Source organism: Peromyscus eremicus, chromosome 6 (genome assembly GCF_949786415.1).
Source record: "Peromyscus eremicus chromosome 6, PerEre_H2_v1, whole genome shotgun sequence".
Taxonomy (NCBI): Eukaryota; Metazoa; Chordata; class Mammalia; order Rodentia; family Cricetidae; genus Peromyscus; species Peromyscus eremicus.
Window position 1 is genome coordinate 69,709,515 of NC_081421.1, and position 70,216 is coordinate 69,779,730.

General features: G+C 47.6%; 6 protein-coding genes and 1 pseudogene across 6 annotated transcripts in view; 3 read left to right on the forward strand and 4 right to left on the reverse strand.

Annotated features, from left to right (window-relative positions):
- Positions 1-19,414: 19,414 nt before the first annotated feature.
- On the reverse strand, positions 19,415-20,009 carry LOC131912586 (histone H3-like; annotated as a pseudogene).
- Positions 20,010-20,638: 629 nt separating this feature from the next.
- LOC131913313 (histone H2A type 2-A) lies at positions 20,639-21,231 on the reverse strand. Its single transcript, XM_059265898.1, has one exon. It carries the CDS (start codon positions 21,111-21,113, stop codon positions 20,721-20,723), a length of 393 nt encoding a protein of 130 aa, XP_059121881.1. The 5' UTR covers positions 21,114-21,231; the 3' UTR covers positions 20,639-20,720.
- An 8,847-nt stretch (positions 21,232-30,078) lies between these two features.
- On the forward strand, positions 30,079-30,623 carry LOC131913314 (histone H2A type 2-A). The gene has a single exon (XM_059265899.1). The coding sequence runs from the start codon at positions 30,124-30,126 to the stop codon at positions 30,514-30,516; it is 393 nt and encodes a 130-aa protein (XP_059121882.1). The 5' UTR covers positions 30,079-30,123; the 3' UTR covers positions 30,517-30,623.
- A 664-nt stretch (positions 30,624-31,287) lies between these two features.
- LOC131913812 (uncharacterized) lies at positions 31,288-44,395 on the forward strand. The gene is made up of 3 exons (XM_059266592.1): positions 31,288-31,802; positions 37,875-38,032; positions 43,574-44,395. Exons 1-3 carry the CDS (start codon positions 31,400-31,402, stop codon positions 44,009-44,011), a joined length of 999 nt encoding a protein of 332 aa, XP_059122575.1. The 5' UTR covers positions 31,288-31,399; the 3' UTR covers positions 44,012-44,395.
- On the reverse strand, positions 37,760-38,152 carry LOC131913316 (histone H4). The gene has a single exon (XM_059265901.1). It carries the CDS (start codon positions 38,087-38,089, stop codon positions 37,778-37,780), a length of 312 nt encoding a protein of 103 aa, XP_059121884.1. The 5' UTR covers positions 38,090-38,152; the 3' UTR covers positions 37,760-37,777.
- Positions 44,396-44,550: 155 nt separating the features above from the next.
- LOC131913315 (histone H2B type 2-F) lies at positions 44,551-45,614 on the forward strand. Its single transcript, XM_059265900.1, has one exon. It carries the CDS (start codon positions 44,654-44,656, stop codon positions 45,032-45,034), a length of 381 nt encoding a protein of 126 aa, XP_059121883.1. The 5' UTR covers positions 44,551-44,653; the 3' UTR covers positions 45,035-45,614.
- Positions 45,615-59,449: 13,835 nt separating this feature from the next.
- The window catches only part of Fcgr1a (Fc gamma receptor Ia), a 12,494-nt gene continuing 1,727 nt past the window's right edge, over positions 59,450-70,216 (reverse strand). The window contains 3 exon segments of the mRNA XM_059266593.1: positions 59,450-59,712; positions 60,817-61,101; positions 62,193-62,429. Of these exon segments, the coding sequence (XP_059122576.1) occupies positions 59,450-59,712; positions 60,817-61,101; positions 62,193-62,429 (785 nt within the window).

Genomic DNA, 70,216 nt, shown 5'->3' on the forward strand with positions numbered 1-70,216 from the left:
TGTTAGTGTGCAGTGGGTTGCCCGAGTCCTTCCCCCACCGTTGTGTTTTCTCTCCCCTTTCCTTTCCCCACCTTTTGAATGTACCCCAACTTTGGGCCGTGATGATTCCATACAGAAGCACGGTAAGGTTTTCTACCCTTAGTTGAAAAGGAACAGGGAGGAGGGCTGAGACATACACAGATATCTGTCCTGTAGAGTTGGGAGTGGGGTTTCTCTGCTCTCTGTGCTCCGTCTCCCTATGTCCTGCTGCAAGCCCTCCCCAACACAAAGCTGCTCCCATCACTTTGCTCACGAGCTCTACTGTCGATTCGCTGCCTCAGCTTAGTCTTAGTGAACCGTGAAACAACTCGCCACATTGAGTTTCCCATGGGAGCTGTGGCGTCCTGTGCCTTTAAGAGGAAGGCCATCATGCTTCTCGGCCTTAGGAACTGAGAAGCGTCCCAGGCCTGTGGTGAGAACTTGCCTGTATGACACATGCTGGAGAAGATGGGCGACCGTGAGGTGACTGTGTGTGAGACAGAATGAGAGAGAAACCTCGCCTGTTGGGTGTTACTGTGTTTCCTTTCAACAAAGTTTCCTGAGACAAAGACACAAGCACACAACAACAAAACAACAACAAAACAAACAATAAAATAGGAGGTTGCCTTAGCTCATAATTCTCAGGAAAACGCTCGAGGCCTAGCTTTGTGTCTCAGGAACCGACGTTTCTACTTTACTTATCTTCCGAAATTGACCTTTAAGCAAGAGATTGTCCTTGTGATTAGGGAGACTAGGTTTAATCATCTATTTAATATGTATGATTGAGAAGTGTACTTTTATAAATATCAATTAACATTATTAAGAAAGGGCCTCTAGGCCATTTCTCCCTCTTAGAAGCATTATTAGGTGTAGTATCATTAATTCATTTAAGAAGTTTTGGAGTTAGGCCTGATGGTACAAGCAAGACTGTAACTGGCTTCTCTGTGCGCTGAGGCAGGAGGATCACCGGTCTGAAAAACTTACTGAGCCCTTGTCCCAAGAAGCAAGAAGAGGCTGAGTGTGTATCTTAGTGGTCGAATGCTTGCTTCTCACGTGTGAGACCCTAGATTCAGTCCCTAGTGGCGGAAGGAAAAAAATAATTCCAAGCTAGTGTGGTGTCGCAAACCTTTAAAACTCCCAGCACTTGGAAAGCAGAGGCAGGAGGCTGTCTGTGAGTCTGAGCCCATCCTGGTCTACACAGGGAGTTCCAGGACAATCAGGACTACTTAGGCAGTGATGTCACAAGATTAAACCAAACAGAGTGGCTTTTGGCTTTCTAGACTTACAGTACCTAGAAAGACGGATGTGAAATCAGTGATCATAATACGTAACAGTAAGCATTAAGATAGGAAGTACTGCTGTCAGAAAATGGGGTGGAAGCGTTCTCACTAAGCGCTGGAGGCTTGTCTTAGCTACTTTTCTGTTGTTGTGGCGGCTTGAATAGGAATTGAAGGTCCAAGAATATGGAAATATAAAATTATAAACTTAAAAATAAAAACTGACAACCATCAACTTGGCTAGCAAAAAAAAAAAAAAAAAAAAAGGATTAACCTTTAACTGGGCCCGTCCATGTTTTACGATGGGCAGCTCTGTGAACAACCAAATGTTCGTTTTCTTTTACTAAAGACTGCCCTTTGCAGCGGGCGGTGGTGGTGCACACCTTTAATCCCAGCACTTGGGAGGCAGAGCCAGGCGGATCTCTGTGAGTTCGAGGCCAGCCTGGGCTACAGAGTGAGTTCCAGGACAGGCTCCAAAATTACGCGGAGAAACCCTGTCTTGAAAAAAAGATTGCCCTTTGCATCCCTGGGGTTAGCTGTTCTTCCACAGCCCCCCCGACCACTCACTGCCGAAACCAAAGTTCACTTTTAATGAGTTCTGTGTGACATCCACCTGCCTTGCGTTGTTTCATATTCCCCACCCCCCCATTCCCTCACGCCCTCCCCCCAATGGGAACCCAGCTGTGTCAGGAGAAGCTGCAGGTTTGGACAAACATCAATTAACGGAGTCAAGAAGGGCTGCAGGATATACAAATATTGTTTAGCCAAAACCCCCTAAAACCTTGTTCATGGAAAATTGTAAAAACCTAAAACAGTTTGTCTCCAAAAGTTTAACTTTAAAATTGTAAAAATTGCCGGGCGGTGGTGGCGCACGCCTTTAATCCCAGCACTCGGGAGGCAGAGGCAGGCGGATCTCTGTGAGTTCGAGGCCAGCCTGGTCTCCAAAGCGAGTTCCAGGAAAGGCGCAAAGCTACACAGAGAAACCCTGTCTCGAAAAACAAAAAAACAAACAAAAAAAATTGTAAAAATTTCCTTTGTCTATGTCTCATGCTTACCCCTTACGATAAAAAGAGGCTCATAACCCCCTCCAGCTGCCACAGCCTTAGAATTCCAACATTGGCTGTGGTCTCAGTTAGCTGATAATCTTTTGTACCCTGTGGTTGTTTTTTTATTATTTTAATTTTTTATTTTTCTGGAATAAAGTTTACTTCTGGTTTAATAGACTTTGGTGGTCTGTCTTCCATTATTGCGAGACCCCAGACCCAACAGAATGGCCCCCATAGGCTCATAGATTTGAATGCTTGGTCATTATGGAGTGGAGCTACTTGGCAGGGATTAGGAGGTGTGGTCTTGTTGGAGGAGGTGTGGCCTTTTGGAGGAAGTGTGTCACTTTGGTGGGCTTTGGGGTTTCAAATGCTCAAGCCAGGCCCAGTGTGTCTCTCTGCCTGCTGCCTGCAAATCTGGATGTAGAACTCTCAGCTCCTTCTCCAGCACCATGTCTGTCTGCACGCCACCATGCTCCCCACCATAGGTGATAATGGACTAAACCTCTGAACTGTAAGCCAGCCCCAATGAAATGTTTTCCTTTATAAGAGTTGCTGTGGTCATGGTGTCTCTTCACAGCAATAGAACACTGACTAAGACAGCTGGGAAGAGACTCATGACCAAAGCAACTTATAAAAGAAAAAGCATTTAGTTGGGAGCTTACAACTCCAGAGAGTGAGTCCATGACCATCATGGTGTGGAGCATGGCCACAGATAGGCAGGCGTGGTGCTGGAGTAATAGCTGAGAGCTTACATCCTGTTCAACAGGCAGGAGGGAGAGAGAGAGAGAGAGAGAGAGAGAGAGAGAGAGAGAGAGAGAGAGAGAGACACGTAACTAGAAACTGTTGCAGAACATTTCTGTACACTGTGTAAAAATGTGTTGCTGTGATCGTTGTGGTAAAAAGCTGAGTGGTCAATAGTTATACAGGATTTTCAGGGCACAGAGAATGCGGTAAAAAGCTGAGTGGTCAATAGTTATACAGGATTTTCAGGGCACAGAGAATGCCGGGAAGAAGAAGACTGAGTCTTCAGCTAGACACGGAGGAAGCAGGAAAGCTGCATGAGCAGTATAGAGGAAAGGTAATAAAGCCACGAGGCAGACAGTAAATTAATAGAAATGGGTTAATTTAAGTTATAAGAGCTAGTTAGAAACAAGCCTAACAAACTATCGACTAAGCTTTCATAATTAATAATAAGTCTCTGTGTCGTGATTTGGGAGCTGGCTGATGGATAGAAAAATCTGCCTACAAGAAACAGTTGAGGAATATTATTTTAAGGTGTGTTACATTTGTTTATGCTGTGGAGCATTTATTTTAATGATGCAAAGATGTATTGCATTCTTTTATGTTGCATTTGTTTAACTCTGTGAAGTTGTGTTACTTTGCCTTTGTAAAACACCTGATTGGTCTAACAAAGAGCTGAACAGCCAATAGCAAGGCAGGAGAAAGGATAGGAGGGGCTGGCAGGCAGAGAGAATAAATAGAAGGAGAAAAAGAGAAGATTGGGAAGCAAGAGAGAGGAAGGAGCAAGAAAAGGAGGAGAGGAGGACATCAGGGACCAGCCACCCAGCCACCCAGCCAGACATGGAGTAAGAGTAAAAGAAAGGAGTAAGAGAAACAGAGAAAGGAAAAAGCCCAGAGGCCAAAGGTAGACAGGACAATTTAAGTTAAGGAAAGCTGGCTAGAAACAAGCCAAGCTAAGGCCAGGCATTTATAATTAAGAATAAGCCTCTGTGTGTGATTTATTTGGGGGTGGGGTGGGCCCCCCAAAAGAATAAAAAATAAAAAAAAACATCAAACTGCAAGAAGCAGCGAGGGGCTTTGAAATCTCAAAGCCCACCCACAGTAACACACCTCCTCTGACAAGGCCACACCCCTTAATCCTTCCCAAACAGTTCCACCAACTAGGAACCAATCATTCAAATATATGAGCCTATGGTGGCCATTTGCATTAAAACCACCACAGAGGAAGGCAAGGTCTCTTCCAGAAAGGGGCTTGTAGGCTAAGAGCCAGGAAGGTTAAGAATGAATGTTCCAAGCAGTAGGCAGCATGGGCAGAGACCCCTAGGGCAGCAGGAAAGAGGGTGCTTAGGAAGAGGTGGGGCCACAGTATGCAGAGGACAGTGAGGAGCTCACACAGTAGACAGAGCCATGCCGGCAGGATCAGATTTGACGTAAGCTGACTTGGAAGAACTCACTTCCAGGCTAACGTGACTGGGAACAAAAAGGCACTGGACAGCACTAGAAGCAGGGAGTTCAAATTCTCAGAGGCCTTATGGTGTGTCCTGGTCCAGCACGCCAGGACACATGACACCCTGATCCTCCGATAACTGTTCAATGCAATGGGACTTCCTTTAAACAGGAAATGGTGCTTCAGGCTGATCAGGTTGACCACAGACAGCCCGGTATCCTGCAAGTGGCTTCCTTTCAATATTATTAATTAATAATTAATTAATTAATTAATTAATTAATTAATTTCAGAGCTGAGAACCAAACCCAGGGCCTTGCACTTGCTAGGCAAGTGCTCTGCTACTGAGCTAAATCCCCAACCAATATTTATTATTTTTTGTATGTGGGGGTTTCTCCTGCGCGTGTGTCCTTGCACCGTATGTGTGCACTGCCCACGGAGGCCAGAAAGGGACATCGGGTTCCTTGGACCTGGAGTTACAGACAGTTGTGAGCTGCCCTGTGGGTGCTGGGACTAGAACCCGCGTCCTCGGGAAGAGCAGCTGGTGCTCTCAACCGCATATCCATCTCTTCAGCAAGAGGCTTTCTTATTGCAGTTTGGTTTTCTTTGACATTTGACCTCGGGGGACAAGTGAGAGACCAGCTGGACCCAGCCACATACTTTTTAGCTGGTTGGCAGCCATCACCTCTCATTAGGAGGTAAGAGCCCAGGGTCTGACACCAGGCTGCCTTGTATTGAACCTCAACTCTTTTCCACTCAGTAGTTATATGGGATGGTCAGTTTTAATTGTCAGTTTTACAGAATTTAGAATCACGATGGAAACAAATCCTGGAGCATGTCTATAAGAGATTTTCTTTTTTAAAGATTATTTTAAAAATGTATGAGTATGTCTGAGTGTATGCCAAGTGGATGTGGGTGCCCCTGGAGGCCGCAAGAGGTTGTTTGATCCCGTGGAGCTGGAGTGGTGGTTGTGAGCTGCCCCTTGAGGGTACTGGGAAGTTTTTTTGTTTTTTTTTTTTTAACTTGTCTGTATTTGTAGGTGTGTGGTGTGCATGGTGGGTGTGTGTGTCTGCACTTTAACATTTGTGTCAAGGGCCTCACAACCTGAGGAATCAGCTCTCTTCTTCCACCCAGTGGCTGGACCTGGGTTGTCCAGCTTAGCAAACTGTCTTTACCCCCTGAGCCATCCCGCTGGCCCCCATTCAAAGTGTTTTTCAGATACACACACAAAGAAGGAAATTGAAATTTGAACACTAACTGTGTCTTTAATAATTAAAGATGACTGTTCATTGTTTTAGATGTGAGCTTGCCCCACAACCTTTATCTTTTAAGGATGCATAAAGAAATATTTCATTGCGACATAACACAGTGTCTGGAATTTCCTTCAAAGTTGAGTTATATCATGGGAACATAAAACTTATTATTTATTTATTTTTGAGGCAAGCTGTCACTGTGCATCCCTGGCTGGCTGGAAACTCACTCTATTAGGCCAGGCTGACCTCAAACTCTCGGCCTCCTCCTGCCTCTGTGTTTCAAGTGCTGGGATTACAGGTGTGCGTCACCATGCCCAACTGAAATGTACGTATTTTAAAACTGCTAGCTGGTGTCTCTGGACAGGTACCTCACCGTTTTTAACTTGGAGGTTTTTGTTTTGTATTTATATGTGAAATGAATCTTTGCTGGGTATGGTAGTCCCTCCCAGCACCCAGGGGGCAGGAGAATCTCAAGTTTAGGGCCAGCCTTGATACGTACTGAGACTTAGTTTCAAATAAACTTTAAAACAAAACAAAATCAATACAAATAAAAACTTGGGGTCTGGGGGATGGCTCATCAGTTAAGAACACTTGTTACTCTGGCGTAGGGGTTTAGTTCCCAGGTCCCCTTTTACAACCATCTGTAACTCCAGTTCCAGGGATCAAAGCCCGTCTTCTGGCCTCCCTGGACACCAGGCATGCGTGTGGTGCACAAGTCATACATGCAGGCAACAACATTCATACACATAAAATAAAAATGAATTAATCTTAAAAAAACAAAACAAAACTGCAAACCTTTACATTGGAATTGAGGAGACCTGTACACGCCATGAGCGATTGTAATGTTTTCTAACTCTTTGGTATTATGTATCCTGGCTATTTCTATAGCAAGTTTCTCCATCTTGGTCTTATTGATTGCTTTCCTTATCGTGTGGTGTATGTGTATCACAATCGCTCTCCTCTGCATTCCCAGCAAATCAGTAGAGGTTTGATTGGGTTTTGGTTCACATTTCACCTCCTGGTAAGTGGTAGGAAAGAAAATGTATGTATGTATGTATGTGTTGTTATTATATAAAACATTGTTTGGGGATTTTTACATTAGAAAACCAATAATAACGGCGACTTGTAAGGATTCGGGGGAGGGGAAAGCTTTTCCTTGTTTATTCTTATCTTTTATAATTTTAGTTTACTGGGCATGTGCTCTTAAAATTATTGTTAGCAAGGAGTGGTGGATGGTGGATGGAATTCCAGCACTGTTGGGATCATACAAATCCTTGAGCCCGCAGATCTCCAGAGAAACCAGGAATGTTAAGCGTGCATGGTTGTCTTTCCACTGGGAAAGATGAAAAACCTGTTCTTCCATCCAGAAGGCTGGGGACTGGAAGTGATGAACAGCCCAGTGATCTTCGTTATCTGTTGGGCCAGGCCATAGCAAGCTCCTACAACCAGAATGGGAGGTGGCTAGTAATCTAGATGACCTTACAGCCAGGGGCTCCCCAAGCTCCCACCACCAGGACCGGAGGTGACTAACAGCCCAAATGACCTCTCACTATCCGCATGACTGAGACCAGGCCAGAGCCTTAGGCCCTGAAGCTAATGCAGTCAGCCTATCTCTAGAACCCACCTTCTTGGAAGAAATCGCGGTTTCCTGAGTCAATGTAATTAAGATTCCTGTGCACTGGGGATTGTATTACACCACGAACCCCGCCTCCCCCCAGTTATACTGGACTTAAATATGTTGGGAATAAATCGCCTGATATCAGACACTTTAGAACTCTTGATCCAGGTTGATGAAGTCAGTCTGATCTGAGTTTTCATTCCTGTTTCTTTGAGGTTTGCTTCTCTTCTCTGCAGAGACCCCCTCACAGCGCAGGAAGGAGCCTGAGGCAGGAGACTGCTGCAAACCTGAGGCCATTTTGGACTTGATAGTGAATTCCAAACCAGCTTGTGTTACAATGTGAGGCTCAGTCTTAAACACAAACATAACCAAACAACTCCCAATCTTATTAAATAAAACCCCAAACTAACAAGACGGAGCTCTACAAACGAGCTGACGGGTTTGCTGGTACATACTCGTGACCACGCAGAGATGTGGGAAGCTGGGGCAGGATTTGGAGCTTGAAGTAATCCTGGGCTACGAAGTGAAACCCCGTCTCAAAAACACCACCACCACCAAAACCCAGGCAAACAAACAAAAGTCCCAAATAAAACAGAACACAGTAAACTCAAACCTCAACAGACGAAACCCTGCTGCAGGGTGTTGTGGAAATAATGTATTTTGAAATCCCTGAGACCGTGCTAGACTCTCAAAGCATTGCAGGTAATTCTGAGAAATAGTTGAGAAAATCTCAATAACGCAAACAGCAACCAGTTTAAATTAAGGGCCACAGTAACGAGAACAACAAAAAGTCCTAAAGCCCCTGGGGTTGAAGGGCTAACCTACAGATCTGGGATTGGAACTCCAGTATCCCCAGTCTCATTAAAACTATAATCACTTGGAACTGTGAACACCAAGCTGGTTCTGGTGGTAGAGGCCTGCAGTCCCAGAGCTCGGTTACCCCAGGGAAGCCTTGAGGCTTCTCCAATTACCACGCCCTCCACCCCCTCCACCCCCTCCTCACCCCTCCTCACCCCCACCACCCCTGGTACATGCACCTCTTTCTTTTTTTAAAGGCACCATCTTGCTATGTAGGCCATATTGGCTTCAAACTCTCAATAATCCCCTTACCTTACTGTGGTGCTTGAATAAAAATGGCCCCATAGGCCCACGTATTGGTTTTGTTGTGGCTTGGTTTTTGAGACAGGGTTTCTCTGTGTAACATTCCTGGAACTTACTTTGTAGAGCAGGCTGGCCTCGAACTCACTGAGATCCGCCTGCCTCTGCCTCCCACGGTGTGCGCCACCACCGCCAGGCTTGGCTCATATATTTGAATGCTTAGGGAGTGGCATTAGGAGGTGTGGGGGAAGTGTGTCACTGGGCATGAGGTTTAGGGTCTCAAATGCTCAAGCCAGGCCCAGTGTCCCTCTCTTCCTGTGGCCTACTGGTTTGGATGAAGAACTCTCAAGCTGTTTCTCCAACCTGCGCGCTGCCATGCTTCCCTCCATGACGACAATGGCTTAAACCTCTGAACTGTAGGCAAGCCCCAACTGAATGCTTTCTTTTATAAGCGTTGTCACGGTCATGGTGTCTCTTCACAGCAATGGCACTGTGACTAGACACTCAGTTTCCTAAGGCTAGCATCGGGGAATACGGGAATGTTCCACCACAACTAATTGTCATACTTTTAAAAAAATATTTATTTGTTTCTATTTTATGTGTGTTAGTGTTTGCCTGCATGTATGTCTGTGCACTACATGTGTGCCTGATGTCTGTGAGGCCAGAAGAGGGTACCAGATCCTCTGGTTTTGCAGTTAAGGCTATTTTAAGCTGCCGTGTGGGTGTTGGAAACTGAACCTGGGTCCCCTGCAAGAGCAGCCAGTGCTCTTGACCAGCGAGTCATCTCCCTGGACCTGTCATATCCTTCTTAAACACAAATAAGCTGCAGATTCTGCTTCCCCTGAAAGGGGGGTGATTAAATAAGGGGTCCTGGAGGCCAGCAGTCACCCAGACCGCTTTAGAATTCTGCTTACCGTGGAAACATAAAGGAAAATATTTCTGTTTACCTCGGTTGTTTTTCTTTGGTATTACTTTTAACATAAAACAGTAAAAACTAAAACAAAAAACCAAAAGAGGTCCAGAAAGCCTGCTGTGTTCCAGTGCCTCAACACACCATTTCAGCTCCTCAGAAGGAGTCCTGGAAGGTTGATGTTATGATTCTTATTTTACAGTGGAGTAACCTGAGCTTTGGACAGGACAGATAATTTGGACTTCATCCAGCACGTTGCATCGTTTCAGAGTGCCTCTGTCCAAAGGAAAACCATCCCCAGTTCATAAAAGCAGCTGATGAGTGCTCAGGTGAAATAACTCGGTGCTCTGTTCTGATGCCTTCGAGTTTTACTAAAATATTTGTCCAAAATCTGCCCAGGGGCTGTGGCCCGGTGGTGGAGCACTTACCTCATGTACAGGAGGCCCTAGGTTCAATTCCTAGTACTACCTAAAAATTGTACGTCGTACCAGCTGTGATGGCAACACTCGGGAAGTAGAGGCAGGAGAACCATAAATTAGAGTCTAGCCTGGGCTATATAAAAAAGGACCTGTCTCAAAACACCAAGGCCTTGCGCTATCCAAGACGGCTCAGTGGGTAACCCTTGCTACCGAGCCTGACAGCCTGAGTTAGGTCCCCAGGACTCACGTGATGGAAGGAAGGACCAGACTCCTGAAAGTGGTCCTCTGATCACCATGCATGCACTGTGGTGCACACACACACACACACACACACACACACACTCGAAATAAATGTAAAAACGGAGGGTTTTGTAGAATATCTGTCTAATATGTGGTGCAAGGTCCTGAATTCAATCCATCAGCACCACAACTAGACAAATAAGTAAGTATGGAAATAAATACAAAATAAAAAGGGAAAGAAAAGTACACACGATAATTTGAAGGTCTGTAAATACACGTGCCTCGTCCTGCAGGGCTTAGTCGTGGGAACCTGGCTGGGAAATGAAGAAATCACAGACACACGCACAGAAAAGCTGTGGTAGGGTGGACTGTACTCACTTTGAAGGAGGGCACCTACCACACAGCCCGGAAACCGCAATTTTATTAGGCACAGCACAGGAGGCAGGATTAGCTAGTGCCCATGGCAGGTCTCTGTAGGAGAGAGGTCTCAGGCTGTTACCTTCTGGGAGGAGCAAGCTATGGTCGACAGTTTCTGCAAACACTGGTCAGTCATCCATAAACACTCACATTTGGACCATATTTGCCGTGCCTCTGAGCCTCACCCGGGGAAGGCTGTGCCATTTCGCTGGGTCTCGGGCACTGGGATGTCAGTAATACACACTGGACTGTAATAATTCGCTCAGGACTCCATCCACGCCCCCGCACATAGACTTTTATTTATTTGTTTTTAATTTTTATTATATTGACTATTTTGTGTGTGGGGGTATGTACGTACCATGGCACAAGTATGGAGGTTGGACATATATCTTTAACAGGAAAGTAGACTATTAGTGCTGAGAAGCACACACAGAGCTCGTGTTCTCTTTCCCTTTGGTTTCGGGGTAATATTCTCTGCCTTCCTTTCCTGCCTCCATCAGATCTGAAAGTGGTGCAGGCATTCCCCAGACGACTATCCTGGGGCATAAGCCCCCCGGGGATGCCCAGAGCCTGCTTGTGTCCTCTGGGTTGTTGAGAGGAACCAGCTGAGCCTCCAGCTCCCTTTCCAGATCCTCGGTGCCAGCTGCCTGAGGGACAGTGCCACTTGCCACTGCCAGTTACAGCTGGGCTCCGGCACAACCTGAAACTTCTCCCAGGCGGGGTCTTCTGTCGGGAGCCAAGCTGAACCAAGACCCTCTCCGAGGCCCTGATGGGAGGGAGAAGGAAACACTAGTTCTATGTCCTTGCTCAGGGGCAGACTTGGCAAGGTCCAGCCAGTGGCTGGGCTACCAAGAGTTAAGGTTTTGGTGCCAGGCTTTCCCCAAAGGAAGGCTGTGGTTATCAGTCTGAGAGCTGCTGTGTCTGAGATATCCTGTTCTCTTCTTGTCTACATTATTTTCTTTTTCAATTTAGCTTTCTGCTGACCTTGGCCCGTGTCCCCCACAAACAGTGTATAAGATGCTGCACTTCTTAATAAAATTGCTGGACAGGAGCCATCAGCTCATGCAAGACCTTCTAGTCCCAAACTTTCTGTCTTCCTCATCTTTCCATCCCTGACTCTCCGCCTTCACACCCTGTGGGTTCAGGTCATTCTCCCAAACTGCTGTCATGGTAAAGTTGGTGCCCTCTTCCCAGGAACTCCAGTAGAGAGGTCCAGAGCCACCTTTAATTCCTTCTCTGGTCCGATAGCTCCTTTCTGCTCTTTCCCCAGTCCAGATTCAGGCAAGCTTCTGTGTGCAGTAGCGTGAGCAGTTTCCAACCCACGGCTATGACTGATCCCCTTGTTCTCAAGTACTTCGGTCCCTAAGACCTCGCACTGGACCTCCTGCCATGAGTGCAAGATTTTTTTTTCTTTCTTTTTTGCACCACCTAGCCCAGGCCAGCTTTCTTCATATTTAGCTTAAATCTATCAGCCCGATTAAAGTTCACTGCAGTGTGTCCATTGGTACTTTTGGTTTTCATTTGGAAATAGGATTTTCACATGTGTAACTGGGCATGGGTTTAAAAAGAAATCACCCTTGATTTAGGCCTTAAATTCAAATATTGGCGTTATATAAGAGAAAGAAGATGGTGTCTGGGTCCACAGAGACACAGGGAAGAAGTTGGTGTGGGAAAAAAAAAGGCGGAGCCTGGAGTTCTGTCACTCTAAGCCAAAGCACACGAGAAGTCACTGGGAATTAAGAGAGGCAAGGAAAGATTATCCCCAGAGCCCTTGGAGGGCTCACGGAAGCTTGATTTCAGCCTGTGTGTCTTTGCTGGGGTCACCTTTGCTGTAATGAAACTTCATGATCAAAGTAACTTAGGGAAGAAAGATTTATTTGGCTTACACTTCCACGTCATAGTCCATCATCAGGACTGGAACTCAAGCAGGACAGGAACCTGCAGGCGGGAGCTGATGCAGAGGCCATGGAGGAGTGCTGCTTACTGGCTTGCTCCCCATGGCTTACTCAGCCTGCTTTCTTATAGAACCCAGGACCACCAGCCCTTGGAATCTTATGTCAGTAGATGTATGTACAAGAACTCCTGAAAAGAGGCTGTCTGCAGAGGTGATTGATGGGCATTCCAGCACCGTGGAGAGACTGGAATGGAACAGACCCAGAGGCATTGCCTTGTCTTGGGACAGCTTTAGTCTCCAGGACAGCCATTCCTTGCCCATCTGCATCACAACTAACGTCCCATGACTAGAAGACAAAAACCCTTGGAATCTATTGACTTAATAGACCAACCCCAAAGCGAAGACTGTCATGAACAGTATCTTGGACCTGTAGAAAAGCTTCTCCCATCTTCCTATAATCGCCTCTCAGAGGTGCTGACCAATGTGTTTTAAACTTGCCTTGATTTATGACTGTATTTGTTCTGTAAAACTTCATGAATCTGATTTCACATTGGGATATGGAATTTGGGGTAACCTAAATCTGTATTCCTGGGCCATGGTCACTCAAGTAACTCCAGAATAAACTATCTCTTGTTCCCTTTAAGATGAGAGATATGGGGGGTTGGGGATTTAGCTCAGTGGTAGAGTGCTTGCCTAGCAAGCACAAGGCCCTGGGTTCAGTCCTTAGATCTGGAAAAAAAAAAAGATGAGAGATACAGGTTTTACATTGACAGATGAATAGCTTGTGAATTTAGTCAGAGGCCAGGGTGAGTCAGGGGTGGAGGATAGAAAGGGGATAATTTTGCAATTCAGGGGTGGAAATGAAGCATACCTTTGTAACTTCATTTTTTGAATATTTAACAACAGTGAAATGTTTATATTGTTTGTTTAAGATGACACGTGTTTGTCATTGTGGGAATTATTTCCTTAAATGCCTCCAAACACCATTGGCCCGTCCACGATCTCCACTTTAGAGATGACGACCATCTTTAGAGATGAAGATTCAATGTCTACCACAGCCTTGCAGTGGTGGGGGGCAGAGCCAGGACTGAGCCTGTGGCTGTCCGCAGGGTTTCCGATTCTCCTTACTCGGCATATGGTGTAGATGTCGTTGTGAAGGTAAAGGAGTAGAGAGCCTGGAAAGATTTGAAAGCATAGGCATGACAAACTATCCCTGGCGTGGGGCGGAGGAGTCTGTCCCTGCATGGTTACGGAGTTGAGCCGGAAGCAGAGTCAGCTGGTGCAGTGAGGCACTGAGCCCTGGGCATCGCATGCCCTGGGCATCACGTGCTGCCTGTCCTTCCCCTCTGAGCTTCCAGTATGAACTGTTGAGAGTTTTCTCCCTAAGTATATGAGCTTTGGGGTCCCTTTCGTACTTTTGTCTTGACACTAGTCGTGGGAGTTTGGGCAAAATACTCGAGTGTCCTCGCCTGCTTTGCGGCAGACCCCGAGCTTAAGAAACATGCAGTCCTCATTCCCAAGTGTCACAACGTGGCCCAGTTGGTCTCACCTTTGCCTCCTTCAGCCACAGTCTCTCTCATGCCCTTCATCTCTCTCCAGCCATCCTTTCTAGTTTAGGAGTTCTCCCATCGATTTTTTATGTGGACCGATAACTTAAACCTTGGTCTTTCTCTGTGTGTGTGTGTGTGTGTGTGTGTGTGTGTGTGTGTGTGTGAGTGAATGGAGGTGCGTGCCTGCAGAGGCCAGAGGATGTCAGATTCCCTGAAGCTAGCGTTACAAGTGGTTGTGAGATGCCTGACATGCATGCTGGGAACTGAACTCAGGTTCTCTACAAGGGTAGTATGTGCTCTTAGCTGCTGAACCATCTCTCCAGCCCCTTCTCTTTAATGCATGGGTAGATTTCATCCAGACCTGTCTTCTGTTATCCTTCTAGCTATCTGCCTAGAGCTTCCCCACAAACATGTCTGGCTGAGCCACCTCAATGAATAGGTTAAAATTCCCAGCTGCCAGAGTGTTCTCTAGATCCAAGGAACCTCAGTTCCTGTGTCAGCAGGGACTTGGTGTAACATCTTGGCTCTAGAATTGTCAGTTGTTTTTCTCGGCCATCATTTTCCTCCTTACTGAAATCGACCACTATATTCTAGTTCTGTGGTTCTCAACCTTCCCAATGCAGCGACCCTTTAATACAGTTCTGTGGCAGGTTTTTTTGGACTGCCAGCCCCCAAATCATGACTCGGAGACTTATTAATAATTATGAATGTTCGGCCTTAGCTTAGGCTTGTTTCTAGCTAGTTTTTTTTTAAACTTAAATTATCCCATTTCTGTTAATCTATGTGCTGCCTGGGGGCTCATTTGTCTTATTTACATACATACATGTCCATCTGCTCTCCTGTTTCCTCCATGTCTGGCTGGCACGGCTGGCCGGCTTCCCTTTTCTCTCTGCCCACCAGTCCCACCTATCCCTCCTCTGTCTAGCTATTGTCTGGTCAGCTTTTTATTAGACCAATCAGGTGCTTAGGCAGGCAAGGTGAAATAGCAACACATCTTTACATAGTTAAGCAAATGCAACATAAACAAATGCAACACATCTTTACACAGTTAAACAAATATTCTATTCCACAACAGTTTCTCATGCTGTGTTATTTCATTGCTCTTTCATAGCTGTAATTTTGCTAGTTATAAATTGTAATATAAATGTTTTCCGATGGTCTTAGGCAATCACTGCGAAATAGTCACCCAGCATTCAGGACCGCTCCTCAGGCCAGAGGCTTCTTCCTCTTGCATTTTCCAAATGCCAGGTCACCAAATCTGTCTGACTGTACCTCTCAGCCATCACTCCACCTGTGTCCACTTCTATGTTTGTCCTAGCTGAGGACACACTACCACTGTCACAGCTACCATAGCTGTATAAAAATCCACACCCGTGAATAATACTGGTTTTGTGGCTGACTTTTCCTGGAAACATCTGATATTATGAGAATATCTTTCCTTTAAAAGTTTATTTACTGGTGTGTGTGTGTGTGTGTGTGTGTGTGTGTGTGTGTGTGTGTGAGCACCATGACCCAGGTCAGAAGACAACTGTCAGGAGTTGATTTTCTGTGTTTACCGTGGATTCTGGGGATTGAATTCAGGTCCCCAGGCTTGTTAGCAAGGGACTTTACCTCCTGAGCCATCTGGAAAGCTCTGTTGTGAGAATTTTCAAGAGACCGAAAGAATGGAGCACTCCTTTTGTTCGTAAATCATTGTTACTTTTTTATTTATGTGTGTGTGTGTATGTCTATGTAATAATATGCCACATGTGTGGGTGTCCGGAAGCCATTAGAGGGCACTAAATCCCCTAAAGCTGGAATTACAGGCTGTTGTGAGCTTCCTGATCAATCAGGTCATTAGGTACTAAGAACGTAACTCGGTCCCCTGGAAGAGCATCACTGAGCTATCAGTGAGTTTTGACACCAACATTAAAAAAAAGAGTTACTACTTTGTCCTTGTTTCTCAAACCAAAAAGAGATTGTAAATGTTTTATGAGGCCTCGGGATGGCCTGTCAAAGACAGTGGTGAGAATGGAGAGCAATGGCAGGAATGTCACAGGTGAGTGCTGTCCTTATACCGCCTGTGGCAGCTGAGGAAAGCCTAGAGGCTCTGGAGAATTCCTCCTGGTCTTCCCAGACCACAGTAAGAGCCAAAATCTGTTGCCCCAGCTCTGGGAAGTTGTGCGTGTGCGTGTGTGTGTGTGTTGTCCCTAAGGTGGCTGCTATGTTAGGCAGCAGAGTCCTGGGGAAGGCTGGTTCCAGCCTGGGTGAGAGGCATTTGGTCAAATAATGCTATTTCCTCAGAAGTAAGCACACACTCATTTGAACTGTCAGCTGTTTTCTTCCCCTCTGAAAGAGCAGGCTTAGGGCATCTGAGCGGAGAACGTGACTTAACACATTCGTGATCAAAGTTCACCGCTGCTGGGTAGCCGCCTTGGAAGAGACTGTGAGGCAGGCAGGTCACTGACCGCAAAGGCTCACCTTTGATAGGACGCCAGAGAAGATTAAACAAGAGAGGCCTTCCACCGTCCCACGCCAGCCAAGAGGGGCCAGGTTCTGCACTGCCCAGTACACTGCCCCTCCTGTCCACGCCAGCCAAGAGGGGTCAGGTCCTGCACTGCCCAGTACACTGCCTCTCCCCTCCGTTTTCCGTCCTCTCCTACGTTCTGTAGTCTGAGTTCGGCAGGAGAGTCCTCACAGTCATAGGAGAGTGAACAGCCTAAAGTGAGAAGGGCCGAGGCAGGCCACCGCGGTTTCTGCTAAGCCAGGGACCCCTGACTACCTTAGAACGTGACACGGACAGGCTGTTGTCATCCAGATTTCTGGTGTGGGTGGGGCGATCTTGGCTATCTTTGGTATCTAATTCGGTTGGCATCTTGCTGTTAAATCTGCCTTAGTTTCAATTCATGGTATAAATCTGCATGCCCATGGGTCTGCTTGGCCACTAATAGCTTTGATGTAGAAGAAAAATCACTTACGTTCTGAGAACTTTGGGGCTCAACCTTCGAAGCAAAGTTCAATAAGATGATGGGTGCAAATGTGCTGTCTCCACACAGCTTTAGGCCGTTGCTGAACTTTCTGCTCATAGCTGAGTACAGGTTGGAAGGACCCCGTCATCCATTGCGGCTCTGAACAGGGAGTGAGGCCCTGACCAGAAACTAAGTGAGCTGGGTAAGGTGGCTAGCAGTCTGTTAGTGTATTTTCTGTTGCTATAACGAAACGCCCAAGGCTAGGTTCTTGATAGAAATGTATATTTGGCTTGCAGTTCTGGTGACTAGATGCTCCAAACAGCATGCACTTGGCTGCATTAGAATACAGCGGAGAAACAGAGGGACCTTGCGACATGCAGACAGCCAAGCATACAGGGTGATCTCACTTTCACGATAACCAGCTTTTGCTAGAACTAATTCCTGAGGGCAAACATTAATTAATTCTGAGAACGATGACCTCACCTTCTAATTATGTTGCATTAGACTGTACCGATTTAAGATTCCTCCAACCCCTAACATAGCCACACTGGAGACCTTTGAATGAAATAATTTGAACACAGAAAACTCTGGGAAACACATATCCAAACCATAGCAGGCCACTCCAACACAATATCCCATATTGGGTGGGTTAACCAGAAGAAAATTTCTCTTCATTCTGGAGACTAGACATACAAAGCCAAAGTGGTGACAGGACTGGTTCTTCTGATCTTTTCTCCCTGGCTTGCAGTCACCACCTTCTTACGGCATTTCTGTCACCCCGTGTGTTCTAATACTCCCTTACAAACACCATTCTGTAATAGGCAGGGACACTGTTGTCATAATTTAATCACTGATTGAAAGGTTCTAGTTTCACACTGAAGTACATGGGGTAGGGCTTCAACATATGAATGGGGGCCCAGGAGCATAATTCAGTACACACACACACACACACACACACACACACACACACACACAAAATCTACTGGGAAAATCCTAGCGGGGCTAGGGCTGAAAACTGGGAAGGACACTGTCAGGAATGACCACTTTCCCTCACTTTCCCCCTTTCTTCACTCCTTTCAAACAGCAAAATACTTTTAAAAAAGTATTTCTGTTTCAGTTCCTCCACTCCTCGGTGTCTCAGGTGTCAATGATCAAGAGGATTAGGAATCGAGTGTAACACAGGCTTTCCAAGACCCCGACCCTTACCCCAGTTAACAGGCTGTCTTTGTTTTCCATTTTCACTGGGTGCAGAGCACATCTCCAATCCTCCTCCCAGCTCTGGGTGCTCCCAGAGGGCAGAGAGGTAGGAGGAGGGACATGTTGTTTCCCTGGGTCGCTGACCACCAGTATCTTGAATTCAAAGAGCCTTGGGTTGATAACGTCTCAAATCTTTAGACAAAGCTCAAGTTTGCTTCCTGGAAGTTTCAGGCAGTAGACAAGAGGGAAGGTCCCTGACAGTGACTGGATTACTTACTGTGGTCTCTGATTCACAGGTTCAATAACCACCCCTCCAGAAGACCCTCCCCAGGCCAAGGAATAGCAGCAGATCCTTCCTTGACATCCAGAGTCTGCTTCTGTACAGAAAGGTCTCTGTGTATATACATATACAGTTGGGTTGGCATTTCAAAGTAAACTAAATGGAAATAAGAGAAGAAACTAATGAATTGCCACGGAATCCTAAGGTCAGATCGTAGTAATAAATGTTGAATTCCAAGATGCTAACAAGAGGTCTAATTCCTCAAGTGTTAAGAGGAGGAAAGGTGAGCATCACTGGATATTACTACTGATAGTGGTCCACTTACCACTGACCATGATCACACTTACCACTGACCATGATCACACAGTTAGCCCAGACATTGCCTATCAGACGCACGGGAGGGGCGACCATTATCTTCAGCAGTCTAGAAACTTAGCGAGGTAATTATGAGGTAGGGGGAAGCCAGGTCTCCTGGGCGTTCAGCTAGTTTAGAAAAGCCTTTTCTGCTCAAGCCAGGGCCGCGGTATATCATCATGCACGCAATACCCTATATGCTCAGCCACTCGCACTCAGGTGATGGGTGCACTAGTTTTCCCAACCAGGTCATAGCACACATGCAGTACTGGTCAGTGACGGGCGTGGCATCCATCACTTCCGGCCAGGTTTAACAACGGATCGTTAACCTCCTGGACTGAGATACAGAATATTAAGTTTCTCCCTAGCGTCAGACTCACGGCCAGTCTTTCCAGCCCGTCTCGAAATACCAACCATACCTCAGCACCATAGCAGTTGAAAGACTGCAGAGTTTAAGGATGGCCAAGTAGACATGAAGCGCAGCGATTGCGCTAGGGGGACTAGAAAAAGCAGATTGAGCGCTAGTCTGCAGCGACCAAAAAAAAAAAAAAAAAAAAAAACTCCTTAAACACTAAAAGCCACAGATGCAACACCTGGAGAAACCGAAACAGCGCTCTTCGCTGCTCGGCCATCACCCCAAAACCGAGCCCTTCCCGAGACCGTGAAAAACCACACAAAGACAGAGAAGCAAACAGCTCCTTCCGGGCACATGTGGTGGCTCTGAAAAGAGCCTTTGGTGGGATGGAACCGAGATCGAGAGCTCAGGCCCGCTCCCCGCGGATGCGGCGGGCCAGCTGGATGTCCTTGGGCATGATGGTGACGCGCTTGGCGTGGATGGCGCACAGGTTGGTGTCCTCGAACAGACCCACCAGGTAGGCCTCGCTCGCCTCCTGCAGCGCCATCACGGCCGAGCTCTGGAAGCGCAGGTCGGTCTTGAAGTCCTGCGCGATCTCGCGCACCAGCCGCTGGAACGGCAGCTTGCGGATCAGCAGCTCGGTCGACTTCTGGTAGCGCCGGATCTCGCGCAGCGCCACGGTGCCGGGCCGGTAGCGGTGCGGCTTCTTCACGCCGCCCGTGGCCGGCGCGCTCTTGCGGGCAGCCTTGGTGGCCAGCTGCTTGCGCGGGGCCTTGCCGCCGGTGGACTTGCGGGCCGTCTGCTTCGTGCGAGCCATGGCAGAGACAGAAGACACCGAGATCAGGAGCGCGGAGACCTGCCCGGATCCCCGGCCGCCGGTCTTTATAGGCGCACTCTTCCCGCGGGCGGGGCGGAGACAGCGACTTGAAAGTCCCGCGCTGACGGGCCATTGGCCATGACGTCACCGGCATCGAGCCCGCCAATTGGCTCGGGCCCGGCCCGCCCCTCGTCCAGCCCTGCGGCGAGCTGACTTGACAACGCTCCCCGCGGGTGGGGCCGCCTCCCGTAGCTGCCGGTAGACGGCCGCTCCCAGCTCTGCCAGGGAGGAGCGCGCCCGCCCGCCCAAGTCAGTTAGTGTTCAGTGCCGCCCAGGGGCCCCCGATCCCGGGAGCTGATCGCGGCGGTCATTGCCGGCGGGACACGTCCCCTTCTCCTAGACTTTGCCGAAGGACCGGGCGGGGGCGGCGGCTGGTTGTGACTGACGTCTGGCCTCGACGGCCTGGTCGGGTTCCTGTTTTTAAGGGAGGGGCGGGGAGCCAGCGCGCTGGTCGCTGCGGGCGGGACACCTACCCGGGTGTGCATCGGGCTGACATACGGCGCTAAGTGCTTAGGACAGTAACACGCACGCTCCCGCACAGGAGAACCAAGACCGAACGCAGAATACCCGGGGGCCCGCGGACAAGAGTGGGGAAGGCGCTGGGGACGCGCAAGGCGAGTGGCAACGCCACAGCCTACACTTTGGGGACGGGCCGGGAAAGGCCACGAGACCGGTTCCGTAAGCGACACAACTCTTCTTTAATCTGAACCAGTGGGTGGCTCTGAAAAGAGCCTTTGAGTTCGCGGGCGTCTCCCCGAGACGCGGGCCGGCGCCAGCAGCGGCCTCACTTGCCCTTCGCCTTATGGTGGCTCTCGGTCTTCTTGGGCAGCAGCACCGCCTGGATGTTGGGCAGGACGCCGCCCTGCGCGATCGTCACTTTGCCCAGCAGCTTGTTCAGCTCCTCGTCGTTGCGGATGGCCAGCTGCAGGTGGCGCGGGATGATGCGCGTCTTCTTGTTGTCGCGGGCAGCGTTGCCCGCCAGCTCCAGGATCTCGGCCGTCAGGTACTCCAGCACGGCCGCCATGTACACGGGCGCGCCGGCGCCCACGCGCTCCGCGTAGTTGCCCTTGCGCAGCAGCCGGTGCACGCGCCCCACCGGGAACTGCAGGCCGGCGCGGGACGAGCGCGACTTGGCCTTGGCGCGGGCCTTGCCTCCTTGCTTACCGCGACCAGACATGATGGAAAACACAGAGACTCTCACAAACAGGAAACTGCACGCCAGCGCCGCCGCCTCACCCTTTTATAGGCAGAGCCCCGCTTGTCCGCCCGACGCTCTCATTGGCTCACGCGCGTCCTCACACCCTGGCCTATAGGAGCGTGCACACACAATCCGCTCATTTACATAAGCCCGGCTCCCTCGCCCGAGCGCCGCCGCCAACGCGCGAATCACGACGCGCGTGGCCGGAGCCCTCATTTGCGTGCGGCCGTTGGAAGGGAGGCCCGGGGCCTCGGCGGAGCACCGGCCTGTCGCCTCTGTCGTGGCGGAAGGAGCCGAGTGCACCCTGCCTGCAGCAGGGCCGGTGGCGAGCGCGGGCGCAGCGGTGGCTCGGGGAGGTGTGCCGGGTGTGGGTGAGGCGGGTGTGCCCCGGCGCGGCGTCCCGTCCCAGGCCGGGCGTCCGGTGAGCTGGGTTGTCAGCCGCGTCTGTGCGCGCCCCCGGCCAGGCGGCCCTGCGCCTGCTGCTCTGCTGCCCGGCTCACCAAGTACAGCCCAGCCCGCGTTTTGAACTCTGAAGGCTCTCTGCGGAGACAGCCACCTTCTGTCGGAAGGATGCTGGTTCAATCCGGAATCAAGGCTTGTCCATCTCTTCTCTTCCCTTTTATCAGTGTTTCTCTCCTTTAGCCCTCTCTGGGTCCAGAGAATGATCCTGATACAGAATAGCCACGGGTGTCTTTAGAGTGCGTCTGCTCATCTAGCTGTCTTCAGCTTTCATTTTATCCAGTCTGATTCGCTTAGCCAAGCCGTTGGTTAACTGTTTTCATTATTTTATGTACAGGTAATGAAAGTGGATGTAAGTCAGCAACTTACTTTCTAAGTACAATGGATGGTAGCATTCGTGTTTACTTAGAAAATTGAAAGTTGATGTATTTAAGTTTCTACAAATCTTTTGATACCTTTTCTTAAGCACATGCTGATCTATGTGGAGACTTTCCATTGAGGAAGATGGAAGCTTAATTTCTGATACCTATGAATTAGCTGGTAATTCTGGCATCCTCTTTTCCTTCTACCTGAAACATTGTTAAAACCTGTTAACACGCTTAGTGTTTCACTGCTAGGAGCCTCCCTTTAAATTTTTTACATTAAAGGTTTATTTCCATACAATGGCAACAAAATGCTTGAAAAGAATTGGGCGTGCTTAAAAAGGAAGACCATATAGGGTTTGGCGTGCGTTTACTGAATCGAAGTAACGTTAAAGATTATGCTGGTGTTTTTGTTAATCATTTGCCCTATGGCTGCTCAAGCGCCGTTCATGAGCCTTCCACTGTGTAGGTCTGGAGTGACTGGTGACGTGCCATCTCTGGACTGCCATTATTTTAACATTGCATCAGCAATACCTAGAGAAGTGTCACGGCCAGCATTTTCTATTCTGTGTAATTTGTGTTAATAAGCTTTGTGGGTACTGTGTCAGTGAGAACTACGGGTAGATTAGACATGTTAAATTGTAGCATAGCCCTAGGAACCTAGAAATACTAGGGTGGAGGTAGAATTGTAAGTCTTGTGGAGAAAGGCAGGAGTGAGGCCCCAGGTTTTGGGCTTGAACAACTATCTGGATAGATAGTGTTATTAGGATGGAATGCAGAGAAGCATTGTAAGTTGAGAAGTTGAATGTCTATCAAGCATTCTCATTAAGTTTGAGAAATTGATATTCAAGTGGATATGGGAAGTCATATTTGAGAAATTGAAAGATGAATCTAGGGTTCAGTAAAGACCATACAACACTGCATTTATGAACTGACTGAACACAGTATTAGTACTGCATGTCTCAGGAAGCAAACAACGCCCCTCCTACCCCTCCCACCCCACCCCACCACCACCCCAGCCATGCACACACTGTACACACAGTCCTTAGTGTTGACCTAATTGTTTTAAAAATTGTCCTGGCTCCCTTCAGGCATCTGTATCAATCTTACTATTTCAAAATGGGACAGAGTAGAATGTTCTTTGGGGTAAGCTTTTTTGATATCGATAAGATGAAATTGTGAAGTCAAAAAAGATGACAGGCAGGAGAGTTGCCAGTTTCTTCTGTTGCTGTGATAGAATATTCTGATGAATGGAACGAGTTATTTAGCTCACAGTCCATGAGGGCAGGGAAGTCACAGCAGCAGGGTCCTAGAGACCTGGTCACATGACCCACAGTAAAGAGCGGAGCAGTGGATCCACATGCCAGTGCTCGATTTCTTCTGTTTTGTACAAAGGTCCCCTGCCTAGGGAATGGTGCTCTCCACAGTAGGTCAGTTATCAAAATCTAAATCATTCCCTACGTGCATGGCTACAGGCTCACTCATCTCTCAGCTCGTTCCAGATCTCATCAAGTTGGCAGTTGTGACGAACAGTGACTGAGGGACAGCCAACTTGGGGGTCCTGTGTTAACTTTGAACTCACTGTTAAGCCAGCTTGTCTGACATATTCTTGCTTAGCTTGAACCTTGGAAGATGTCAATAACAATTTTCTGAAATAAAAGAAGTGTGAATCTTTGTATTTATTATTTTGTACACGTGTGAGTGTTTACGTGTATGTGCATCACATGCATGCCTGGTGCCTTCAGAGACCAGAAGCGTGCATTGGATCTCTGGGGCTGGAGTGACAGATGGTCATCAGCCACCGTGCAGCACTGGGGACTGAAGGACCCAGATCCCTGCAAGAGCAGCAAGTGCTGTTAACCCCATGAGCCAACTCGCCTGCCCTCAACTTTGTATTCACTGGTGGTTACTCAAGTCAAATAGGTTGATAAGGAAAAATAGAGGCTTCCAAATACACATTTGGGCCAAATCTACAAACGTTAAAAATCAGCATTTGATCAGGACCAAAGTTTAATATTACCACCATAGAAAAGTTTGAAATTCTTTTTTGAGACAGGGTTTCTCTGTGTAGCTTTGGAGCCTGTCCTGGAACTCACGCTGTAGCCCAGGCTGGCCTCGAACTCACAGAGATCCACCTGGCTCTGCCTCCCAAGCGCTGGGATTAAATGTGTGTGCCACCACCCTAGCAGTTTGAAATTTATTTAATCTAAAATTTTATTTATAAATTTCAATAATTAGAATTTTTAGCAGTTGTAGTCTAAGTCTGCCATAGTAAGGTACCACATTGTTCTCTCATAGTCATACAGGCCAGAAGTCTGAAATGAAGGTGTGACCGGACAGTGGGTTCCCTTCCTAAGGATGCTTCCTTACCTCTCTGCACCTGGAAGCAGGATGGTTTGGTTTGTGGTAGCATAGCGCCAATCTGCCTCAGCCTTCTCCCTGACAAGCTTTAAATTGTATTCTTCGACGGTTTCATGCAGGCATGTAATGTACTTGGATTTTACTCACCAGCCACTGTCCCTTTTAACTCCTTGTTTCTGTCTTCTTAGGAAGCTAGTAATTACACTGGATGGAATTCTATAATTAGTGACACTTGATTACGTCTTTCCCAAACACTTTCCATAGACGAATTTCTAAACAGTCTTATTAAATAAAAAACACGGAGCCAGATAGAGGGGTTAAAGCCTGAGAGAGATCAGAGGAATAGGAACAGCCACAAGCTAGCCTCACCTCACCAACTCCACAGCTTCCAAATGCGAGCGACTTCCTGTCTACCCATGCCTATATGCCTTGCTGTTCTGCCATCTGATTTACTCTCTGTCCAGCTACATCACTTCCTCTTCCTGCCCAGCTTTGTCATGGTTAACTAATGTTGGGATTTAAGGCATGTGCCACCACACCTGTCTCTGTTTCCAGTGTGGCCTTGAACTCACAGAGATTCAGACAGATCCCTGCCTGTCAAGTGATAGGATTAAAAGCATGTGCTAACATTGCATGACTTTTGTGTTTATTTATAATGGCTTGGTTTTTCCTCTGATCTCCAGGCAAGCTTTATTTATTAAAGTACAAATAAAATATCACAACTTTCAAATAAGGCAGAATACTAAAGCACTATGGGTTAGACTTCAGCAATCTTTTTCTTAAGTGGGGTAAAGGATTTGCCTTAGATTCTAAGATTCAGAGATTATCCTGGATTAATTTCTGATTAAGCCCTAAATCACCGAAGTCCTGGTCAGAGGTAGTCAAGGTGTAGGATAGTAGCACCCGTGCGTGCACGGCCCCAGAATCCTGAAGAAGTAGGCTTTAATGCCGATGACGGGATGACCTGGCCAGCGAGGGACAAGCTTCCTTCTCTCCGTGTCCTTCGTGTGGGCTGCCACACGAAGGTGTGGCCCTGATTTAAGGTCTTCCCACTTCAAATGATTTAATTAAGAAAACACCTCACAGGTGTATCCAGCCCCTTGGGTTTTAGCTAATTCCAGATGTAGTCAAGTTGACAACCAAGAATAGCCATCAACATCATCTGTTTCAAAACTACCTTTGCTAGCTAGCTCTCTTTCAAGAGTTTCAGCCTGGGGGGGGGGGGAGCAAAAACGGGAAAACCTACACAAAAATTTATGGCAGCCAAAACAACACAGAGAAACCCTGTCTTGAAAAACAAAAAATTTAATTGCAGTAATATAGGAGTCATATATTAGGTCAAGTACACTAGGATGCAATGTTACATTTACTAAGCTACAGTTCAAAGCACACATTTACACATTCTAAATATGCTAAACATATCTAATTTAGTCCTACTGACTTCACTGACATTTGAGATATGGGTGAAAGACATTTTATACAACTTAGCTGTGGATGTGCGCTCTCCACACAGCAAGAGGTTAACTTTAGTTGTCTGTCTCCATTCCTCTGCATCTCTTTGTTTTTTCCTCTGAGGCAGGGTCTCTCACTGAACCTGGAGCTTAGTTTCAGTTAGATTTGCTTGTATCGAGAATTCTAATTGGTCTTTTGTTTTTGTTTTTGTTTTTGTTTTTGTTTTTGTTTTTCGAGACAGGGTTTCTCTGTGTAGCTTTGCGCCTTTCCTGGAACTCACTTGGTAGCCCAGGCTGGCCTCGAACTCACAGAGATCCGCCTGGCTCTGCCTCCCGAGTGCTGGGATTAAAGGCGTGCGCCATCACCGCCCGGCCTAATTGGTCTTAATAATAAAAACCCAAAGTCAGATATGGGGTAAATGCTGAAAGATCAGAGAAGCAAAGGAATTAGCCAAAGTCGCCTCTTACCAAAGACTCCTCAGACCAAAAAGGGCTGAGCTCCCATCTCTGCCCACCTTATATTCCTCTCTGTCCAGCCATATCACTTCCTATTTCCAGACTTCTGTGGTTAACTAATGGCTAGCTCCACCTTCTGATCTTCAGGCAAGCCTTATTTGTTAGAGCACAAAGTATCATCACACTTGCTAGGCAACAGGCCCCAGCGGTCTGTGGTCCACTCCTGGCCTCACACCAGGGCTGAGATGACCTAAGAAATCCATAAACACCGTCATCCATACTCCTCAGCTTCTAATCCAGAGTTGTTTTTCAACAACATTAAGTTCAAGTATGAATACAAAAGACACACAAGTAGGTCGAGGTTCTGAAATCATCTTAATACCAGAGTATTTCGTGATTTATCTTCCCTAGAGATAAGTGCGTGGAGGACCCTGCAGGTGTCCTGGCTGGCAGGGAAACCATGGGTGAGGCAAGAATGAAATTCTGTTCAGCCCAACTTAGCCAGGGCTGGGCCAGACTTCTGGAGTCTGTGACACCTGGTGGTTTATTTTAGCCATCTTTAAACAGCACAATTTTGAAAAAGGTTTCCTGATGACAATTAGCTCAGTCCTGTGAGTACAACAAAGCTTAAGACATGTTTACATAGAAACTGTTTACAAAGTACAGAGGCCTTCTTCCATAAAGATGGGTACTGTTGACTCAGAAACAAGGTAAGGGTCTCGGGAGAATGTCTGAGGTAAACATAATGCCCGTGGGAGTCAGGATTGGGCTGTCCCTACCACAGCATAGAAGTCACTTGGGCTGTTGTAAGGTACAAGTGACATCTCTCATAAGGGTGGGTTTTATGGACTGAAGAGCAAGGTTCAAGATTTAGTGGAGGTAGGGGGGTGAGTCTGTGATAAACAATATTCTGAGGGAGTGAGGTGAAGCCTGGCCCTACACATAGCAAAGGTCACCAGGTTATAAACAACATCCTTTCCCAGCGGTCATGGTGGGAGACAGATAAGCATCTCCTTCCTCTGCAGAGCTAAGCATGGGAGTTTAACTTCCTGCTTTCCCTCGCTTACCTATGTGCACAAGAACCCTTACCCTGAATAACGTGAACGTCTCTATTCACCCCAGATAAGGCACCTCCACCAAAGAAACAGTTTCTCCCAGGACTAGCTTAGGGAGCCAGTGAGTTTTATTGGGGTTACTTATGAGTGTGGGTGAAGTGTAGAGGAGCATGGTGAATTGAAGGCAGTGTACCACTAAGAAGCCTACTCAGGTACAAGAGAGAACTCTTGAAAATGCATCCATGAAGCTCCCGAAAGTTCCCGAAGTTTACCTGTCCATCCCCGATTGATCACACCACCTCTCTGTAAAACTCTGGGGAGGGGTCTTGTGACTTGTGTTTCATCTGTTTTCTGGGCATGTCAATTTTGTTTCCCGGGTCTTCTAAGCCTCCATGCTTTGCCTGAGAAAATGTTTCCATTTGGGGAGATAGCTATTCAAGAGAGACTTCAAGAAAGATGCCCCATGGAGGACTGATAACGTGATTAACCTTTTGGTTGAAAGTTGGTTTCTGTGAAGCCGCCACCAATGTCTGACACGCTTATCATGAAGCCAGTGTCCACTGCCATGTTAAACACGGACAGAGCAGAAAGGTGCACGTGAGGCCCTGAGCAAACACTTAAAACATGAAATTTAGCCACAGTTACGTGGGCATCGAGTTGAGTTCCTTAGCACATTCCAGAAGATCCCTGTGGTTCCTCGGTGTAGGACTAGCTTTCATGTTCCCACTGCCAGTCTTGTGTTGTGTTGTCCACAAGCCCTTAGCACTTGGGTGATGTGTACAGTTTCATTGCTGCCTGTCATATACATCTTTTGCTAAATATTTCATCTACAAGGTCTTACATGACTGTTTCCTGGAATACACTCTTGCACTGAAGCCATTTTGTATTTGCTAAAATAAGCAAATCCGCTTTCAAAGCTGGAGACTTAAGTACAGCTAGGGCTGTCACCGTTCACTGTGTAAACGGCCACCTGAGCCACCACATTCTGCCACTGCTTCACAATCTTCCCAAGATCTCCAACAAAATGCATTTCCCCCATTCCAAGTTCTTTTCCTCAACATAGTTATCAACTTATTTCCAATGTTTGTTCCTTCACTCAATAGGGCAACATAATCAGTATGGTCAGTATAACCTTTCACTTCAGCCATATTACACACAAAGCCCAAAGTCATAAACCTATGCCAGTGTCCTTAGAATATGCAACCAGACAAACAAGTTAGCAGATAGACTCCTTATTACAGTAACCAAAGGCTGTATGGTAAAGGCCTAGGCTCTAGAAACCCTGGCTAGGTGCAATCACTCATCCAAATTCAAGAGAAAATCAAAATAGAGATATAGTCAAGATATTGTGAAAGGGTACAAATACAGGTCCAGTGACACCCCAAGTCCATCTTCAGGATACTGAGGTGAGCTTTACCCTTAAGCAGAGGAGAAACTGAGGCAGGAATGAGGAGGAGGTTAGCATACTTAAGCAGTCCTGGTGGATGTGCAATCTCTTTGATCATTGCTACAGTTCTGACCCTGCAAGGTGGGAAGTCTATACTGCTATCTTGTGAGGACACCACTCTCATACAAAATGATCATTTCAGCTCCATAGATAATTACCCTCATCCGCTACCATGGAAGAGAAAGGGAGGACAATGACTCATCTTTGTGCCTTCAGCAAAAGAAAGGAAGACAGACACAAAGTCAGGCAGAGATGCCAGGCTTTCAGTTACCCTGTGGCCACAAGAGGTCTTTTTATTTTTTGAAAAGCACAAGCGCCTGCTTCTTTAGGGACTAGGATCCTGAAGTAGCTCAGTGCTGAAGTCAAACACCACTTCTATGCCCTTGGGCCGTCACACTTGTTTAGGAAGTCCCCTGGGAGTTAATTATACAAGTCTGGTTCAAGTGTATCTCTCTCTGTTGAATTTTTGGAAACATGTGCTTACTTGGAGCACAAATACCCAAGGTGGCCTGAACCCAATCTGCAGGGACTCTGTGGAAGGAAAAGTGCGGCCAACACCATCAGAGCAACAATGTGACAGGAGCCAAGGAAACAATGTAACAGCTGGCTGGGTAGAGAGAAGATTCCGCTGACTCACTAGAGAGCGGCAGAGCCTGATGTTACAGACACTGCAAGAAAGGTGACGGTGCGGGAAACAAAGGCAAAGAAAAAGAGGACAATGTTTGTGTGGTTACATCTGGTTAACTTCCTTGCATGGTGGTGAGGACAGACCCTGGTGCACACTAAAACACACTAACCCTGACCTGCATTCCAGAACATGCCAAACTACCACGAAAAGAAACAGTACACAAATCAAAACACTTGGTGAGCCGGGCAGGTGCCCAGGCAGCAGAGCAGCAGGCGCAGGGCCGCCTGGCCGGGGGTGCGCACAGACGCGGCTGACAACCCAGCTCACCGGACGCCGGGACTGGGACGGGACGCCCGTGCCGGGGCACACGCGCCTCACCCACACCCGGCACACCTCCCCGAGCCACCGCTGCGCCCGCGCTCGCCGCCGGCCCTGCTGGAGGCGGGGCGCACTCGGCTCCTTCGGCCCCGGCAGAGGCGACAGGTCGGTGCGCCGCCGAGGCCCCGGGCCTCCCTTCCAACGGCCGCACGCAAATGAGGGCTCCGGCCACGCGCGTCGTGATTCGCGCGTTGGCGGCGGCGCTCGGGCGAGGGAGCCGGGCTTATGTAAATGAGCGGATTGTGTGTGCACGCTCCTATAGGCCAGGGTGTGAGGACGCGCGTGAGCCAATGAGAGCGTCGGGCGGACAAGCGGGGCTCTGCCTATAAAAGGGTGAGGCGGCGGCGCTGGCGTGCAGTTTCCTGTTTGTGAGAGTCTCTGTGTTTTCCATCATGTCTGGTCGGGGTAAGCAAGGAGGCAAGGCCCGCGCCAAGGCCAAGTCGCGCTCGTCCCGCGCCGGCCTGCAGTTCCCGGTGGGGCGCGTGCACCGGCTGCTGCGCAAGGGCAACTACGCGGAGCGCGTGGGCGCCGGCGCGCCCGTGTACATGGCGGCCGTGCTGGAGTACCTGACGGCCGAGATCCTGGAGCTGGCTGGCAACGCGGCCCGCGACAACAAGAAGACGCGCATCATCCCGCGCCACCTGCAGCTGGCCATCCGCAACGACGAGGAGCTGAACAAGCTGCTGGGCAAAGTGACGATCGCGCAGGGCGGCGTCCTGCCCAACATCCAGGCGGTGCTGCTGCCCAAGAAGACCGAGAGCCACCATAAGGCGAAGGGCAAGTGAGGCCGCTGCTGGCGCCGGCCCGCGTCTCGGGGAGACGCCCGCGAACTCAAAGGCTCTTTTCAGAGCCACCCACTGGTTCAGATTAAAGAGTTGTGTCACCCACGGAACCGGTCTCGTGGCCTTTCCCGGCCCGTCCCCAAAGTGTAGGCTGTGGCGTTGCCACTCGCCTTGAGCGTCCCCAGCGCCTTCCCCACTCTTGTCCGCGGGCCCCCGGGTATTCTGCGTTCGGTCTTGGTTCTCCTGTGCGGGAGCGTGCGTGTTACTGTCCTAAGCACTTAGCGCCGTATGTCAGCCCGATGCACACCCCGGTAGGTGTCCCGCCCGCAGCGACCAGCGCGCTGGCTCCCCATCTACACTCCTGACAGCTCCCCGCCCCTCCTTCAAACAGGAACCCGACCAGGCCGTCGAGGCCAGACGTCAGTCCCAACCAGCCGCCGTCCCGCCCGGTCCTTCGGCAAAGTCTAGGAGAAGGGGACGTGTCCCGCCCGCAATGACCGCCGCGATCAGCTCCCGGGATCGGGGGACCCTGGGCGGCACCGAACACTAACTGACGCGGGCGGGCGGGCGGGCGCGCTCCTCCCTGGCAGAGCTGGGAGCGGCCGTCTACCGGCAGCTACGGGAGGCGGCCCCACCCGCGGGGAACGTTGTCAAGTCAGCTCGCTGCAGGGCTGGACGAGGGGCGGGCCGGGCACCAGGGGCGGGGCAGGCCCGAGCCAATGGGCGGACTCGGGACCGGTGACGTCACGGCCAATGGCCCGTCAGCGCGGGACTTTCAAGTCGCTGTCTCCGCCCCGCCCGCGGGAAGAGTGCGCCTATAAAGACCGGCGGCCGGGGACCCGGGCAAGTCCCCGCGCTCCTGTTCTCGGTGTCTTCCGTTTCTGCCATGGCTCGCACAAAGCAGACGGCCCGCAAGTCCACCGGCGGCAAGGCCCCGCGCAAGCAGCTGGCCACCAAGGCTGCCCGCAAGAGCGCGCCGGCCACGGGCGGCGTGAAGAAGCCGCACCGCTACCGGCCCGGCACCGTGGCGCTGCGCGAGATCCGGCGCTACCAGAAGTCGACCGAGCTGCTGATCCGCAAGCTGCCGTTCCAGCGGCTGGTGCGCGAGATCGCGCAGGACTTCAAGACCGACCTGCGCTTCCAGAGCTCGGCCGTGATGGCGCTGCAGGAGGCGAGCGAGGCCTATCTGGTGGGTCTGTTCGAGGACACCAACCTGTGCGCCATCCACGCCAAGCGCGTCACCATCATGCCCAAGGACATCCAGCTGGCCCGCCGCATTCGCGGGGAGCGTGCTTGAACTCAATCTCGGTTCCATCCCACCAAAGGCTCTTTTCAGAGCCACCACATGTGCCCGGAAGGAGCTGTTTGCTTCTCTGTCTTTTTGCGTGGTCTTTCACTGTCTTGGGAAGAGTTCGGTTTCGGGGTGATGGCGGAGCAGCGAAGAGCGCTGTTTCGGGTTCTCCAGATGCTGCACCTATGGAGTTTTCTCCCAGGAAGGTTTGCAGAACACCTGGTATTCTAAATCTTACCTGGTCACCCAATTTCTACTTAGAGCCTCCTCTCCACCTGTCGCTAACATGTTCTTGGCCTTTTCTGTAGGTCCTTCGGTTACAGACTTAACGAGTTGCCAATTACCTAGGGAATGATAGGGCCTTCTCACTGGTAAGAGTGACGAGTGAACACAGACCTATGCGGCCAAGTGTCAGATTGGCTAATCCACAAGGCTAGCCTATCTTGCCCTCTAGAAGTTGGTGTACTCTTCACTGCTAACATGCATTGTTTACTCAGTCTCAAGTGAAAATATTACTCGTATACAGGTAACAATAGAGTAACATCACATTTTTGTGCACTTGGAACAATTAGGCTTTCACAGTCCTCTTGCAAGGTTTTGTTGCTTGGGAGATCATGTGTATCATTACGAGACAGAACTCAATGTTTTACCATTTGAATTTTTTAATCTAAGCCATTATCTCCTTTCAGGTGTGATATATTTGGTTCAGATTTAATTATTAGGATGATGGCATACAAGGTGTAGAGAGGCAAACTACATAGTAAAAGGCTGACCACTACAAAGAGAACTCTCCCTTGGGTCCGCTACCCTCGTCATCCTTGTCCTCCAAGACCCACGTTCAGAGCTGTACACAGCAGTATTTCTAAGTCCTCCCTTCAGAGAGGGATACATCAAATTCATTTTGTTTCCAAATCATTATATGCCATATTGCTTCCCAAAGCTATTTGTTCCTTTTTAGATACCCCACTTGACTGATAGATCCCTCTCATCTATTAGAAGTTGTTTTTGTCCTTTGCCCCAAACTTGCAAGTCACTAAATACTTTCAAATGTTTTCAATTGTATCACTCTGTTCATCTGTCCGGGACCCTTGCCTTAACTGACACCCTCAACAGCCCTGGTCTAAGCAGCTTATGTACGCAGGACGGTTTCTCTCCCTGCCACTAAGTTAAAAATTCATTTAAATATTTAAAATTTAGATTTATTTAGTTTATATGTATGAGTGTTTTGCCCACAAGTGTGTGTGTGTGTGTGTGTGTGTGTGTGTGTGTGTGTGTGTGTGTACCAGGAGTCTTCTTGGTGCCTGAGGAGGCCAAAAGAGGCTGATGGATGCCCTGGAATTGACATTATAGACACCAGGTGGGAGCTGGGAACTGAATCAGGGTCCTCTGCAAGAGCAGCCAGTGCTCTTAACTGTTGAGCCATCTTTTCAGCCACAGTAACTTTTTTGTTTTTTGGTTGATTTGTCTCAAAACAAAACAAAACAAAAAACCAAACAGCCCTGGTTGTACTGGAACTCACTCTGTAGACCAGCTGGCCTTGAACTCACAGAGATCCGCCTACCTCTGCCTCCCAAGTGCTGGGATTAAAGGTGTGCTCCACCACTGCCCGGCTCAACCAGCTTTCTATAGAACCCAGGGGTGGCACCACCCATAATGAGTGGGCCTTCCCTATCAATCACTAATTAAGAAATGCCCTACAGGCTTGCCTACAGCCCCATCTTATGGAGGCATTTTCTCCACTGAGGTTCCTTCTCAGATGACTTGTGTTAAGTTAAAATAAAATGAGGCGGCCGGGCGGTGGTGGTGCACGCCTTTAATCCCAGCACTCGGGAGGCAGAGCCAGGCGGATCTCTGTGAGTTCGAGGCCAGCCTGGGCTACCAAGTGAGTTCCAGGAAAAGACGCAAAGCTACACAGAGAAACCCTGTCTCGAAAAACCAAAAAATTAAATAAATAAATAAATAAATAAATAAATAAATAAATAAATAAATAAATAAAAAACGAGGCAGCACAGTGCTGTTGAGGTAAAAACTAATCCAAACAGACTGAACCTATGGCCTTCGATGGCTTCAGGGCCTGGAAGAAGAGCTGCAGATGAACTTCCAGCCATGCTGGGGCAGAGCTGCTCAAGGACACGATTGAAAGCTCCAGGATCAGGGCCATCTGTGCCGCCTGAGTGTCCGGTGACAGGAAATAAGAGAAGACATTTACCCTGAAACCAAAGGGAAGATGAATGGGCAATAAGCATCATGTTTGGTTCTGTGCACTTCATGGCCTCAATCTTGGTTTTGCATAGATCTTGTTATTCGTTCTTTAAAGTATTCCTAATGGAAAAGTAGGCAGTTTCAGTAACACTAAAGATGAGGAGGTTTAACTCGGACAAAAAATGGGATTCCCACGGCTGCTGTGATCGGACTATCAAGCATCTTATTATCTTGTGAAGAAATACATTCATGAGTGTTGCAAGAAATTCAAACAATTCAGAAACATTCAAGGAAGAAAACTAACACCTATAATAAAACCATTGTTATGACTATTCCTAATATTTCTCTGTATATCCATACAAATATATATGACTAGTCGCAGTCTGTATAAACGTCAGCTCCTCTTTTGACTCGGGTAGAGAAATAACATATGTATTAATGGATAAACAGAGTGGAGGGTTTAAAGGACGAGACAGAATGAGGACAGTGGCTAGCCTGGGTGTCCGCGAGGACTGCAGTGAGGCAGAGGAGAGAGCCCGGAGAGTGGTTTTCAGGGAAACAGGATTAGTGGGCACTCGAGTGTAACTACAGCGGAAGCAGAACCTTAGGGTAGATGTGTGATCCTCTGCACTTATCTCTGGGGGATGTTCCACATCTACTCTAGCGATGAAAATGAGAAGTTAGGGTCTGCCTCATGGACAGCATTCAGGCTTGGAAATGGAAACTATTTTGCTAGCAAACCAAAGAAAACGTCTGATTGCATCTTACACTCTTCACTGTTATGATGGGTTGACTGGGTTTTATGGTCCTTCCTCTTACAGGTGGCTGAGATGGTAAAGGAAAAAAGGAATTTATTAGTGCAAAGTGATGCCTAGTTGAATATTCTATAATTGGTCCTTCACAGACTCAACATAGCTAACACGGTTCAGCCATGTTTTAGCATATTAGTGAGACTGACAAGATGTGAGCAAACTCATTGTTAAGGTCATCTAAGAGAAATCGCAGGTACTGGAGAGATGGATCATCAGTTAGGAGCGCTGGCTGCTCTTCCAGAGGACCTGGGTTCAATTCCCAGCATCCACATGGCAGCTAGCAGTATCTGTAACTCCAAGATCTGACACCCTCACACATACATGCAGGCAAAACACCAAGGCAAATAAAATAAAAATAAATTAAAAAATAACAATCTCTATAAAAAGATGTATAATAGTGTCACGAGCTGGGCGTGGTGGTGGTGTACTGCCTTTAATCTCAGCACTCCAGAGTCAGTGGCAGAGTTCAAGCCCAGCCTGGTCTACACATAGTTCAGGACAGCCAGGGTTGTATAGGGAGAACCTCTCTCAAAAAGCAAAAAAGATAAATAATAGTGTAAAGGTTGGATCTTGGAAATGTTTAGGAAGAAAAAAAAATCATACCCATTGATTATAAAATTCAATCCTGTATTATTAAAAGCACCAAGCAGTAATATTTAAACAAGCCTGTTCCCTTTTCATTTCTACAGCCTATATGCTTGTTTGAGGAGTAAAGCAACTGTGTCTCTTTCCACCTTTTTTTTTTTTTTTTTTTTTTTTTTTTTTTTGGTTTTTCGAGACAGGGTTTCTCTGTGTAGCTTTGCGCCTTTCCTGGAACTCACTTGGTAGCCCAGGCTGGCCTCGAACTCACAGAGATTCGCCTGGCTCTGCCTCCCGAGTGCTGGAATTAAAGGCTTGCGCCACTACCGCCCGGCTCCACCTATACTTTTTACTTAACAGTGGATCACAGGTCTGCTTTCTTTTCCATAAGCCAAGATATAACAAGCAGCATGCCACTACTTCCTTTAAAGGAAAACTAGGGAGGGGGTTATAATTAGTGATAAACAACTCCTGGGGTGTAGAATGCCTTTCATGTGATACCCAGCACCATCACCATAACAACCAAAACATCTGTCACCTGGGTCCAGGGTTGTTAAATGTGCGTCAGAACCATCTGGAGAACTTGGCCTTAACCACCAATTGCTGGGCCAAACACCCAAGGTTTCCAGTTCAGTTGGTCTGCAGTGAGGCTCAGGTGAGCCATGCTGACGGACTGGAAATCTCTTTCAGAACCACGGACTTCAACTGAGGAATGTTTCCTGCTTCCTTTATTTGCTGAGTTAGGTCTCTCTTTAAACCTTTGTAACCCAGTGTTTCAGAGCTTTTCAGAGAATCAGATGTCTTCATCTGGGGGGACTCACAGCATTATTTGAACTAGAGTTGTAAATTGTGATCCAGGTTTTAAAGGAAAGCCGTTTCTTCCTCAGCCCAAATGGTCACAAATGCTAATCTTGCTATCTCCCCCCAGCCCTCAGATTTACTAAATACCTAATTAGGATGGAAGGCATTCCAGATTTGCCAAAGACTAGCATAAGCTCCATCCCTACTGCAGAGCTTGGCCAGTTTCCCAAAACAAAGTGATTTCCCTAGTTTTGTGATTCTGAAAATTATCTACATTCCCCATCTTATTCAGTATGTGCTACCTATACAACTACCAAAAATGTATTTTCTTTAAATATGACAATTACAGGTGGATCAATACAAACATGTTGCTAAGATGATCCTTACAGTGTACCTGATGTGGTTGGTGTACACTAAAATCCAGCTTCTTGAATTGGAAGTTGAATCCTTACATAGGATCATGTAACTGAATGTGGAGATCGCACAATATTTCAAAGTAAAAGAATTAATGCGCAATAAAACTAAAAACCCACAACCCACATGTCCAACCCAAATCTGAGCGGTGGGAAGAGTGAACCAGACAGAATGGCTTACTTTATTCTTGGCCAGGCTGAGAATTTGCTTTTGCCTTACCAAAATTAAACTGTACCTTCTGTACTGACGGTGGTGGGCATAATTGGCAAGTCTCTTTCTAGACAGGCCCCAATATACCACATATCTGAATGGCTTCCACTAAGTTATATTATAATTTACCTCAACTTCTTGTTCATGGTTTTCTTGGTGACAGGGTATTGTGGTTCAGACTTGCCTCAAATCCGTGTACAAAACCTGCAGTGGCGGCACACGCCTTTAATCCCAGCACTCAGGAGGCAGAGGTGGGCGGATGTATGAATCCAAGGCCAGCCTGGTCTACCAGGACTGCCAAGGATACAGAGAAATGCTGTCTCAAAAAAAAAAAAAAAAAGCAGGCTGAGCAAGCCTAGGAACAAGCCAGTAAGCACCGCTCCTCCACTGGCCTCTGCATCAGCTCGTGACTCTAAGTTCCTGCCATAACTGCTTTCAAAAAAACAAACAAACAAACAAAAAAATCCTTGTACAAGTGGGCCTTGAACCCCTAATGCTTTTGCTTCCTCCCCAGCTGCTGGGATTATAACCATCACAGGTGGTTTGCTTGTTACAAGACATGAAAGTGTCGTTGCAATTAGGTATTTGCAAAGCTGCAATTCCAGGCCAGTATTTCCTACGTCATTGCCTAGACTGAGGAGCCTACCTATGGCGGTCCTGGCCACATACAACGCTAAAAACAACCAGCGCACACCGTTACTGGAAACTAATAGTTGCCTGGGAGCAGACTCTGCCCAGGATGTTAACCCAGGAAATTAACCTTAATGGATGGCACTACACGGACGCCCGGTAGCGCGGCTTCCAACAAACTGGGCGACTCCATTTTGAGGATACGCCTTCACCATACCGAGCCTAGATCGACTGTAATTGGTCAAGAGTGCCAGCTCTCCTGATGAGCCTGTGGTTGGCCCTAAAAAGGGCCGTTAGGGATGGGGATGAAGCAGTGGCGGGGGGTCTAGCCTCCGAAGCCGTACAGGGTGCGGCCCTGGCGCTTGAGCGCGTAGACCACATCCATGGCGGTGACGGTCTTGCGCTTGGCGTGCTCGGTGTAGGTGACGGCGTCCCGGATCACATTCTCCAGGAACACCTTCAGCACCCCGCGGGTCTCCTCGTAGATGAGGCCGGAGATGCGCTTGACACCACCGCGCCGGGCCAGGCGGCGGATAGCGGGCTTGGTGATGCCCTGGATGTTGTCGCGCAGAACCTTGCGGTGGCGCTTGGCACCCCCCTTGCCTAAGCCCTTCCCACCCTTTCCTCTCCCAGACATGGTTGATGCAGTCTGAAATACCAGCTTGTGAAACACTGAACGTGGCTTCCCTCTGATATATGAGAGGATCGGACCAGATTGAAAACCGAAAGCGCGCGGGCGGGAACCTTTCTAAATCCTCCCGGCTCTGGATGTTGCGTCATTTTCTTGTTTTTCTTCTCTCTTCTCTGCCCTCTACCGGTCCCTTATAGTCCCTTGCCTTTCTTATTTTTCTTTTTAATTTTCTTAAATTGTGATGCCATAGTCCCCGGGAGAATCCAGGCCTCTAAATAAAACTCAGAGACACCGCAGTCTTTATGGCTCTGTTTCTTCCAGTCTGTGGGCTTCTGGACCGCACGGATGCTAAAAGGACAAAAGACTGGAGAAAGAGAAAGGGAATTCAGAGATGAGAAGGGGAGAGCGCTGCATCGAAGGCCCCGAGCTACAGTAAGATAAAAACCGCTGCAAAAGAGGTTCCAGTAGCGAGGGTACCATAGTCGAAAGCAGCGGACCCAGGATTATGTGTGGAAGGGGAAGTTCGCGGGCGGTTCTGAGTGTAGTCGCTGTTTTGTTGATATAGACAGTTTTCAGCCCAAGCAGAAACTAGATCCTAGGAAAATTCGTCTGAAGATGTTGGGGAGCTTTCTCGCCGGGTCAGTGGGTCCCCACGCACCTCTACCCAAGCAGAGCCCGGGAGAGCTGCCACACTGGTTTCGACCAGTCCTTGGAGGTCTGCTGGTGTTTTCAGACAGGGAAATGGTTCCCAAACTGGGCCCGCATGCAACCGGCTATATTCGGTTTTGCAAGTGTATCTATCTGCTTCGTACAGTGCCCTGGGAAATGAAGTGGAGTCTGGACTGCTAGCATGTTCGTCGTTCCCAAGGCCCTCCGTCGAAGAACCATGAGAAAACATTCTTTCTGCATCATCATTGTGGTGGGTTGTTTTGTTTTCTGATAAAAAAAAAGGTTTATCTTTTAAAAATTAATCCTATATGCCTTGTTTTATACGTACTGATGAATCCTTGATTCCCGACACCCCCTCCCCCCCAATCCAGATTTTCTGGCTCCGGGCTTGTAGGTAGATGTGGGAGGTTTTTAGTCATGTTAGGCTCAGAGCTCAGCATAAACAAAACTAAACAAAACAAAACCTTCAAAACTCAAGTGTTTTAAACCTAAGGATTGTGAAATGTGTGTTTCTTAGGGAGTGGGACACGGACACACACACACACACACACACACACACACACACACACTGTAAACCTAGACAGTTGTACAAGTCTCTTTCTTGACTGACAGAACCCACTGTGGGTCACTGCGTGGACATGCCTACATGCCCAAACCAGCACCCTAGGAGCTTCCTGGCCGAGAACCCACTTGCTGATTTCCGATTTCCGCAGCAACTCTTGGAAGATGTGTTAACTTCACATGTCTGTATCTCACCGACTCCTCCACACCGGTGACCGTGGCCCTTATAGGATGTGGTGTCTGTTTATTCTTTTTTTTTTTTTTTTTTTAATCGAAGTGCAGCAGAAACTCAGTAATTGTTTATGAATGGACAGGACCTGCATTTGACTCTTTAAACATTAATTTAAAAAAAAAAAGGATGATGTAATCAAATTGCAAAATAAAACACCACATACCAAGGCCGACAGTACCAAGGTCTTGGTACCAGGGCCCTAAGTACCAGAGACAGTGTCTACCATCTTCTTATTTGTAGGGGCTCAAGAGTATGCGCCCACTTTGGACATGAAAATCATTTTGAACTGAAGGGTTGAGATCCTGAAATCCCTTCTCTGTCTCAAATTACAACCTGCAAAAGAAAAAGAAGTCAGCATTTTATCCCGTTTGCTGAAAATTACCCCCACAAGGGGGGCCAGGGCGGGTGGCAATTCTAATGTTCTCTTTTCAGAGATGAAATCTTAGACCGTTCCTAAGCAGGCATTTTCTCAGGACTGTCCTGTCCCCATCTATTCTCCTAAGGGCTATTTATCTTCCCCAAAAGTCACTTGATTTTTCCATAAGTGTCTCTTCTTCCTTTCCCTTTACCCTACATGGACCCCAAATTCTAACCACCCCTTTTGAATTACTCATCTTTCAAGAATTCCCATGTCTATGCTCAATACCCATATTTAGAAGACAACAACATATTTAAAAGAAAACATTGTTTTGACCTATCTTTTCTTGTAAGATTCAGATTCTTGTAAGATTCCAACTAAGAAACTAAATTTGAAAGTTAAAGCAAAAAAAAAAAATTATCCTTCAATTTAAAAAAGCCCTTAAAATATACATGTTAGCATTTATGCAGGTCTCATGAGGATAGCCACTGGAATAAAACAACATTTTATACAGCTCTGAGATATTGTAATGTATTACTAGATTCTAGAACATTCCGGTGAAATATGACATTATATTATACTAAGCTGTGGTCTATAGGCAGTAGCTGTGACTGACCAGAAGGAAAGAGACCTGTGCTGATTCCTATCCAGCGGCAGGACCCTGGGGGCACTGGTCCATCTCAAAATGGAGTAAGAACCCCAAACTCCTGTGATTTCTTAGTTTGGTCCTGGGTTGCTGACCAGACAAAATAAAAGCAAATCAAGTATACAGCCCGAACAGCCCACAGACCAAAAACTCAAATGGTCCCAGTCGGTGTTCCAATATAATTCTGGAGGTACTTGAACCCAGACACAAAGCTTAGTCCATACTTTTGTACTAAAAACAAACACCAGCACATATAAAATACCACATGCCCAATAAATCATTTATTGAAATTGTGTTTGCTTATTTGCTGCGTGGAAAATTTTAAGTTTCTTGTACCCGCCCCAATTATAAAATTTCAGTTCTCCGTCTCTAAACTTCAGGCCCTTGTAATTTGTTTTGTTTTGAGACAGGGCTTCACTATGTAGCTCTGGTTGTCCGGGAACTCACTCACTCTGTAGACTGGGCTGGCCTGGGACTCATAGAGATCTCCCTGCCTCTGCCTCCTGAGTGCTGGGATTAAAGGTGTGGGCCACCACCTCCTGTCAGATTATTGTATTTTAGGAAGTAGTCCTGATAAACCTTGAAAGTTTCCTTTTTTATGTCTAATTTCTTGCCTTAGAATTCACATTCACAGTGGCATCCCTGTTTCTGAAAAATAGAAAACTTACAAGCATAATTTTAAAAGTTAGACAAGAGGAAGACTCTTGGGATTTTCTTATTGACTATTACGTAAAATAAGCCCTACAACTCTTGGATTCTATACTTGAATACAGCAGCTTTCTCTTATTCTCAGAGAAGGCAGTCTAAGATCTCCAACCAAAGCCTAAGCACAGATAATGCTATGTATTACATATACCTATACGGCACTCTATGCTTCCCTATAGTATATGTATATATGATTATATTAAAGTTTAACTTATAAATTAGGCTCAAAAAAAGATCAAAAGCAACAATAGTAAGATAGAACAATGCTGATCACATTCTTTAGTAAAAAGTTTGCACTTTGGAGTCCTTATTGCACAAGATCAGGGTTACCTGAACTCAAGCACTCAAGGCCTTTACAGATGATGTGGTGATGGAGGCTGCTACAAAGTGATTAATTTGTGCATAGTAGGGATGTGCTGGATGGGAGTGGGTGATTTATGTCCTGGGTAAGAAGGTATAAGATTTCATCACTGTACTAGGGATGCAATGAAAAACTCCTGACTTTTTTATTCTGAAATTTTTCACTTAATATTACCTCAACACTGCTGAAGGCAGAAATCAAAACCTCAGAAAGCCGGACGGTGGTGGCACACCCCTTTAATCGCAGCACTCAGGAGGCAGAGCCAGGCCAATCTCTGTGAGTTCTGAGGCCAGCCTGGTCTACAGAGCGAGATCCAGGACAGGCTCCAAAACTACACAGAGAAACCCTGTCTCAAAAAACAAAAACAACAACAAAACACCTCAGAAAGGGGCACTAAGGTATGGAGTTTGAGAATCTCCTTCTGATTTAAATGAACCCACACATACATTATGCTCCAGTGCACACATTACAAAGAAAATCTTACAATGAAACATGGCAGTTGAGTGGACCATCCAGATTCCACGGGGCAGTTTCCCCTTCTGATGGGAAAGTTCATCAGAGAAGTTTGAGATGTTCTGGATGGTTTGGCTGCAAAATAGGGAAATGTTTCTGTACTTCAAAGCTGTACTCACTGACCCTAGAACTACTTTTAAACAGAGCGTTGCTATCTAAGCTTAAAACATTGTTGGAAAATGACCAACAGGAAGGGGTAACAAACATTGTTGGAAAATGACCAACAGGAAGGGGTAACAGTTCACATCAGTGATACTTTTGTGCCCCATTTTGGAGGTTGCTTCTGCTCTTGAGATTCTTAAAGAAATTAATCAAACTACCACACTTCTACATGTGCTTAGTATTTTGGAATCCCCTTAAATTCAATTTCATTTCACTTGGATTTCAGCAAGAAGACAAGACATACTGGCACCATTCAGGCAAGTTTTAAATATCTTGGTCCTCTTTTTGTTTTTAGGTTTGAGTGTTTAGAAGGGTTGTATGTAATGCTTAAAAACAACAACAACAACAAACCAGACATGCATGCTGTTAAAAGTTTTATATTAGTTAGCAGAACTGCATATAACCATTATAACATGCACTTTCCAAAACATGTCAAATAGCTAAAAGGTTAAACAAAAAATTTCACTGCTCTTGGGAAGAAATGGAAAATATTAGACATTTAATAAAACAGTTACCCTTTGTGGGAGAAAATATGTTAGCACCGCAGTCGTCAATAAACGACTTGTTTGCTTTGAAAGTTTTGTTAACCTGTCGCCTGAATGATAAGGGTTTGATTAGCAGCTATTCTCTATGGGAAAGGAGGTTATTAATACTTCTAATCTTATCCTTCTTTGACATATAATTTCATTTGCAGGACTTCATTGGTCTTTAGTGTAGGGATGAGGTGGAGGGTACTAGAGAGGAGGGAAGGCAGGGGAGTCAAACCTAACAAGGGTCAATGTGTGGCTGATGTAGTCCAGCTTTGGTCGGGTTCAGACATGGATACAATGTAAGTTTAATTTTGGTCCCTTTCACTATGTATTGCTTCGTCATTCTTCAGCTATGGTTACAAAAGCTTCCAAACCGCGGGGCACCGTGCCTGATGCTAACTAAATGCTGACTGTGGAATACGTTACAGTAACTGGTGACGGGCGACCAATTGAACCGCCGTATAGGAAAGAGGCAAGCTTGTTTCCGAAGGAACACATTAGCAAACACAGTGTGCGAAACACTACACACTGCTTTCAGAAAAGTTAAAGCAACTGGAAAGAACCATCTTTCCAGAACGCTCCGTGGGCCGTAAATACAGGAAGATGGAAAAGGATCGGGAAAGAAGGGGCAGTGTAACCATCTCGTGACTCGGCAAATAGGATCGAATTCTACCCAATCAGACTCCAAGTCCAGAAACTCCTGTTTTCCTGGCCCAATCAAGACGAAGATAAGTCTATAAATAAGGCCACTAGGCGTCAGCCAGCCAAAGTCGCAAAAACATGGCTCGCACGAAGCAGACGGCCCGCAAGTCCACCGGCGGCAAGGCCCCGCGCAAGCAGCTGGCCACCAAGGCTGCCCGCAAGAGCGCGCCGGCCACGGGCGGCGTGAAGAAGCCGCACCGCTACCGGCCCGGCACCGTGGCGCTGCGCGAGATCCGGCGCTACCAGAAGTCGACCGAGCTGCTGATCCGCAAGCTGCCGTTCCAGCGGCTGGTGCGCGAGATCGCGCAGGACTTCAAGACCGACCTGCGCTTCCAGAGCTCGGCCGTGATGGCGCTGCAGGAGGCGAGCGAGGCCTACCTGGTGGGTCTGTTCGAGGACACCAACCTGTGCGCCATCCACGCCAAGCGCGTCACCATCATGCCCAAGGACATCCAGCTGGCCCGCCGCATCCGCGGGGAGCGGGCCTGAGTTGCGTTTCTAGAAAGTCGACATAAAAAAAGGCTCTTTTCAGAGCCACCTACGTTGTCATTAAGAGCAGCTGTGTCAGCTTTGAACCGGGGGTCAGGCAGAACCTGAACTTAATTTCCAGTATGTCAAGCATATCCCCAAATGTGTCCGACCTAACAAATAGGATTGAACCTTTTTCCGTCCGTTTGGGTGTCAAGCTAAGGAGGAATTCTAGGAGACACGGATTCTCTGGAAACACGACCGTAGGAAATCAATTTCAAGTCAACCATCAAGCAGGGTGACCCATAAAAGGAAAAGTTAACTTGTTTCAGCCTGGTGCTTAGGAAACAGCCAATGAGTGAAAGGGAGACGGACAGGTGAAGGGAGAACTGCGGCTTTCATTTACCGTCCACCAGGAAAGGGAGGGCTGCGATTGGCTAGGGAGATTTTCCTTTCACCGCCATCAAGGCGCGCAGCCAGAATCTATCAGCGCAGGCTCCGCCTACTTGACGCTAACACCAGTGTAAATTAGCCAATAAAAACGTAGTGCTGTGTGAGCCTTCATTTGCATACGAGCTCTATAAGTAGCGCATAACCAGCCGCGCTGCAACACTCCGTTCTCTCTTCGTCCATTTTGCGGTGAGTCTTTGAACGCGGAGGAAAATGCCGGATCCGGCGAAATCTGCTCCTGCTCCCAAGAAGGGCTCGAAGAAAGCCGTCACCAAAGTACAGAAGAAGGACGGCAAGAAGCGCAAGCGCAGCCGTAAGGAGAGCTATTCCGTCTACGTGTACAAGGTACTGAAGCAAGTGCACCCGGACACTGGCATCTCGTCCAAGGCCATGGGCATCATGAACTCCTTCGTGAACGATATTTTCGAGCGCATCGCGGGCGAGGCTTCCCGCCTGGCGCATTACAACAAGCGCTCCACCATCACGTCCCGGGAGATCCAGACGGCCGTGCGCCTGCTGCTGCCCGGGGAACTGGCAAAGCACGCCGTGTCCGAGGGCACCAAGGCGGTCACCAAGTACACCAGCTCCAAGTAAAGCGCAGCCAAGACGTGATTGATCGACTTTACCCCAAAGGCTCTTTTCAGAGCCACTTCAGCTCTCCAAGAAAGAGCTGTAACCACTAATACCTATGATCTCTTGCTTAGGTAAGATGGGGCGGTGACTGTCTCCCTGCGGGGCTGTGGTGCAATACCGAGCGTTTCAAATAATCTTGGGCGGGCAGGGCGCGGCAGAGCCTGGCGCGTCACGTACATGATGAGAGATAAGTCTGCACTCTCCGCCACTTAGCTGTTAGATATTGTTGCTGTAGTCTGAGCCGACCTCAAGTTAACCTTACCATTTCCTGTGACTTCAAGCTGCAATTAATCCCCCGCTGCCTTGGGGCATCCGGAAATCATTAGATCTGCCTAGCGCATGATGTGGGGGCAGTCACTGGCATCAGGCTGTTGTGTACCCAATGCTGAGCAGGATGGTCTTCAGGAACTCCGATAAAATGCTCCTAATTCATCAAACTGGATCTTTCCAGTTGAGGTTATTATGGATTGCATGGTAAGGACTGAATATCCCATAGACTTTAAGTTATAAGCATGTATGAAATTAAAGTGTTTGTAGTCTCGCCTGCCTCCTACCCCGTGTTCTGGGAGGCGGGGGTGGGGTGAGGGGACGGTTTGGCGGCAGGTCCTTCCTGCTGCGCCATTTCGCTGCCTGCCCGACTGACTCCACGCGTGTTTTTAAGCTCAGCATCAGCCTGGGAGCACTAACGGTGGTGTACACCGTGGGACTGAGACTTGAGTCCTAACCCTCACCAAGAATTGAACGCTCCTCAGAAAGGTTTTCTTTTTCTCTGATTCTCTTCCTGTCAAAATGAAACGGAGCCCTTTCTAGGTTGGTTAGGGTTTAATGAGATAATGGACTTACAGCTGGGGCCAGTTAAGTAGTTATCAGTGGGTCGGCTAGGAAGCCACGCAGGGGCCATTGCACCTCCAGTACTTTCTTTCCCAACAAGTTCGCTCGTGGATTTTTAGCTAAGGCCACTTCCCTAAGCATCTTGGGTTAAACTCCTTGCTGAATAAGACATCATCTTTCCAGTAAGGCGTCTAGACCTCTTGAAGGACGTGATTCTGCAGAAACTTCGAAAGTATATTTTACATGACCCAGTAGCGGGGAAAATGGGTTTTTTAAACTTGATGGTGGCCCATGCCTTTAAACCCAGCACTCTAGAGGGCAGATTCATATCTAGGCCAGCCAGAGTGAGACCCTGTCTATATAATCCTAGGCAAGTTTTTGGTAATAACTTACAATCAAATGATGGTGTAAACTGGGCGGTGGTGGCGTGTGCCTTTAATCCCAGCACTCAGGCGGATCTCTGTGAGTTCAAGGCCAGCCTGATCTACAGAGCTAGTTCAGGACAGCCAGGGCTACACAAAGAAAACCCTGTCTTGGAAAAACAAAAAAACGTGGCGAATTTCACCCTCAGGAGGAAAAGTAGTACTTCTACTAAAGACTCCTTTCCCAACTTTTAGTTGACAGCTCTGAATTTTGATGCTTTAACACAAAAGGGAGCCAAGAGAAAAGAAATTACCTACAACTCATCTCTGCTATTTTCTCTCTGATTCTGTATTTTTTTAATTTTTCATTGGTGTTCTGCCATGGATGTGGTGTCCCCTGGAACTAGAGTTAAGTTGTGAGCTGCCACGTGGGTGCTGGGAATTGTAGAGAAGCCAGTGCTCTTAACCTCTGAGCCATCTCTCCGGCCCCCTGATACTGTATTTCATCCAGCTTGTCTATTTAGTCAAGACTCATGGAGAATAATAAACAGGAAAAAAGGTGTACTAATGAATGTATGCACATATATGAACAATGGGGTTAGCCATCCAAGGGAATAACCTTGTTTTCTGAGGTGTCCACACTATGAAAATCTGAAGGATTTACTTGTCAATTCCTCTGTTGGCTTTGGTTTTTGTTCCTGAGTCATTTTAAGTATCTAAACTTGGATTGTCATATTTTCATACTGGTTTCCAGACACTAGGTGATAGAAACTGTTCTAAATGACCATTCCCTACCCCTATACCCCTGGAAAACAAAAACAATTATGTTAAGACTCCAATCTGAGGGCTAGCAAGCATGGCTCCATGTGTAAAAGGTGCTTGCCCGGTGACCTGAGTTTGATCCTGGGGACAAAGGCAATTGATGGGAGGAGAGAAGTGATTCTCAGAAATCACTTTCTGAGCCGGGCGGTGGTGGCGCACGCCTTTAATCCCAGCACTCGGGAGGCAGAGCCAGGCGGATCTCTGTGAGTTCGAGGCCAGCCTGGGCTACCAAGTGAGTCCCAGGAAAGGCGCAAAGCTACACAGAGAAACCCTGTCTCGAAAAACCAAAAAAAAAAAAAAGAAATCACTTTCTGACCTGAGTCCTCAAACATATGGGAATGCAATGGATAATGAAATAAATAGGATTTTTAAGATGTTAGGAAAGTTCATCACAGTAAAACTTGAATTCCAATCATTTGCCTACAGAAAAAAAAAAGATAATTTTTTTCTGTCTACCCAAGTTTATCTTATTATCTGTGATGGTGGGAGTATGTTTATAAAGGGTTATAACTGAGAAGTCTTTGTCTCAGTTCTGAGGAGAAAGTCAAGTTGCATTAGATTATAAAGACAAATCAAAACTAAGAAACTTCCTAGCATGAAGAAATATTTGGCTGAGTATGGTGGCACACACCTTTAATCCCAGCAGAGGCAGGTGGATCACTATGAGTTCAAGGCCAGCCTGGTCTACAGGCAAAGGCTACATCGTGACATCCTTACTTCAAAAACAAGAATTATATTTGAGATTGTAAGCATTGACCGAGTCCCTCAGATTGATCAGACCCACAATTTGCAGGTGTCAACAAAGCTACATGTGCAGACCATCCCTGGAAGTATGGAAAGATGGTGTAGATGTAGAAGGGTGATTCCTAAAACCCCTGAGTGTGCCAGTGTACCGTGTGCACACTATGCAACAAGCCAGCTGCTGTGTGACTTACTCTGAGGTCTGATTGGGAATGCTTCCTCATCTTTTTTTTTTTTTAAGATTTATTTATTTATTATGTATACAGTGTTCTGTTTGTATGTATGTCTGCACACCAGAAGAGGGCACCAGATCTCATTATAGATGGTTGTGAGCCACCATGTGGTTGCTGGGAATTGAACTCAGGACCTCTGGAAGAGCAGTCAGTACTCTTAACCTCTCAGCCATCTCTCCAGCCCGGAATGCTTCCCCATCTTAAAATTGAGAATAATAGTAATATTTATACAATCTCCAGGAAGTGACCAAGTTGACTGAAACCTCCATTGTGGATATAAGGATTTTGGAAAACATATCTCACAAGACTAAATCATAACTCATGCCTACACTGTATTGTATTCAAAGTTTACATTATTTTCAAACTCACACAGAACATTGACCAAAACTGGCCACCACTTTTGGGAAATTAAAATCGTAAAGGATACACTCATTGATAACAAAACAATAAAACAAGCATACCCCACAATCGATGCTCTACGGAAAAAGTCCACAGGTTAAAAGGGATTTCAAAATCAAGCTGCACCATCTTTAGAATAACCATGAGCTTACCATGTGCTGGAATATGCAGATAAACAGAGGATACATCAGGCTAAAAATGGATTTCAGGAAGGTGAGTGTGGTGCAGGCCTTTAACCCCAGCACTCAGGAGGCAGGGCGGGCAAAAGGAATGGACTGAAGGGAAAGTGAGAACGAGTTAAGCTTTTAAACTTGAAGGAAAGTAGAGTAAATCTGAGTAAGAACAGAATCAATAGTATAGCAAAGACTTCCCTAGTCTACGAAGACTGAATTAACCAATAAAACCAGACTGTTCCCTGACACTGCTCTCTAAGCTCAGCAGTGAACGAGATAAGGTATGTCCTTAAATGCAGAAGATATTTTAAATGGTATATGCTTGGGGCTTGGGTTTGGTTTTGTTGTTGTTTGTATTATGAGTCTTTTGCCTGTGTGTATGTATGTTCACTTCATGCATACCTGGTACCCAGGGAGTTTAGAGGAGGGCGCCAGATGCCCCGGAAATGGAGTAACAGATGGTTATGAGCCTTCGTGTGGTTGCTGGGAACTGGTCCCCAGACCTTAGCACAACTGACTCCATGATGGAAATACCATTCAGGCCATGAAACTCAGCTCACAGACAGTACACATGTCAAAATGAAAACAAAGGCCTAATCCATCTAAATCCATAGTTCTGGGAAAGTCTCAAAATGTTCTAACCTTGCTTTTTAGCTTTTATAGTTCTGCTTATGGCTAATCATTCTTATTAACTGAAGTATGTCAACCAGAATATGATTTTTGTGCTTAAAAGCTCACCCTGAAAAGGCTTTGTGCTAAATCAGGATCCCCAACACCCAGTATAGTTGCTGGTTGGCTAATAAAGACTTTCTCTTGGCTTAAACCCATGTCTAAGCAGTGTTCTCTGGTGGCTACAATAATAAGATAAATCCTCAGCTAATCTCAAAATCTTAATCTTTCTGCTTTAGTCTCCTGTGAGTGCAGGATTACAAGTCTGCACCGCCATGCCTAAAGTAGTTCCATGAAAAGGAGACTGTCTAAATTAAAGGAAAGCAGCTGGAAAGGTTGTTAATATTCTGACCTGCCCCTTGAAATCCCGCCCCTTGGGGCAGCCCTGCGTCCTGACATAGAAGCCTCTTCTGAAGGGAAAACTCTGCCCCTTCCTACCTCTCTCTGTGTCTGTCTCTGTCTCTCTCTCCCTCCCTCTCCCCCTCCACTCCCACGAGGTGTGCATCCCTAGACCTCTCTCTCTTCTCTTTGCCTCTCTATTATAAGAAACCATTTCTGTGCAGATGTAGTGTCTGGGTTATGAATGTCCACCGACCACCCCGCTGCCATGCCCTCATGGAGTGAGTCATCTGCCAGCCCACCACTGCATCTACCCAGCATGCCAGCATGGTTCCCTGCAAGAGTGGGATACCCTGGCCAGGACAGCTAGGGGTTTCCCACACGTGCATAATTCATAACAGAGATGACTCAGCAGTTAAAAGCACTGGCTGCTTTTCCAGAGGGTATAGGTTTTAGATTCCTAGCACCTGTATGGTAGCTTACAACTGTTGGTGTTTCTAGCTCCAGGGGATCTGACTCCCTCTTCTGGCCTCCTTAGGTACTGCACACACAGGGGGCACATAGACATGTAGGCCAAACTCCCATACACATACAATTAAGAAATAAGTCTTACAATAAAATACACATATATTGGAGAAGCTGAAAAGACAGTCAAAGATCTACTCTATTATAATTATAGCAGAATGAATTAGGATAAGAAGTGAAGGAGCTATGGAGCTATGAAATCTAGGGTTAAAATCTGAATTCTGTCTTATTGTGACCAAAACTTGGGAATGCTTAGGATATGACTCAGTTAAAGTTAGAAATCATTGTGTTTTTTAAAATAAGTGTGGTATTTGTAAGCTATGAAAATGTTATTCATTCGACTCTTTCTGTGTCTTTCCAGTGGGTCCTCAAAGTCATAGTCAAGTTGAGACCAGGCCACTGCTTCCTCAACATTATCTTGTCAGCAAACATTACATTTGAAGATTTTGTGTTTATTTCCCTAGAATGCCTTAATCAACTATTTCTGGTCTTTAGCAATTTTCCTTCCCTAATAGCTCCCATATCATGTCTGCCAGTTTTTCCCTGGAACATTATGTTCTCTCTCTACAAGTTACTTTTTTTTTTTTTAACCTTTATAAGTCTGAATGGTTAAGGAGTGTGTCCTCGATGTCACATGGGTAAGAAGGGAAGGCAAGATGTGGAACAAACAATTTTATTGGCTTTGAGTTTTGTACCAACTAACCAGTCTGCGCTATACTCCATGAACATTTTTTTTTTTTTGAGACAGATGTCAAGCTGCCCATCCTGGCCTCAAACTCCTTAAGTATTAGGGATGGTCTTGAATTTCTGACCCTCCTGCCTCTACCTGAATGCTGGAATTCCAGGCACGTGTCTCTATGCGTGGTTGAATGCCATACTGAGGATTAAACACGCAGCTTCATGCATGCTGGACAAGTACTACCAGCAGAGCTGCATCCCAAGTACTCCCCAACCCAGCAAGACCTTATGGAGTCCCAGATTTTCTACAGCCTAGTGTTTTAGGGTTTTGGGAGTGGGAGTGGAGAGTAGGGAGAGAGTAGAATTCTGCTTTTCATTGCCAACCTTAATATACAATTATATTAGTTAATTGTATATTAATTCCATTAATTCCATATGAGGGTTAGTTTTTACACTGTTACGGTTATGAGACATATTCATCACTTGAGATTCTACCTTCCATTTCACACAAATGGAAGATGTAGGCATGGTTCTAATAATACTTCTAGAAGGAAAATTCTACCACCACTGTAAGATACAAACAATGACATGAGTAAGTGGAGATTATGCCTTGTCAAGTTTAGGAAAGTCAACATCGTCACACCTGTCCTTCCTTCCTTGACCCCCACAGAAACACACATCTGCAGGTTTAATGAAATCCTTCTCCATATGAAACATTCTGATGAAAATTTGGGATGGTTCCCTCCCAATCTTTCTAAGACTTCTTCCTCCCCCTTCCCAGCAGTTCCTTATCAAATATTCTCTATTTTATTTATATTTTTGTGGGGTTTTGTTTTGTCTTGTTTTTGGTGACAGGATCCCCCTATTATATAGCTCTGGCTGTCCTGTATACCAGGCTGGCCTTGAACTCACTGAGATCACTCCCAAGTGCTGGAACTAAAGGTATGGGCCACCATACCCAGCCCCTTATCAAATTCTTCTCTGGCATTCTACCCAGCCTCTAAAATCTACTGAGCAAAAAGCTCAGACTTTCTATGTGCATTCGTCCACTTACACTGATGATGTCACATATTCCGGAGTCCAACATTCTAGACTCCATGGTAATGTTTAGGTTTAATACGAATCTTAAATAAGGGAAGTGGGGGTGCAGCTCAGTGTGGAATGTGCTTGCCCTGCCGGCAGGAAGTCCTGCGTTTCAGTCACCAGCACCCATGCCATGGCAGTGCACACTTGGAATCCCAGCACTGGGTAAGTAGTCTGTATAGAGCAAGTTCCAGACCAGCCAGGGAGACCAGACGATGTCTAAAAGAATCTTAAACAGTGGAGCGGCGGTGGCGCACGCCTCTAATCCCAGCACTCGGGAGGCAGAGGCAGGTGGATCTCTCTGAGTTCAAGGCCAGCCTGGTCTACAGAGTGAGATCCAGGACAGGCTCCAAAGCTACACAGAGAAACCCTGTCTCGAAAAAAAAAAAAAAAAAAAAAAAAACAAACAAACAAACAAAAAAAAAACCAGCCGGGCGGTGGTGGCGCACGCCTTTAATCCCAGCACTCGGGAGGCAGAGCCAGGCGGATCTCTGTGAGTTCGAGGCCAGCCTGGACTACCAAGTGAGTTCCAGGAAAGGCGCAAAGCTACACAGAGAAACCCTGTCTCGAAAAACCAAAAAAAAAAAAAAACCAAAAAAAAAAAAAAAAAACCTTAAATAATGTATTCATCCAAAATTCTGGCTGCTTTCTATACCTTCCTGCCCTGTTCTACCAACTTGCTCCTCGGCTCAGCAATTGGGATGTTTAATGTTCTGGGCCAAGACGCCCACCATCACCTTTCTCTCATTTCCTGTTAGTGAATCAGAAAGTTTTGTTGACCCTTCCTCCAAAATATTATCTACGTGACCATTTCTCAGTAGCTCCACTGGCACTCTCCAGCACAAGCTGCCCCTCCCCCTCTCCGGTCAGCCCCTGACTTAGTCTCGAAGTCTGTGGCGGTGAAGGTCTCACCCACCCCTGAGGGCCGAAGTCTGTGGCGGTGAAGGTCTCACCCACCCCTGAGGGCCGTCCACCAGCAGTATCTCCATTTTTTTCTTCCGGCTTAGAATCACTGGGTAGAGCTGGCCTAATCGTAGACCCCTCCTAGGGGATAATCTGTAAATTCTGAAGGTACTGAGTAATGGAATGCCCTGGCTGGATTCGGCTATTCCTGTTTTATCTCCAAGTAAGCTTAGAAAGAAACCTCTGAGCATACTGCTATGGGCCCAGACACCCCCATCCCGGAATGAGTTTGTGGTTCTCCACAGCAAGCCTGGAAAATGACACCACCATCCTGATCCATCCTCCTAAATAATTGCCTGCTTTGTACTCAGGCATGGAAGCCCTGGTAGTTCATTACAAGACTAAGCCAAGACCCTCTTGCCCTGGTCTAGCAATGAAGACTCCCACCACCACACCACACCTCCCCCAAAAGGCAGGCCGGCCCACTCTCCTCCTCATCAGCTGCAACAGATGCCTTCGGGATGCCTCATTCTCAGGTCAGCAAACTTCTCATTAGGGATCCGCTGGGGTGGTGCCCGCTCGCTGGCTCGGCTGATCCAGGTTTCCTTCCTTCCGACTATGCTGGTAGCAGCGGGGAGGCTGTGTACGCTGATAACGAGGAGGCGGAGGTCACAGTCTTCTGCTGGCTCCCTGGCGTCTCCGGCCAGAGCCTCGGAGCGAGCTGGGCGGTAGACTGAGTCCCCTCCTCGGCGGCGGCTGCGAGCCCCAAGGGTGGCCACTAGAGGGCGCGCTAATCGGCCTAGTTCTGCGGCTGCGCACTCCTGCCAGCCTCGGTGCTGCTGAGCTCACGCAGATGTGAAGTGACTCATCACCGAACGCTGAGTCGGCCCGCGAGTGGGCGCCCTTCCCGGCACCGGGGGAACTGGGCACGCACGGCCTTCTTCCACATGCTTTCTGCTGCCGCAGACCCATTCTAGATCATTTCGCTCCTGCCACCTGGGGGAAAGCAATTATTCACCAGGTTCGGGTCACGTGGGTCCGCGAGCGTTGCCAACGGCGACGCAGCCGCACTCTGACTGCAGTGTGCGCAGATGACCACGCGATGGCGCCAGCGAGTCATGCCGCCCCGAGGGGTTTTTGTTTGTTTTTTCTTTCTGTTACTATCTAGGAGTCTTGATTGAGTTTTGTTTTCTGTGCCATTTAAAGAACTAAAGGCAGGAAATATGTTGCGGGACAGGTAGCAAAAGGGTAAATCTCGGACACAGCAGGCAGAATCAACAGGTGAAGGAAGGTTTTTATGTGGGTGAGGAAGAACACACAGCAGGGCACACAGAAAGATTGGGATGATCTCAGGAACCCGCCTCTTCGGGAGGGGTTGAGGCCTAAGGATCTTTGAAGGGTCTTCCCCTAATTTAGGGCTGGTCGATTTCAATAAAGCAGAGACTGATAGGCCCACAGTTCTGGATAAACATGTACTAATCGGGCCTTAGCTTGGACCGCGCTGCCGGGCCCTGCTGGCAGGAGGAAAAGCCCACCCAGTCATTAGGTCTTTGTCTCTGCTCAGGAGTCGGAGAAAACAGCAAGTGGTTTGCTGTATTTACTATCTGTCGCCTCCCTATGTGACTGCCTATCAAGATCTAAATCCTGGCCCATTTCTGTTTTGTAACTTGATTGGGAGGTGTCGCGATGTCAAGCGGCTGGACACATCTGCGTGCAATAGAGAAATGGAGTAACGGGCCAATGAGGTAACTACCTACTGTCCCTTCACGGAGAAATTCGGGAAGTTGCCCTGTGAAGCCCCTTGTCATTTGTTTTTTTGTTTTGTTTTGTTTTTTGGGTTTTTTTTTTTGTTTTTCGAGACAGGGTTTCTCTGTGTAGCTTTGCTCCTTTCCTGGAACTCACTTGGTAGCCCAGGCTGGCCTCGAACTCACAGAGATCCGCCTGGCTCTGCCTCCCGAGTGCTGGGATTAAAGGCATGTGCCACCACCACCCGGCTGTCATTTGTTTTTACTTCTCATGATAACCAGAGAAATTCTAAGTCCTGGCCTTAAGATGCAGGTCTGTATGCAGGACTGAGTGAAAACAGATTTAAAAGCAAAATCACAGCAGGGGAGACTTCTGGCTTCTTTTTCATCCCTCTGACCAGAGACGAAGGCTGGCATCTCTTTCTCCCGCGGTAGCGCCCCCTACAGCTCACCCATGCCCGCCCCCCTCCAACATATGCTGGTCAGGTAAACTCGAGGCCTGCCCTGGATGTATTTACCCAAAGCTGTGCGCTTATCAGCTTCCCTTTCTTTGTCTAAACTGAGCAACCCTAAGTAGGGAAAGGGAACCCCCATTCCCACCAAAGACGCTGAAAACCCCTGGTCCTCCAGGAGAGGAAATACCTGCCCCTCTGCTTTGCAGGAGGTCTTTGTGTGAGCCCTTTGCTGCCTTGCTGGTGTGTGCGTGTGTGAGTGTGTGTGTGCATGTGTGGTATCTGTGCATGTGGTGTGTGTGTCTGTGTGTGCTCTCCTCCATTGCTTCTGCAGCTGTACCTGAGAGTCTCCTTGCCGTCGCTACCTGATGCGCTAGAGATCTCTTCTGCCTTTTGATTCTTTAATTGACAGAAAACAACTTGCTCCAGACCCCTCGACAGTAACACATAGTTCACAAAAGTACAATCAGAAACAAAGATGTTCCCTTGCCCAGTTAGAAGAAAAAGGATAGTTTGCTTCGTAAACTGTGTACAAAACTGCTGATATGGCAAGCTATTAAATTTTATCATTCAAGAATATCAAGCTTGTGGCGGGCGGTGGTGGCGCACGCCTTTGATCCCAGCACTGCAGCGGCAGAGGCAGGTGGATCTCTGTGAGTTCAAGGCCAGCCTGGTCTACAGAGAGAGTCAGGACAGGCTCCAAAGCTACACAGAGAAACCCTGTCTCGAAAAAACAAAACAAAACAAATATATATATATATATATATATATATATATATATATATATATATATATATATATATATATCAAGCTTGCTTTCTGGTACCAAATGGTGTCAGATGTGAATGGTTTTTGCTATTACCAATTTTTTTCTTTATTTTTGATATCATTACAATAAATGGTTCAGTCTCTCCCTCTCTCACCCTCCTTTCTCTCTTTCCTCCCCCCTCCCCCCTCCATCTCCCCCCCCACCCCCTCCCCCCTCCATCTCCCCCCCCACCCTCACCCCCACACCCCCCCCACACCCCCACCCCCCGCCTCCAATTTGCCAGTAAGATGTAAGCCCTCAGCTACTGCTCCAGTGCCACGCCCACCTGCCTGCCACATCTACCACGCTCCCTGCTGTGACGGTCCTGGCCTCACCCTCGGGAGACTGTAAGCCCCCAGTTAAGTGTTTTCTTTTGTAAGTTGCCTTGGTCATGATGACTCTTCACAGCAGTAGCAAAGTAACTAAGACAAGCAGTATAAGTTCTTTAGCTGCTGAGCCATCTTTAATTTCTTAAAGATTTATTTATATTATTTTTACATGTATATCTCTTATTCCCTTTGAGGTAAGAGCTGTGGTGTTTTGTTTTTGGTTTTTCAAGACAGGGTTTCTCTGTGTAGCCCTGGCCGTCCTGGAACTCTGTAGACCAGGCTGGCCTCAAACTCAGATGAGTGCTGGGATTAAAGGCGTGTGTCACTCCCGGCTTTTTTTTTTTTTTTTTAATTGATTTTTTTTTTTCCCACAGAAGAACACTCTTTACTGACTTGCTCCTCATGGCTTGCTCAGCCTGCTTGCTTATACAACTCAGGATCACCTGTTGAGGGGTGGAACCACACACAGTGAGCTGGGCCCTCCCACATCAGTCATCAATCCAGAAAATGTGCCTCAGGCTTGCCCACCGGCCTGCCTGGTGGGGGCATGTTCTCATTTGCGGTTCCCTCTTCTTCAATGATACTAGCTTGTGTCAGATGGGCATAAAACTAGCCAGCAGGCACTCGCTGCCACTGTTCAGAGCCCCACTTCAGAGTATGAGAGCTGAGGCCTCTAGGTTCTGGCCGCTGGAGGCTCAGGCAGTGGAAGGGGGGTGCTTAGGTCTGCCTCAGAGGATGTGGACCAGGCCTCCTTCTCTCCATCCCAACTCCAGAGCTCACAGGCTGTCGTGTAGCAGAAATCTTAAAAGTTCTTATTAATAAAAACAAACCTGGAGCCAGGTATTGGGGTGAACACTGGAAGTTCAGAGAGACAGAACAGGCCACAGCCACCTCACCTCGCCAATTCCTCAGCTGATCCTGTTTCCTCAGACTGGAAGCCTCTGTGTTCTCATCTGGAATGAATCTCAGCTGAACTGCTGCTCAAAGCCTGAAAGCTTAACCAGCCAATTGATTTTTTTTTAATTATTTTCTTTCGTATGTCTGTCTGTGTCTGTGTTTTGTTCGTATGTCTGTGTCTGTATGCCATGCATGTGTAAGAGCCTGAAAGAGGCCAGAAAAGGGCATTGACCCATGAAATGGAGTTACAAGCAGTCACAGAAACTGAATTCAGGTCCTCTGGAAGAGCAGAGAGTGCTCTTAAATCCCTGAGCCATCTCTCCAGCTCCAAGACTGTTTTTCACACTGACAGTTTCTGCATGCATTCTGCAACAGAGTGTATCTCCTCCAGTGACCATGGGCTATTATTCCTGTCTCTATTAGGTCTATTGGTCCCTGGCTATAAAAGTTCCAAAGTGCCCTAGTATCCACTAATGGTTCTCACCCAATCAGACTCATGCTATGCCACACCCCCTCTGGGGACCCGGACCTCCAGCCCAACAGAGCCTAGAGTTCCAGAGATGTGAAGGGCCTTCAGCAGGTCCTTAGGAGTGACCATAAGTGGAGATACGATCTATTCCTTGTTTCTAGAGTTCAGTCTTCTTAGTGTGGTCACAGTACATTGGTGGCATACACACATGAACTATGCCTTCCAAGAGGTGTTCCTTCAGCCAATGTTCAGGCCCTGTTTTAGGCTCCAGCTTCTATGCAGTCCTGGAGGAGAATGCTTTCAGCAGCCCCATGAGGGCACTGGAGGGTGATGAATGCTTGTCAGGTGCTCATGCATCTAGCCCCAAAGCCTTCATACCACAGCTCTTAAGACTCCACGTGTAGGCTGCCTAGAAAGGCCGCTTGAGTGAGGCAGTATCTGGACGTGAGGGAGGTTAGATGGATGGATCCAACCTCAGGACACTGCCGAGCCCCCACCCCCCACTCCCATCTCTAGCTGCTGTCACGAGGTCCTGTTGGGGGGTGGTACATGAAGGGAATGGTGGGAAAGAGAACACTTTTTGTTTGTTTGTTTTTTGTTTTTGTTTGTTTTCCGAGACAGGGTTCTCTGTGTAGCTTTGCGCCTTTCCTGGAACTTGCTTTGGAGACCAGGCTGGCCTCGAACTCACAGAGATCCGCCTGCCTCTGCCTCCCGAGTGCTGGGATTAAAGGCGTGCGCCACCACTGCCCAGCTAAGAGAACACATTTTGATGCTCTCTTGGTGACCAGCCGTCCTCCAGCTTCACCTAGGCTATGGTGCTAGTCTTCCATGTCGGCTCCCCTAACATGCAGGCTGTCCCCAGGGAGACCTTTCCCTGAAACCATCCACCCTGTGAGGGGAGGGAGGCACAGCTCTCCCTTCTGGGCAGGAACATCAAGCCTGGCTAGCTTCCTACTCCTCAGACTGGAGTCTTCAGAGCTGATTCCTGCTGAGAGGAGCTGGGTGGGGGTTGTTGTTGTATGATATTTTGTGTTCAGACAAATAAAGCTTGCCTGGAGATTAGAGACCAGAGCTAGCCACTAGATAACCATAGAGGCCAGGCAGTGGTGGCTCACACCTTTAATCCTAGCATTTGGGAGGAGGAAGCAGGAAGATCAGGAATTCAGGGCCACCCTGGGCAACACGAGGTTGAACCAGTCTAAAAGAAAAACAAAGCCAGGCAGTGGAGGCTCACGTCTTTAATCCCAGCACTAGGGAGGTGGAGACAGGATCCTGACCTCCCATTCAGTCTGAGGATTCGTAGAGGTCAGAAGTTCCTAGTGGCTGCTGCTCTGCTTCTCTGGTCTTTCAGCTTTCACCCTCGATATCTGACTCCGAATTTTTATTGTTAAGACTAACTAGGATCCCACTTTAGATTGTTTTTCTGTGGGATTCACTTCCTACTAACCCGTTTCTCTGCTCTCTAAAGCCAAACATCATGTACACTCAACAAAATCCCTGCTATGACTCAACTCCACATTTTGCAAGCATCCTTTAGAGTAGGTCTCCTTTCAAACATCTGATTACCAAATTCATCTCAACCAAAGTCAGCTTATATATTTGCTTTATTTAAGAGTCACATGCCAAGCTGGGCGGTGGCGGTGGCAGATGCCTTTAATCCCAGTACTCGGAAGCAGAACCAGGCGGATCTCTGTGAGTTCGAGGCCAGCCTGGTCTACAGAGGGAGATACAGGACAGGCACCAAAACTACACGGAGAAACCCTGTCTCAAAAAACAAAAGAAAAAAAAAGAAAGAAAGAAAAGAAAAAAAAGAAAAAGAAAGTCACATGCCATGGCCCCCCATTTTCCGTGTCAGTCAACTTGTGGAAGTTTGTGCCCCCGCGCTGCCACAGAGAGGAGAGTGTCAGGCTGCCCAGATCTACGGCCGCTCACTGAGCTGTGGCGGCTCTTTGGCTGTAGTCTGTCTTGCAAAGTCTCTTTCTTCAGACACGTCATCGCTTCTAACTTGCTGAGAGGAAGTTTCTTTCTTCCCCTGATCAGAAAGGACTTCTAAATTGTAGTTTTTCTTTCTTTGCAATTGTTTATGTATTTTTACACAGAGAACTGTGTCCACCAAAAGTATTACTCCCGTTGACAGATAGAAAAGGATGTGAAGCCAGACAGGGCCTGATGACTGGGGACCTGAAAGAGAAAAAAATCCTTTAGACATCAGAGCAGTCCAGCGAAGCTGTGTCCAGAAGACTGACAAGGCTGTCTGTCCGGGAGATACGGTCAGGGAACAAGAAACTTCCAGCAGTTCCAGACGGGCCCTACAAGTGGAGCAGGCTCCTTGAGAATATCACATTGTCCTGAACCTCACAGATAATTGCTATTTCTGAATCTTTAATGCTTGAAGCAGTTTTGAAGATCCTTCCCTGACAGAGTCTTGGTTCTAGAACTCATGAACCCTCCAATTTAGTCAGATACAGGCAGGAGAGTATATTGTCCATGAGGGCAAAATGTAAAGCCGTCATGTGACTCCATCATCAAAGCACACACCCTTGTCCTAGTTAGTTTTATGTCTAGTTGACACAGCTAGTTACCTGAAAGGAGGGAACCTCAACTGAGAAAATGCCTCCGTAAGATCCAGCTATGTGGCATTTTCTTAGTGATTGATGGAGGAGGGCACAACCCATTGTGGGTGGCTCCATCCCTGGGCTGGTGGTCCTGGGCTGTATAAGAAAGCGGGCTGAGCAAGCCATGAGGAGCAAGCCAGTGAGCAGCACCCCTCCATGGCCTCTGCATCAGCTCCTGCCTCCAGGGTCCTGCCCTGCTTGAGTTCCTGTCCTGACCTCCTTCTATGATAAACAGTGATGTGTAAATGTAAGCCAAATAAGCCCCTTCCTCCCCAGCTTGCTTTTGGTCACTGCTTTCATCACAGCAGCAGAAACCCTAAGACGCCCTACCATCTTCTGTAGTAGGTGAGCGGGTGCAGAAGAAAAGGGAAGGATGAGGAAGAGCGGCAGGGAGGAGAGACAGGAAAGGAAGGGAACAAACGGGAGGAAGAGTGAGAGGAGGAAAGAAGGGGATAAAGAAAGGAAAAGTGACAGGCAGGAAAGGAGGAACGGAAATTCAGGGAAGAGTGGAGGAAAACAGCGCAGTTCTGAACGAAGCACGGAGCTGCTCGTGAACTGCCCCCTTCCGGGTGGGCGACACCAGCCCCCACGTGAATGAAGTACCGAGCCCCGCTCATGAGCTGCTCCCTTCCGGCTGGGCGACACCAGCCGCCACGTCCCTCCAGCTCACCAAGTATTCGAAGCTCCAGCTCAGGGCTGCGCTTAAGGACACTGCCATCCGCTGTGACTACCTCACACCCGTATAATCCAGAATCTTCTCTTCCAGCACTTGGTATGTGGTACTCTGAGGATGTATTCCTCTCCTCCAGGATCTTGCTGCCCACATAGAAGGAGAAGAAGAGTTGCAAGCCAGGGCGCTGTAGGAGCAATTTTGTCTCACAGCTCAGGGTGACCAGACTCCCCTCCAGGACGGGAGACGACAAGGTCGTTCTCAGCACAGGAGCGGCAAATAGCTCTAAAGAGAAAGTTGAAGGGACAGAGTTGTTCCGTTCAGTGTCGGTGGCCTTTTCATGAGACTCCCCTCCGTGAATCTTGCCCCAAGAGAATGAGTTTCCCCCATTTCCAAGAGAGAGGCCTATTTCCTAATAGACATGACTGGTCACTAGCTGAGGGGCTTCCCAACTACACTGTGTGCTCTCCCCTGGCGTGGCTCCATTGATTAGGAAACCACAGACCCCCATGGCAATAACCCAGAGTCAACACTAACAGGCACTTGCCAGCTAAGTCGTTCATTAGTTGTGCTATTCAAAAGACAAGCTGGGACAGTAATTTCTTCCCCCACAAAAATGAGCTATTTTTTTTTTTTTTTTTTTTTTTTTTTTGGTTTTCCGAGACAGGGTTTCTCTGTGTAGTTTTGCGCCTTTCCTGGAACTCGCTTTGGAGACCAGGCTGGCCTCGAACTCACAGAGATCCGCCTGCCTCTGCCTCCCAAGTGCTGGGACTAAAGGCGTGCGCCACCACCGCCCGGCAAAATGAGCTATTTTTAGCAAAGGAATACCTAGCTAGTGAGTTTGAGCACTAAGAAGGTAAGTCATAGAAAGAGTTAAAGGTCTTGTACAAATTGGACAGAGGAAACTGACTTACAGAAGCTTAAAGAGAAGGGAGCTCAGACAGGCTATGTATTCCTGACACAAACGGAAAGTAAATCCAATTCCTAATGTCTTTCTGGCTTCTATAGAATTTCTATGGAAATGTCATAAGGTTTGACTGGATTATTTTCTAGTAACTCTGGCTACCTTGAATGAGTGAGTCTCTGGCCTTAGCAGCTAAAATAAACAGACGAAGTGTGTAGTTCTATCCCCTGACTTTGACATGCACTCCTGTGATCACTGATGGGCCGTTGTGGATGCTGGAAAGAGTGATGGGTGGGGACTCGGAGGCCTCGGTTCCGGTTCTGGCCCAGGCCGTGGTGGTGGGGTGGCCTTTAGGGAGGCCGTTTGTCTCCCTGGAACTCAGTTTCCTCCTTTGTAAGTTAGGTGAGGACTTGAATGCTTTGTCGTGGTTTCTCTGGACCTTCCAGCTGTGACTCTTATCTAGACCAGATACCTTTCACGGTGACAGACACTCCGGCAGATGTGCAGTGTTGGTTTCTTCCCATGCCTGAGCAGTGACTCGTGTTGCTTTTCAGAATGGTGACCTCAGAATCTCGAGAAAAGTGAAAGGATTTTCCATTTCGATAGAAAATCACATTGTACACCAGCTTGTTCTCCCAGCCATGACACCTCAAGGTCAGAGGTTCTCCTTCTGTGAGGACTCTGCGGGAGGCCTGGAGTAGCAGCCAACCTGAAAAGTGAGGACCCACAGTGTTCGCATGCACAGAGGAAGTCCAAGGAGGCCAAATCTTGGCCCTGGAGACTTTGATATCTTCTACTATTTGCAACGTTCCAACCTCAGTCTCTGTTGTGGCCCACACCTGAGTCCCACGCTCAAATCTCTTCAGCTTTGCTAGAAAAAAAAAAAAAAAAAGCAGGGCTGGAGAGATGGCTCAGAGGTTAAGAGCACCGATTGCTCTTCAAGAGGTCCTGAGTTCAATTCCCAGCACCCACATGGTGGCTCACAACCATCTGTAATAAGATCTGGCAACCTCTTCTGTGTACATAATAAATAAATAAATCTTAAAAAAAAAAAAAAAAAAGCAACCTTTCCCAGCAGCTGTGCACGCCATCCCCCTCATCCTTTCCCAGCAACTGTGCACACCATCCCCATCATCCTTTCCCAGCAGCTGTGCACACCATCCCCCTCATCCTTTCCCAGCAGCTGTGCACACCATCCCCCTCATCCTTTCCCAGCAACTGTGCACACCATCCCCATCATCCTTTCCCAGCAGCTGTGCACACCATCCCCCTCATCCTTTCCCAGCAGCTGTGCACACCATCCCCCTCATCCTTTCCCAGCAGGTGTGCACACCATCCCCATCACCCTTTCCCAGCAGCTGTGCACACCATCCCCATCACCCTTTCCCAGCAGCTGTGCACACCATCCCCATCACCCTTTCCCAGCAGCTGTGCACACCATCCCCCTCATCCTTTCCCAGCAGCTGTGCACACCATCCCCCTCATCCTTTCCCAGCAGCTGTGCACACCATCCCCGTCATCCTTTCCCAGCAGCTGTGCACACCATCCCCGTCATCCTTTCCCAGCAGGTGTGCACACCATCCCCATCACCCTTTCCCAGCAGCTGTGCACACCATCCCCATCACCCTTTCCCAGCAGCTGTGCACACCATCCCCCTCATCCTTTCCCAGCAGCTGTGCACACCATCCCCATCATCCTTTCCCAGCAGCTGTGCACACCATCCCCATCACCCTTTCCCAGCAGCTGTGCACACCATCCCCATCATCCTTTCCCAGCAGCTGTGCACACCATCCCCATCATCCTTTCCCAGCAGCTGTGCACACCATCCCCCTCATCCTTTCCCAGCAGCTGTACACACCATCCCCATCATCCTTTCCCAGCAGCTGTGCACACCAGCCCCCTCATCCTTTCCCAGCAGCTGTACACACCATCCCCATCATCCTTTCCCAGCAGCTGTGCACACCAGCCCCCTCATCCTTTCCCAGCAGCTGTGCACACCATCCCCATCACCCTTTCCCAGCAGCTGTGCACACCATCCCCATCACCCTTTCCCAGCAGCTGTGCACACCATCCCCCTCATCCTTTCCCAGCAGCTGTGCACACCATCCCCATCATCCTTTCCCAGCAGCTGTGCACACCATCCCCATCACCCTTTCCCAGCAGCTGTGCACACCATCCCCATCATCCTTTCCCAGCAGCTGTGCACACCATCCCCATCACCCTTTCCCAGCAGCTGTGCACACCATCCCCCTCATCCTTTCCCAGCAGCTGTGCACACCATCCCCCTCATCCTTTCCCAGCAGCTGTGCACACCATCCCCATCACCCTTTCCCAGCAGCTGTGCACACCATCCCCCTCATCCTTTCCCAGCAGCTGTGCACACCATCCCCCTCACCCTTTCCCAGCAGCTGTGCACACCATCCCCATCACCCTTTCCCAGCAGCTGTGCACACCATCCCCATCATCCTTTCCCAGCAGCTGTGCACACCATCCCCATCACCCTTTCCCAGCAGCTGTGCACACCATCCCCATCACCCTTTCCCAGCAGCTGTGCACACCATCCCCATCATCCTTTCCCAGCAGCTGTGCACACCATCCCCATCACCCTTTCCCAGCAGCTGTGCACACCATCCCCCTCATCCTTTCCCAGCAGGTGTGCACACCATCCCCATCACCCTTTCCCAGCAGCTGTGCACACCATCCCCATCATCCTTTCCCAGCAGCTGTGCACACCATCCCCATCACCCTTTCCCAGCAGCTGTGCACACCATCCCCCTCATCCTTTCCCAGCAGCTGTGCACACCATCCCCATCACCCTTTCCCAGCAGCTGTGCACACCATCCCCATCACCCTTTCCCAGCAGCTGTGCACACCATCCCCCTCATCCTTTCCCAGCAGCTGTGCACACCATCCCCATCATCCTTTCCCAGCAGCTGTGCACACCATCCCCATCACCCTTTCCCAGCAGCTGTGCACACCATCCCCATCATCCTTTCCCAGCAGCTGTGCACACCATCCCCATCACCCTTTCCCAGCAGCTGTGCACACCATCCCCATCATCCTTTCCCAGCAGCTGTGCACACCATCCCCCTCTTATCAACCCTTCTCAGGGCTCAGAAATTGTTTGGGACAAAGTTTATTTTGCATGAAAAAAAGAATTTTTAGATGACCCAATGAAGCATACATACAAAGCCCCTTGAATATGATGTACCCCTGTCTGGCTTCTATAGCCAAGAGAACATGCCAAGCCAGGCACACATTTGCTATATCTGTCTCTTTCTTAGCAGCATGCTAGATAGAGATGCTCCTGGTGGTCTTGAAGCAGTAAGCTGCCGTGATGTGACATACAGCTTGTGAGGATTACATGGCAGGGGCTTTGGGGAGCTGAGTGCCCCCCAAAACCAAAGGACAGCAATTAGAAAATGGGACACTAGTCCTATAACCACAAGGAATTGAATTCTGCCAATAACTGTGAATTCGAAGAGGAACCCAAAGGAACACACTACAGTCCACACCCTGACTACAGAGAACCTATGAATACAGAAGCGTAATAATCATATGTGTTTGGAGCTGTAGGTTTGGGAAAATCTGTTATGATGCAGTAGAAAAGGAATGTTGTCTAACTGCTGAAGTGTCTGTTAATGAAGATGAGGTGTCAGGGAAGGTGGGTCTTTCACTCTCCAGAACTCATCTATGGATAGCGAGTGTGTGGTCCACTGCAGTGTGTGGCAGTCTGTGGTCACTCTTCAAAACTCATCTATGGATAGTGAGTGTGTGGTCCACTGCAGTGTGTGGCAGTCTGTGGTCACTCTCCAGAACTCATCTATGGATAGTGAGTGTGTGGTCCACTACAGTGTGTGGCAGTCTGTGGTCACTCTCCAGAACTCATCTATGGATAGCGAGTGTGTGGTCCACTGCAGTGTGTGGCAGTCTGTGGTCACTCTCCAGAACTCATCTATGGATAGCGAGTGTGTGGTCCACTGCAGTATGTGGCAGTCTGTGGTCACTCTCCAGAACTCATCTATGGATAGCGAGTGTGTGGTCCACTGCAGTGTGTGGCAGTCTGTGGTCACTCTCCAGAACTCATCTATGGATAGCAAGTGTGTGGTCCACTGCAGTGTGTGGCAGAGTCTGTGGTCTCAGACACTGCCACATTTCTTATAAATGCAATTAAGACCTGAAACTCAATCTCACACTGCCCAGACACACCGATGTCTTTGCTTTATGTCTGAAACACAGTAGAAGATTTTGATATATCTCCATATGAAATTAATTGAAACACAAATAGGAAAAACTTACACCCTGAAATTAGCCAGACCGAGGTCTACATATCTCAGTGGACTTTTATACAGTTAGAATAGCCATTCAGAATGGAAGATGTGGGCTTCACATAGGGTTTGTCACTGGGGAGTATATTTTTGTGCACTTATCACCAAAAATGAAAACTCCATGACAGAGATAGACCTAGAAAAACAATTAGCTGCATGTCCTCTTTCCTGGCATGTGTCCTTTACCTGCAATCTGTCCTTGTCCCCTAATGTCCCCTTTCTGGTTCTCTTTCCTTATGTTGTGCTGTACCAAATGTCTATTTGTTTACATATATTTTTGGCTAGATTCTACATATGATGAAAAATGTGGCTTTTTTTTACCCTAAGTGGGGATATTTCATATCAAAACATGTGATACAGCTTTTAGCTGTATCATATGATATAGACATAGCTTGCTAATTTCCTATTCAAACATCACTCCCTCAATTCACTGCCTTGAGTAGGAAAGTGACCCTCATTCTGAGTCACATGACTAGAACTTGGATCCACCAACTAGCTGTATTTTCTTGGTCCTGGGTCTCTATGGTTTTTTTTTTTCTCTGCCAGTTAATGATTTAAAAGGCAGGAAAAAGTCTTGAGTGCGGCAGATATAGCAGGGAAATTCTTGAACACAGCAGACAGCACTAGCTGGTGAAAAGGAGCTGTTATCAGAGGTGAGGAAATGCACACACACAGCAAGCTCACAGAGACCCTCTGCATACACCTGTGCACACACAGAAGGTCACAGAGACCCTCTGCACACACCTGTGCACACACAGAAGGTCACAGAGACCCTCTGCACACACAGCAAATACATAGAGACCCTCTGAACACACCTCTGCACACACAGAAGCTCACAGAGACCCTCTGCACACACCTCTGCACACACAGAAGCTCACAGAGACCCTCTGCACATACCTCTGCACACACAGAAGCTCACAGAGACCCTCTGCACACACAGCAAATACATAGAGACCCTCTGCACACACCTCTGCACACACAGAAGCTCACAGAGACCCTCTGCACACACCTCTGCACACACAGAAGCTCACAGAGACCCTCTGCACACACCTGTGCACACACAGAAGGTCACAGAGACCCTCTGCACACACAGCAAATACATAGAGATCCTCTGCACACACCTCTGCACGCACAGAAGGTCACAGAGACCCTCTGCACACACCTCTTCACGTACAGAAGGTCACAGAGACCCTCTGCACACACAGTAGTGGGGCTAAGGACTTAAAAATTCAGTCTCCAGGTGGCGGTGGCACACACCTTTAATGCCAGCACTCAGGAGGGAGAGGCAGGGGGAATCTCTGTGAGTTCGAGGCCAGCCTGGTCTAGAGAGAGAGTTCCAGGACAGGCAGGACTACACAGAGAAACCCTGTCTCAAAATAAAATAAAATAAAATAAAATAAAATAAAATAAAATAAAATAAATCCAGTCCCTTCTCCATGGCTAGGGTTTTTTAAGTTTTTGATGAGTCTTTCTCCCCTAATTTAGGATTGGTGGCTGACTGGCCCACAGGTGTTCTGTAAGCATATACAGAGCCTGTTCAACTCCTAGGCTAATCCATCAGCAGAGGGCCTAACTGGTGGCAGAAAATAAGAAAACAAGTGCAGCCCTCCAGGCCTATTTTTTTAAGCTGCCAGGATTTTGTCTCCTACCAGGAGGGTGAGGAAGAAGCTGGCCGTCTTGGAAGTTTGCTGCCTTTCCTCCCTAGGCGTCCCCTCTCTCTGCCTCCCAGGGAATGTCTAACACCCAGTGTCTTAGCAGCCCCAGACTGACTGAAAGTGGCTGAACATTGATGTAACCTCGGCAAACCATTTTATAAACAGGATAGAGAGAGCAGTAGCCAGAATTAGATGACAATCAAGAACTTTTGTTCATTTGTGGGGGCCAGGGGACCATAACGTTGAAAAGGTATGCCGCAGAGAAATTCCCAACACTTGAGAAACCCAGAATATATAAAGAATTCCTATGAGCTAATGGGGTGGGGAGAAGGAGTTAAGAGTGCTTGCTGGGCGTCTAGAGCAGTGATTCTCAACCTATGGGCCGCGACCCCTTTGGTAAACCTCTATCTCCAAAAAAAAAAAAATTTACATTACGATTCATAACATTAGCAAAATTACAGTTATGGAGTAGCAATGAAAATAACTTTATGATTTGGGGTCACCACAGCATGAGGAACAGTATTGAAGGGTCCAGCATTAGGAAGGTCGAGAACCACTGCTCTAGAGGGCCTGAGTTCAGTTCCCAGAACTGCCAGTGACTCCAGTTCTAGGTCCAACAACCTCTTCTGGCTATCAAGGGTAGGTACCTACACACATGACACACACACACACACACACACACACACACACACACACACACAAATAAAAATAAAAAAGATTGGCCAAAATACTCATCAGGTACCTTATGAAGGCTTTATAAAGACAAGTAATAAACACATTGTGGTCAATACCACAGTCACCAAAGAAATATAAATTAAAACTATGTGCAGCCACTATACACAGTCAGAACAACACAACAAAAAATACACACACAAAAAGCTGCTGTTGATGAAGTTAGAGATATGTTGGCATAAATTTTGGACAAAGATAAAATATTAGAGTCTGAGATTTTTCTTGATACATTGTATCCAAAACTGGTCCAGCTGGAGTGCTGTGGGTGTGCTGTAAGCCTCAGGAAAATGTAATAGAATTCAGCTACTGTCACAAAAGCTACTACTTGGGAGGTAACCCAAACCCAGAAGGACAAACATGGTATGTACTCACTCATAAGTGGATTCTAGATATAAAGCAAAGAACAATCAGACTGCAACCCACAGAACCAGGGAGGCTACATAACAAGAGGGACCCTAGGATGACTGTGGCTTATAATAAGTTTTGGTTTTACTCAATTACTGGGCAAGCCTCAATTAAATATTTCACTATTAGGATAAGAATTTATACTGTATCAAGCTGATAATAGAAAAAATAAATAAATAAAAATAAAAAAGGGCTACTAATTGGAAAAGTCAAGGACTTTTCCAAACGTCAAGCCATGGCTTAAGAAGTCTTGGTGATATTTTAGCTTTTGTATATATATTAGCCAGTTCCCACAGTGATTTTTTTGTAATGCTATGTGTGCTTCCAAGAACTCCTAACTCTAAAATACCTATCAAGCATCCAAGGCCAAACAATCTCCTGAACCTTATAAGGTAACACCCTTAAGGGAACAGGCGTTGTTCCCTAGGTCGGGCGGATAGCCTTATTTCTTGTGCAATCTGAGACCCTCCTTTTCTATTACTAACATTATAGACTCCTAACTTCTCACCTAACTACTTCTAGGAATGTAGACTGAGCACATAGATCCCCTTCTTGATATACTAACCAATCATTAGCTCTCTGTTGACCTCCTCCTTTACCACTTCCCTTTTGGGTTGTAAAAGAAAGCCTGGTGGTCAGTGCCTGAGGAAAACTCTTACCTGCCTTTATGACCCTGTAGGAATTCAAGCCTGGTGACCTGGCTGGAGGGGGAGTATTGCTATTGCTTGGGTTTATAACTGGATTCCTGAGAGACTTAGAGAGAACTGAGAGAATAAGGAGACTGAGAGGAGAAGAGAGAGAGGAAAAAAGAGAACAGAAGAACTAGATGGGTAAGAACTGGAGAGGAACGGACTAGATGGGAAACTACATTGAAGGGCTAGAAGAGAGTACTAGAGGAATGAGATGGAAGATGAGGAAGAGCCAGATGGGGAAGAACAAGATGAGAAAGAAGGAGATGAGAGAGAAGGAGATGAGAGAGGAGCTAAGATGGGAAGGAACTAGATAGGGCAGAACTAAGATGAGAGAATTAAGATAGAACTTAGAGGGGACAGCAGATAAATGTAGAGAGAAATCAGGCAAGAAAGGAGCTAGGTATGAGAGCAGAATAGAAGCTGTGTAGAGAAAGAACTGACTCAGAAGAATTAAGTGTATGGACTGAGGAGTTTCGTGTACATAGATTCATTTCCTTTCATCAAAGATTAAATTATCAGCTGGTTGTAGATTCTTCCCGGACCCTGGAAGGGGACTATCAAGGGGCTGGGCCCCCTTAGTCCCCAATATGGGTGCGTAGGGCCTTGATGTGATGTTTTAGTTATACTGACTTGATTTGACCTGCTGGGTCCTTAGAGCTGATCCGTTCACTCAGATAATGTCCC

Excerpts from the sequence above, each read along its gene's own strand:
- LOC131913313 (XM_059265898.1), bottom strand. The coding sequence starts at position 21,113 with ATGTCTGGTCGCGGTAAGCAAGGAGGCAAGGCCCGCGCCAAGGCCAAG.
- LOC131913314 (XM_059265899.1), top strand. The coding sequence starts at position 30,124 with ATGTCTGGTCGGGGTAAGCAAGGAGGCAAGGCCCGCGCCAAGGCCAAG.
- LOC131913812 (XM_059266592.1), top strand. The coding sequence starts at position 31,400 with ATGGCTCGCACAAAGCAGACGGCCCGCAAGTCCACCGGCGGCAAGGCC. Across the intron at positions 31,803-37,874 it reads CCGCCGCATTCGCGGGGAGC|GTGACGGCGTCCCGGATCAC; the intron begins GTGCTTGAACTC and ends TGCTCGGTGTAG. Across the intron at positions 38,033-43,573 it reads TTGTCGCGCAGAACCTTGCG|GCGTCAGCCAGCCAAAGTCG; the intron begins GTGGCGCTTGGC and ends TAAGGCCACTAG.
- LOC131913316 (XM_059265901.1), bottom strand. The coding sequence starts at position 38,089 with ATGTCTGGGAGAGGAAAGGGTGGGAAGGGCTTAGGCAAGGGGGGTGCC.
- LOC131913315 (XM_059265900.1), top strand. The coding sequence starts at position 44,654 with ATGCCGGATCCGGCGAAATCTGCTCCTGCTCCCAAGAAGGGCTCGAAG.